At 38.2% G+C, this 72,089-nt stretch overlaps 3 protein-coding genes and 1 long non-coding RNA gene across 4 annotated transcripts; 2 read left to right on the plus strand and 2 right to left on the minus strand.

The window, feature by feature from the left end:
• Positions 1 to 16,234: 16,234 nt before the first annotated feature.
• LOC142524863 (ABC transporter B family member 20-like) lies at positions 16,235 to 35,570 on the plus strand. The gene is made up of 11 exons (XM_075629005.1): positions 16,235 to 16,856; positions 19,395 to 19,449; positions 19,538 to 19,713; positions 19,815 to 20,015; positions 23,552 to 23,811; positions 23,916 to 24,226; positions 24,315 to 24,535; positions 24,616 to 24,956; positions 25,151 to 25,941; positions 26,088 to 26,329; positions 33,800 to 35,570. The coding sequence occupies exons 1-11, from the start codon at positions 16,473 to 16,475 to the stop codon at positions 35,027 to 35,029; spliced, it is 4,212 nt and encodes a 1,403-aa protein (XP_075485120.1). The 5' UTR covers positions 16,235 to 16,472; the 3' UTR covers positions 35,030 to 35,570.
• Positions 35,571 to 36,362: 792 nt separating this feature from the next.
• Positions 36,363 to 40,729, plus strand: LOC142524420 (adenylyltransferase and sulfurtransferase MOCS3). The gene is given in 11 exon segments (XM_075628404.1): positions 36,363 to 36,792; positions 36,899 to 36,954; positions 37,297 to 37,361; positions 37,513 to 37,587; positions 37,673 to 37,751; positions 37,871 to 37,909; positions 38,054 to 38,162; positions 38,693 to 38,811; positions 39,569 to 39,685; positions 40,214 to 40,387; positions 40,389 to 40,729. Coding segments are annotated over 11 exon segments (1,386 nt in total). The 5' UTR covers positions 36,363 to 36,458; the 3' UTR covers positions 40,608 to 40,729.
• LOC142524421 (uncharacterized) lies at positions 40,447 to 42,368 on the minus strand. The gene is made up of 2 exons (XR_012814881.1): positions 42,184 to 42,368; positions 40,447 to 40,914 (listed from the first exon to the last, which is right to left on the minus strand). It is a non-coding gene; the product is annotated as an uncharacterized LOC142524421 (long non-coding RNA).
• Positions 42,369 to 61,559: 19,191 nt separating this feature from the next.
• On the minus strand, positions 61,560 to 62,230 carry LOC142524944 (uncharacterized). The gene is made up of 2 exons (XM_075629102.1): positions 61,648 to 62,230; positions 61,560 to 61,582 (listed from the first exon to the last, which is right to left on the minus strand). The coding sequence occupies exons 1-2, from the start codon at positions 62,228 to 62,230 to the stop codon at positions 61,560 to 61,562; spliced, it is 606 nt and encodes a 201-aa protein (XP_075485217.1).
• Between the last annotated feature and the right edge of the window lie 9,859 nt (positions 62,231 to 72,089).

A 72,089-nucleotide genomic window follows, 5' to 3' on the forward strand; every position in this document is an offset into this window, starting at 1 on the left:
AACAATCAAGTCTAGTGAGCCTAAAGACTCAGCATGCATATATCAAAGGTAACGAGTAAAAATCTGAATTAAAAATATGCATGAGTTAACATATCCTGTCCTGAGGCATACTGAAAATAATCTGTACTGAGCAATTATAATACGTGCATAATTGAACTGGAAATCACTGTAAAAATATTTGCTCCTTGGAGCCTGTACTGAAATATCTGGTAAAATTTTCTGTTGAGATTATGTTTTACGCCTGTGGCCACTGCACTAAGCTGAACTGATCGGTAACTGGCTACCGGGGAGGCTGAAACTGAACTGAGCTGGCCGGTCACTGGCGACCGGGTGGTACCATACTGAACTGATCGGTCACTGGCGACCGTATAAAATAACACTCCCACATAGTGAATGAACCACAAGCCATATCGCATAAATCTCAAAAATAATCATTTTCTATTTAATGCACGTAAAATAATTAACTGGCATAATGAAAATGTCCCGTAATTTTACCAACTGGATTGTATTGGATCGTTCCCAGGCTCGCTGCAACCTAACTATGCCATGAAAATTATGCAATAGCTTAAACTTGACCAACGATGCAATTTACGTTCAAAAGATGCGACTATGACGCCTAATGACTTCGCATTTAATCATGACTCCGAGCCAACCTGAACCGACACTGAACCGACGTATAGTCATGATTAAAATATGCTGAAAAATCATAAAATAATGTTCCTAAAATGATAGGGTCGAAATCTAGGTGGAATGGAGGCCAAAACACGAAACGCTCTTTCGAGAGTCAATTTGGCACATTGCACCGTAAATTCTCGTACGACCTCAAAAATGATCCGAATGACGAACGGTAAAAAACATGACCTTCCCAACTCAATGAGGCACTGTCCAGTCCAAGGCCATGGGCTAAAAGCCAACCAAGAACTCAAACGAGCCTTCTGAACGACACAGCAACATGCTGTAATTTCCAGCAGCTGCGCAACTACAAGACTAACAAAAGAAACGAAACCATATGCTGAAAAATGGAAGGGGCCGAATGGGGAAAGGGGCTGTTTTGATCTTTTGATTAAAAACCGATGAACCATGGACCAAGCCACCTAAAGGGCAACTTAGTCACGTCTTAGACTTGCTAGGGAAGTGATCCAACCATGGCTATAGGCCCTTGGGGCAGCCAAGATCAGATCCTTCCTCCATGACAAGAAACTGAATTTTTCGAACAACATTTCTGCACCTATGGGGACTTGCTGTCATTCTGAATTTCCAGCAAGCATGGGGCTGGTTTGAATGGACCAACATGGTCCTAATGCATCCTACTACATGTATACAAGCCGCCTTGGGAGCCTGGTGTCGATCCAATACCTGAAACTCACAAACCAAAAGAAATCGTGAAGCTTGCCAAGGAAATCGAAAATTCTGCATGTGTGGTTTCAAAATGTTTTGAATTGGATCTCGATTTTTGCTTGAATAAACATGATCGTGTACTGAAAAATAAATGATAATATGACTTGATTGAGGTTTTAAAGAAATCTAGACATGACTGGTTTCGTTTCGAAAGAAAACGAACGAAACGACGACGACGCGGCACGGAGGAGGTGGAGCGCTTCTCTTTTCTACCTTACCTTGCTCTCGATTTTTCTCTCTTCTTTTTGGCTAGGTACCTCACGATTTTTCTACTGAAAATGAGTGTGAATTCAGTCTGAATTTTCGAAAAGGAGAGGGGGGGAAAAATGGTTATGAGGGGTGAGGAGAAGGGTGCACAATATAAGGAAGAATCAAGACCAAGTCCACTCCCTTTTGAATTTTAAATTTTGAATTGATATCAAATGAGTTGGTGGATGCTTCTAGGAGGTAGTGGCCGAAATTTCTCTTGTTCTAGACTAGGATATGTCCATTTATTTAATTAAATTGTGCTCCCAAAAATCCTAGAATTATCCTCCTAATTACATGCAAAGAATTGGTCAAAGTTGATGAGTTGGAAAATGAATCTTCTAGCACTAAGGGTGGCCGAAAAATGCATAATAAAATAAAAGGGAATGTTGATTATCTAGTCAACTAATAATCCTTGAAAGCCTTACTAATCCTTTAAATAATTTAGTGAGCTAACCCCTTAATTTAATAACTTAAATGAGTTCATTTCTTAATCACCTCAAATAATTAAATTAAATCCTCAAACCTCCCTTTCTAACTTAAATGAACTTGGTTGCTGGCTAAATTAACTTCTGGAAATATTTCTCGAATCTTAAATTCTATCTCAAAACTCCAACTCCGGTCCGGCCTCACTGAAATAACTGAAATGCTAAAAATCAAACTACTGAACTGAAATAATAAAATAATTAACTTCAAATAAATGCATTTAAAATAATCATGCAATGAAGTCAATTAAATTTAAAAATCTAGAATTATGCACGGCTTATACGTCTACTGACTTACGGGTTCTACATGGCCGATCTTGATGAGGTCATCAAATCAGTCACTTCTGATATTCAGCTGGAAACATCCAAATCAGTTGAAGATGTTGTCTTGACTGAGGAACCAGCAGATAAGCCTATTGTTACTGTAGAACCAGCAGATCCTATTATTGTTGAAAAACCAGCCGATCTAGCTGTTATTTCTGAAGAACCGTCCGAGAAGGCAATTTTTGGAGAAACTGAAGAGCTAGTTCAGTCAGTTGTCGTGACTGAACAAGCAATTTTTGAACAAACTGAAGAGGCTCAACTGCACTCAGTTACAATTGAAGAAGTGCCAGCTAAAGAGCCAGTTACTCAACCGACTGAAGAACTAGTTTTGGAATCAGCTGTGCAACAAACTGAACAATTTTCTGTCTCAGCTGAACAACAAACTGAAGAACCTTCAACTACTTTTGTTCTTCCAATTGTCTTTTCTCCTCCCCAACCTCAACAGGAACATACAACTGAAAATATTTCAGGAATGGTGACGCATGAAACCGAAGCAACCGACGACACTATGGTTGTCTTTACTCAACAGGAACGAGTGAATATTCCAGAAACTTCCAGAGCCATGTCTCCTGGTATTTCAGATACTGATGCCCTGTTTGAAGAAATTCAGACTGTTCAGACCAACCTCGTCAGTATGATGAAAGCTATTTCTGAATTACATTCAACTCAGCTTGCACACTCATTGAAGCTTAACTCTAACAATGAGTTTACCCGAAGAGACTACATCTAATCGATCAGAATGTGACTTCTCTCTTTCTCCAGATGGAAGAAATCAAGATAGACAGACTGTCGACTGAATCTCATCTTCAAACTCAAGCATTAGTTGGCAGACGCTTTGATTTTCTGGAGAGTACAATCACCAAAAGGATTGATATGCTGCAAAACATGTGATGAATGCTATAAAAGATATCACAGCGGATGTTCGAATTTTATCCAAGAAAGTTGATGTGCTTGACAAAAAAAGGGGAAATAGGAGAGATTGAAGAGTTAAAAGATCAGAAAGGAAAAGACAAGGAAAGAAGAAGAAATGAAGATCAACTGACTTCAGTTATTGGTTGAAGACTATGGCATGAAATATTTATTCTTTTATTCGTTGTACGAATCTGTACATTAGAAGAATTATTTATCTACAATGAGTTCGAAGAATATTTTTGAGTTCAGTTGATCAGTTCATACTTTACAAGTTTTGTCAAACACCAAAAAAGAGGAAATTGTTGGAAACTTAATTTCGGTTGTTTGACAAAACTTGTAAAGTATGATAAAGTATGACAAAACTGAAAAATAAATGATAATATAACTTGATTGAGGTTTTAAAGAAATCTAGACATGCCTGGTTTCGTTTCGAAAGAAAACGAACGAAACGACGACGACGCGGCACGGAGGAGGTGGAGCGCTTCTCTTTTCTACCTTACCTTGCTCTCGATTTTTCTCTCTTCTTTTTGTCTAGGTACCTCACGATTTTTCTACTGAAAATGAGTGTGAATTCACTCTGAATTTTTGAAAAGGAGAGGGGGGGAAAAATGGTTATGAGGGGTGAGCAGAAGGGTGCACAATATAAGGAAGAATCAAGACCAAGTCCACTTCCCTTTGAATTTTAAATTTTGAATTGATATCAAATGAGTTGGTGGATGCTTCTAGGAGGTAGTGGCCAAAATTTCTCTTGTTCTAGACTAGTATATGTCCATTTATTTAATTAAATTGTGCTCCCAAAAATCCTAGAATTATCCTACTAATTACATGCAAAGAATTGGTCAAAGTTGATGAGTTGGAAAATGAATCTTCTAGCACTAAGGGTGGCCGAAAAATGCATAATAAAATAAAGGGGAATGTTGATTATCTAGTCAACTAATAATCCTTGAAAGCCTTACTAATCCTTTAAATAATTTAGTGAGCTAACCCCTTAATTTAATAACTTAAATGAGTTCATTTCTTAATCACCTCAAATAATTAAATTAAATCCTCAAACCTCCCTTTCTAACTTAAATGAACTTGGTTGCTGGCTAAATTAACTTCTGGAAATATTTCTCGAATCTTAAATTCTATCTCAAAACTCCAACTCCGGTCCGGCCTCACTGAAATAACTGAAATGCTAAAAATCAAACTACTGAACTGAAATAATAAAATAATTAACTTCAAATAAATGCATTTAAAATAATCATGCAATGAAGTCAATTAAATTTAAAAATCTAGAATTATGCACGGCTTATACGTCTACTGACTTACGGGTTCTACAATCCTTCCCCCCTTAAATAAATTTCGTCCTCGAAATTAGAACTCACCGAATAACTCAGGGTATCGACTTCTCATCTCCGGCTCAGACTCCCACGTAGCTTCCTCCTCTGAATGGTTGAGCCATTTGACTTTGACTCGCTTAACCAACTTGTTCCGAAGTTTCTTCTCCTGTCTGTCTAGGATCTGCACGGGTCTCTCCTCATAAGATAAGTTCGGAGTAAGCTGCAACGGCTCGAAATTCAGCACATGCGAAGGATTTGCCATATACTTCCTCAGCATGGAGACGTGAAAGACATTGTGTACTCCGGCCAGATTTGGAGGAAGAGCCACACGATAAGCAAGCGTCCCAACTCTGTCAATGATCTCAAACGGTCCAATGAATCTCGGACTGAGCTTCCCTTTCTTGCCAAATCTCATGACACCCTTCATAGGTGCCACTTTCACGAAGACATGATCGCCCACTGCAAACTCTAAGTCTCTCCTTCGCTGATCGGCATAACTCTTCTGTCAGCTCTGAACAGTCCTCATCCTATCACGGATCTTGACTACTACATCTGCTGCCTGCTGAACAATCTCTGGACCCAACTCTGCTCTCTCTCCTACTTCATCCCAATGAACAGGAGATCTACACTTGCGGCCATACAGCGCTTCATACGGAGCCATACCTATAGACGACTGGAAACTGTTGTTATAGGTGAACTCTACCAATGGTAAGTTCGACTCCCAACTCCCAGAGAAATCAATGACGCAAGCACGGAGAAGATCCTCTAAGATCTGAATAACTCGCTCCGACTGTCCATCTGTCTGCGGATGGAAAGCTGTGCTAAACAGCAACTTCGTACCCAAAGTCGAATGCAAACTCTTCCAAAATGAGGAAGTGAATCTGGGATCTCTGTCGGATACGATAGAAACTGGAATACCGTGGAGTCGGACTATCTCTCGGATATACAGCTCTGCATACTGAACCATGGTGAAAGTCGTCTTAATAGGCAAGAAGTGCGCTGATTTGGTAAGACGATCTACAATCACCCAGATAGCATTCGATCCTCTGGCTGACCTCGGCAATCCGGTCACAAAGTCCATGGTAATGTTCTCCCACTTCCACTCGGGAATAGGAAGAGGCTTGAGCAAACCTGCTGGTCTCTGATGCTCGGCCTTCACTAACTGGCAAGTCAGGCACTCGGATACAAAACGCCTGATGTCCTTCTTCATCCCTGGCCACCAATACAATAGCTGCAGATCTTTGTACATCTTCGTACTCCCAGGGTGAATGGAGTACGGGGACGTATGGGCCTCTGATAAGATGTCTGCTCGGATAGAATCACTGCTGGGAACCCATATCCTATCTCGGTATCTCACAATACCGTCGCTGACTGCATACAAAACACTGCCCTTGGCTTCATCTCTCTTCTTCCACTGTGCCAACTGCTCATCTGCTGCCTGACCGCTGCGAATACGGTCAATAAGAGAGGACTGGATAGTCAAGGTAGATAAACGAGGAACTCTACCTCGAGGATAAGTCTCAAGATCAAACTTCTGCATCTCAATCTGAAGAGGTTTCTGCATCGTCAAATGAGCCATCACTGCGACTTTCCTGCTCAAAGCATCCACAACTACAATAGCTTTACCCGGGTGGTAGCTAATGTCACAATCGTAGTCTTTCACAAGCTCCAACCAACGCCTCTGACGCATGTTCAGCTCCTTCTGCGTAAAGAAATACTTGAGGCTTTTGTGGTCGGTAAAGATCTGACACTTCTCTCCATACAGATAGTGCCTCCAAATCTTCAAAGCAAAAACTACGGCCGCTAACTCCAGATCATGGGTAGGGTAATTCTTCTCATGAATTTTCAGCTGTCGAGAAGCATACGCTATCACTCTCCCATGCTGCATCAAAACTGCACCTAAACCAAGCTTCGAAGCATCGGTATAAAGGACAAACTCACCAGATCCTGACGGTACAGCCAAAACGGGTGCTGAGATAAGAGCTTGCTTCAAAGTATCGAAGCTCTTCTGACACTCCTCGCTCCACACAAACTTTACATTTTTCTTGGTCAGTGCTGTGAGTGGAACGGCGATGGATGAGAATCCCTGAATGAACTTCCTGTAATATCCTGCTAGCCCAAGAAAACTGCGGATCTCTGATGCATTCTGAGGCACAACCCAATCTCTGACTGCTGCAACTTTCGCCGGGTCTACCTCAATGCCACTGCTAGAAACAATGTGGCCCAAGAACGTCACCTTCTCTAACCAGAATTCGCACTTACTGAACTTTGCGAATAATTTGTGCTTCTGCAATGTCTGCAACACTGTGGTCAGATGCCTGCTGTGCTCCTCCCGATTCTTGGAGTAGACGAGAATGTCATCTATGAACACTATCACAAACTGGTCGAGGTACGGCTGAAATACGCGATTCATTAGATCCATGAAGATCGCTGGCGCATTCGTCAGACCGAACGGCATCACTAGGAACTCGTAGTGGCCATAACGAGTCCTGAAAGGTGTCTTCGAGACATCAGCATCTCTCACCCTCAACTGGTGATAACCGGAACGCAGATCTATCTTGGAGAAAATCGAAGCTCCCTGCAACTGGTCAAACAGATCCTCAATCCTCGGCAGTGGGTATTTATTCTTCACTGTAACCCTGTTCAACTCCCGGTAGTCAATGCAAAGCCTCATCGTGCCATCCTTCTTTTTCACGAATAAGACTGGCGCGCCCCATGGAGAAAAGCTCGGGCGAATGAACTCCTTGTCGAGAAGTTCCTGGATCTGCTTCTTAAGCTCTGCCATCTCTGTCGGTGCTAGTCGGTATGGCGCTTTGGATATCGGAGCCGTACCTGGCACAAGCTCAATGGAAAACTCCACCTCTCTCTCGGGTGGCATACCAGAGACGTCTTCGGGGAAAACGTCTAAGAAATCTCTGACAATCGGAACATCTGAGGCTGACTGGCTGGGTTCCTCGGGGACAGATAAAAAGGTCGCTAGAAATGCCCGACACCCTCTATGCATGAGCTTCCTAGCCTGAACATAAGGAATAATGCGCGGTAAAGGAAAGTACCTGTCCGGCTCAAATAAGAACTGCTCCATTCCAGGCGGTCGGACAAGAACAGATCTCCGCTGGAAGTCTATCAACACTCTGTTCCTCAATAGCCAGTCCATCCCTAGGATGATGTCAAATTCCGGCATCGGTAGCACAATCAGATCCGCATAAACAAGATTACCATGCAGCTCAAGGTCTATATCTCGGATAACATTGGTGGCTGCCATCTCCTCGCCTGACGGCAACACTACTGAAAAGGCTGTATCTAGCCCAATGGTCTGGATCTTGAGAAAGTTAGCAAAGACCTCCGAAATAAATGAGTGAGTGGCCCCTGAATCTATCAAGGCCTTGGTAGCGGAACTAGATATAAAAATTCTCCCTGAAAGAGCGGAGCTCTAAGTTGAATCCCACTACAAGATCTAAACTTATAGACATGCAAAGGTCAAGGTTCCTCTAGCTTAATTTCCTCTGAAATAAATCTGAGTAGAGCATGCAATCCTATAACAGTTCTAAGTTCAAAATCTAAATCCCGATTCCCAAAACACGGAAATTCAAATAATAGCTTAAAGTTTAAAGGTACCTGTCAACAACATAGTCTCCGGGTTGGTTTCCGCGGCATGGAGAGCAAAAACCCTGCCTTGGGTAGGCAGATTCCTCTGAGGGCACTGCAGCAATATGTGGTCTGGACTGCCACACTTAAAACACTTTCCTGAGCCAGCCATACCTGCTCCAGGATGGCGACATGAGCACCTGGGACAAACTGGGTGCTCCTGAGTCCTCGGGGCTGTGCGTCCCTGCTGCTGCTGCTGGCCTCGGTTCCTGGGTGGTCCATGACAAGGCCTCTTATTCTGCTGCTGATGCTGATGAGGAGGAGGGCGGTGCGGTGCCTGGGCTGGGCGCTTGCCCTGGCGATCCCTCTCGATATCCCGCAGATCTTGCTCTGCGGCTAAGGCCTTGGAGACGGCAACCTCATAAGTAGCAGGGTCAGATACCCTAACATCCCGGCGCAAGATCGGCCGTAAGCCCACCAGGAAGTGCATCAGCTTGGCTCTGGCATCATTCGCTATCAGGGGCACAAAGTGACAGCCCCTCTCGAACTTACGGATAAACTCCGTAACCGACATATCCCCCTGTCTCAGACTCATGAACTCGGTGGTCAGCCTGGTGCGAACCTCCTCAGCAAAATACTTGGAGTAGAAAACCTCCGTAAAGCGGGTCCAAGAAAGTGTAGCCAATGTCAGGGCTACCGAAGCTCCTTCCCACCATAAGCGGGCGTCTCCAGTGAACAGGTAGGTGGCACATCGGACTCGGTCTGCGTCCCCCAGCTCCATAAAATCGAAGATAACCTCGAGGGATTTGATCCATCCCTCGGCAACCATGGGGTCAGATGCCCCAGAGAATTCCTTCGGGCGCATCTTCATGAATCGCTCATACACAGCCTCGGGCCCTGTCGGCCTGGCTGCGGCTGCGGCTACGGCTGCGGCATTGTTCCCCGCAAACTGTGCGAAGAACTGTGCCATCCCAGCTAACATCTGGGCACTCATGTCCGGTGGGGGAGGTGGAGGAGGTGGTAGGTCTCCCTCTGGTCTACGCTCCTCCATGTCTTCTCGGCGAGGCTCCTCCTCTCTGTTGCGCTCTAAAATGCGTCTAGGGGGCATACTGTTCCAACATAACCCATACGTAACTAACATGCATAATTCCATAATTTATTTTAAATGAACACTGAAATACTGAAAATCTGGAAGCATGCTGACAAAATAATTCATGCTTTAACTGAAATGCTGAACAAAATGCTGAACTGAAAAACTTACAGACCAAAGGCGTGGCTTCGTGAGCTTCTCGCGGTCAGTAGTAGTGAAACCCTATACAGAACCACCGCTCTGATACCAACTGTGAAGGGCCTAAAACTCCTTTCTTGAAAATTTGCGGAAAATTAAAAATTTTCTTTTTAAAAGAACTTAAATGGCCTCATTCATAAAATCACTGGTGAATCAAGTTCAATATTTCAAAATATTGCAGCGGAAGAAAATTAAAGTTTTGCCAACAACAACGATTTAAAAATATCCAACGACTGATAAAATTGTTTGCGGAAAAAAAATAACAACTGCTGCTCTGAGCTCCTCGGGTGCCACTACAGCCGACCTAAGCTGGCTCACTGGTCCCCGCCCTCGGCCCTGGCCTCATCAGTACCTACAACAATCAAGTCTAGTGAGCCTAAAGACTCAGCATGCATATATCACAGGTAACGAGTAAAAATCTGAATTAAAAATATGCATGAGTTAACATATCCTGTCCTGAGGCATACTGAAAATAATCTGTACTGAGCAATTATAATACGTGCATAATTGAACTGGAAATCACTGTAAAAATATTTGCTCCTTGGAGCCTGTACTGAAATATCTGGTAAAATTTTCTGTTGAGATTATGTTTTACGCCTGTGGCCACTGCACTAAGCTGAACTGATCGGTAACTGGCTACCGGGGAGGCTGAAACTGAACTGAGCTGGCCGGTCACTGGCGACCGGGTGGTACCATACTGAACTGATCGGTCACTGGCGACCGTATAAAATAACACTCCCACATAGTGAATGAACCACAAGCCATATCGCATAAATCTCAAAAATAATCATTTTCTATTTAATGCACGTAAAATAATTAACTGGCATAATGAAAATGTCCCGTAATTTTACCAACTGGATTGGATTGGATCGTTCCCAGGCTCGCTGCAACCTAACTATGCCATGAAAATTATGCAATAGCTTAAACTTGACCAACGATGCAATTTACGTTCAAAAGATGCGACTATGACGCCTAATGACTTCGCATTTAATCATGACTCCGAGCCAACCTGAACCGACACTGAACCGACGTATAGTCATGATTAAAATACGCTGAAAAATCATAAAATAATGTTCCTAAAATGATAGGGTCGAAATCTAGGTGGAATGGAGGCCAAAACACGAAACGCTCTTTCGAGAGTCAATTTGGCACATTGCATCGTAAATTCTCGTACGACCTCAAAAATGATCCGAATGACGAACGGTAAAAAACATGACCTTCCCAACTCAATGAGGCACTGTCCAGTCCAAGGCCATGGGCTAAAAGCCAACCAAGAACTCAAACGAGCCTTCTGAACGACACAGCAACATGCTGTAATTTCCAGCAGCTGCGCAACTACAAGACTAACAAAAGAAACGAAACCATATGCTGAAAAATGGAAGGGGCCGAATGGGGAAAGGGGCTGTTTTGATCTTTTGATTAAAAACCGATGAACCATGGACCAAGCCACCTAAAGGGCAACTTAGTCACGTCTTAGACTTGCTAGGGAAGTGATCCAACCATGGCTATAGGCCCTTGGGGCAGCCAAGATCAGATCCTTCCTCCATGACAAGAAACTGAATTTTTCGAACAACATTTCTGCACCTATGGGGACTTGCTGTCATTCTGAATTTCCAGCAAGCATGGGGCTGGTTTGAATGGACCAACATGGTCCTAATGCATCCTACTACATGTATACAAGCCGCCTTGGGAGCCTGGTGTCGATCCAATACCTGAAACTCACAAACCAAAAGAAATCGTGAAGCTTGCCAAGGAAATCGAAAATTCTGCATGTGTGGTTTCAAAATGTTTTGACTTGGATCTCGATTTTTGCTTGAATAAACATGATCGTGTACTGAAAAATAAATGATAATATGACTTGATTGAGGTTTTAAAGAAATCTAGACATGCCTGGTTTCGTTTCGAAAGAAAACGAACGAAACGACGACGACGCGGCACGGAGGAGGTGGAGCGCTTCTCTTTTCTACCTTACCTTGCTCTCGATTTTTCTCTCTTCTTTTTGGCTAGGTACCTCACGATTTTTCTACTGAAAATGAGTGTGAATTCAGTCTGAATTTTCGAAAAGGAGAGGGGGGGAAAAATGGTTATGAGGGGTGAGGAGAAGGGTGCACAATATAAGGAAGAATCAAGACCAAGTCCACTCCCTTTTGAATTTTAAATTTTGAATTGATATCAAATGAGTTGGTGGATGCTTCTAGGAGGTAGTGGCCGAAATTTCTCTTGTTCTAGACTAGGATATGTCCATTTATTTAATTAAATTGTGCTCCCAAAAATCCTAGAATTATCCTCCTAATTACATGCAAAGAATTGGTCAAAGTTGATGAGTTGGAAAATGAATCTTCTAGCACTAAGGGTGGCCGAAAAATGCATAATAAAATAAAAGGGAATGTTGATTATCTAGTCAACTAATAATCCTTGAAAGCCTTACTAATCCTTTAAATAATTTAGTGAGCTAACCCCTTAATTTAATAACTTAAATGAGTTCATTTCTTAATCACCTCAAATAATTAAATTAAATCCTCAAACCTCCCTTTCTAACTTAAATGAACTTGGTTGCTGGCTAAATTAACTTCTGGAAATATTTCTCGAATCTTAAATTCTATCTCAAAACTCCAACTCCGGTCCGGCCTCACTGAAATAACTGAAATGCTAAAAATCAAACTACTGAACTGAAATAATAAAATAATTAACTTCAAATAAATGCATTTAAAATAATCATGCAATGAAGTCAATTAAATTTAAAAATCTAGAATTATGCATGGCTTATACGTCTACTGACTTACGGGTTCTACATGGCCGATCTTGATGAGGTCATCAAATCAGTCACTTCTGATATTCAGCTGGAAACATCCAAATCAGTTGAAGATGTTGTCTTGACTGAGGAACCAGCAGATAAGCCTATTGTTACTGTAGAACCAGCAGATCCTATTATTGTTGAAAAACCAGCCGATCTAGCGGTTATTTCTGAAGAACCGTCCGAGAAGGCAATTTTTGGAGAAACTGAAGAGCTAGTTCAGTCAGTTGTCGTGACTGAACAAGCAATTTTTGAACAAACTGAAGAGGCTCAACTGCACTCAGTTACAATTGAAGAAGTGCCAGCTAAAGAGCCAGTTACTCAACCGACTGAAGAACTAGTTTTGGAATCAGCTGTGCAACAAACTGAACAATTTTCTGTCTCAGCTGAACAACAAACTGAAGAACCTTCAACTACTTTTGTTCTTCCAATTGTCTCTTCTCCTCCCCAACCTCAACAGGAACATACAACTGAAAATATTTCAGGAATGGTGACGCATGAAACCGAAGCAACCGACGACACTATGGTTGTCTTTACTCAACAGGAACGAGTGAATATTCCAGAAACTTCCGGAGCCATGTCTCCTGGTATTTCAGATACTGATGCCCTGTTTGAAGAAATTCAGACTGTTCAGACCAACCTCGTCAGTATGATGAAAGCTATTTCTGAATTACATTCAACTCAGCTTGCACACTCATTGAAGCTTAACTCTAACAATGAGTTTACCCGAAGAGACTACATCTAATCGATCAGAATGTGACTTCTCTCTTTCTCCAGATGGAAGAAATCAAGATAGACAGACTGTCGACTGAATCTCATCTTCAAACTCAAGCATTAGTTGGCAGACGCTTTGATTTTCTGGAGAGTACAATCACCAAAAGGATTGATATGCTGCAAAACATGTGATGAATGCTATAAAAGATATCACAGCGGATGTTCGAATTTTATCCAAGAAAGTTGATGTGCTTGACAAAAAAAGGGGAAATAGGAGAGATTGAAGAGTTAAAAGATCAGAAAGGAAAAGACAAGGAAAGAAGAAGAAATGAAGATCAACTGACTTCAGTTATTGGTTGAAGACTATGACATGAAATATTTATTCTTTTATTCGTTGTACGAATCTGTACATTAGAAGAATTATTTATCTACAATGAGTTCGAAGAATATTTTTGAGTTCAGTTGATCAGTTCATACTTTACAAGTTTTGTCAAACACCAAAAAAGAGGAAATTGTTGGAAACTTAATTTCGGTTGTTTGACAAACTAAGTGTTTAATTTATTGGACGTACTGATCAAGTAGATTGAAGTAACTGAACTACATAAATCAACTGACAGTTGCCTAACTGAAGATTAATGCGCAGTTTATCGAAGGCAACTGAAACCAGCTGAACTGAACTTACGAAGACAACTGACTTATCAGTTGGAAACTGATTAGTTGATATATTCAGTTGTGAGCTTACCAGCGATTGCTTATCAGCTGATCATTCAGCTGTACACGTCATCAGTTGTTGAAAAGGACATTCAACCGACAACAGAACAAAGCAGAGTGCAACTCATAGTGGAACGCCGCATTTTAGAGCTTATAGTGTACGAATGTCAGAGGAATATTGACGCAGCAATCAACAGGTATAAAGATTCAAATTATATTTAATGTTACCGTTGAAAAGAAGCCTATAAATAGGTGATAAGAGCAGTTGAGGAAACAATCGATCTATCTATTCTCTTAAGCTTGATATTACCCTACTGAAATTATCGCTCTTACTCAAGAATAAAAAAGCTCACACTTATCAGATATATTTGTAGTATTTGATGCTAATTTTCGAGCTTAAAAGCACAAAATGTTTTGTTGTTTATTTGATCTTCAAATAGATCAGTTGTGCTAAGTTCAATCGAATAACTGTGAGATATTTTGTAAACTAAGAGTTTCAGTTTCGGCAGTGTTAAGTCCAAACTGAAGTGGGTCTGTACAAGTTTTGTATCGATCAAAGTCTTTTAGTGCATATCCTATCTTTGTGATAGAAGGGGTGACGTAGGAGTAATTAAAATATCTGAACATCCATAAATCTTTGTGTGTTCTTACTTCAGTTATTTATTTTATCTTTCAGTCAGTTTATTTCCGCAACTGTTATCAGTTAAACTGATTGTTATTGACTGACAAGATTCCTATTTTCAGTTTGTCACAAAAGTGACACTTTATTCGAAAAGATTCTAAAATCGTGTGTGTTTATTCAACCTCCCTTCTAAATACATCTCAACCAATCAACCGATCCTAACACATTTCCAAAAGAATAAGCTTCCATTCGGAGAAACATGTACACAATGCAAATATTTCTCTATATCGTATAAATTTCAAAGAGGTGGCGGCTATGGTTCATTGCACCGACATTTAGAGACGAAGGATCCAGTTGAATTTGGTAACATTAATCCTTCTAAAAAAAATCAAGGTTTGCTTCTTCAGATGGAGATACCAACTCTCAACTATTTGCACAATCAAGAGAATCAATGGCTGTATTTGTTTCCATATGACATCTTTTTTTTAGTATTGCATCAAGATTTAATTTTGAAGATTTATATCATGAGTCTCTACAACCTACTGTGAATCATGTTCCACGAACTACACTCACCCGAGCACTTAAAAGATTAGTTCGTGAAAAAAAAACTAATTAAATAATTTTCTAATTTACAAAATAAGGTTTCTGTATCTTCAGATATTGGGAGTGACATTGACAAACTCATTGTTATATGAGAGTTACTTATCATGGAATTGATAGTTCATGGTCAATTCAAAAAATATTAATTATATATCGAGTGTTTGATAAAACGCATACTTGTCAAAAACAGTTCTCAGTTGATATGATATATTTTGGAAGAATGTGGTTTAATTTCAAATATTTTTTCTATATCATATCATTTGATAATGCTAGTTCTAATTTTTTGAGTATCGATGAACTTAAAAAAGTATGTGAATCTGCGATTGAGAGTTTATTTTTCATATTTGATGCATTTGTCATGTTTTGTATTTATGTGTGCAAGATGAATTAAATGCATTAGATACACATATTAAATCAATTAAGTCGGCTTTGTCTTATTTATGGGCTCGTTTAAATGTAATGAAATAGTCGAGAAGATTTTGTAAGGCTAATGATATGCGACCTAAAAATTTCCCACGAGATATACCCACTTGTTGGAACTTGACCTATAAATGACTACGAGACTCTTTTGATTACAAGGATTTTTTTGTTCATTTTTTGCATAACATGATGGAAATTCAAGTGTTTTTTTTCCTTTTCTGGAATCAATGGAAAGTATATAAGACAATTTGTGAAATTTTAGAGATATTTAATAATGCAACTGAACAATTATATGGAGTTTATTATCCTACTTCTCATCTAGTTCTAGTAAATTGGTGCAATATAACATTAATTTTTAATGAATATTTGAGTTCTCAAGTGGAAAAAAATGAAAGTTAAATGAGAGAAATATTTTTGTCATAATCCTGAAGTTTTCTTACTAGCTTTTGCTTTAGATCCTAGATGCAAATTAAATGTTTTGATTGAAATGTTATCAATGGACTATGATTCATTAATTTCTATTAAACATGACTCTTCACCTGATCCTTCTTTGATAGCAAGTCGAGTTAGAAATTTTTACATGCAATGTATAAAATATATAATCTAAAATATGGTGTACAAGAAAATGAATCTAGATCATAAAACACTAAAACCGGCTGTTCATAAATCATAACCGAAACAATTAAAGAAAGTTATGGTAAAAGGTCAAGCTTTTTTGAATCGTCTACCTGATCGTAGTCATGTTTATGTTTATGTTTTGTTTGTTTTGTTTTTATTTTTTTCTTATGTAATTGTATAAGAGGTTATTTGAAAATTACAGAAGAGGCTGCTTCAGTGGCACAGCTGTATTCGCTCATCTTTTTTCACAAGTCTTCGAATCTCCGACTATGGTCCTCAAAACGTCGTCGTCTCCTCCACCCGCAATCTTCAACCTATCTCCGCCTTCTTTGACCCGTTCGTATAAGCTAAAATAGAGCAGACTACTGTGCATTTGGTCTAGGGTTTTTGATTTTAATGGTCATTAAGTGTTAAAGCAGATAACTTGGTAACGATGATGATATCTAGAGGGTTGTTTGGGTGGTCTCCGCCGCACATACAGCCGTTGACGCCGGTTTCCGAAGTGTCAGAACCACCCGAGTCACCCTCGCCATACCTGGACACCGGTGCTGGAGAAGCCGTGCCTCTGGAGGTTGAGGATGAGATCGATGCCGAGGCCGACGAGATGGAGCCTCCCCCTGCCGCTGTTCCCTTCTCCCGTCTCTTTGCCTGCGCGGACCGCCTTGACTGGGCTCTCATGATTGTTGGATCTCTCGCTGCTGCAGCCCACGGCACTGCTCTCGTTGTCTACTTGCATTATTTTGCTAAAATCATCCATTTGCTTCGCTACCATGGTGTAGGAATAGATGGCGATGAGCTCTTTCGGAAGTTCACACAGGTAATTCTTTGTCCACATGCATTTTTTTTTTCTTAGAAACCCAATGTTTTATTGCTAAATTTTTTTCTCATTACTATGTTGTGGTACTGGTCGTCTTACCAATATGCTCGAACTCCACCACCCTGCCCAGACCCTTTTCGCTTTTGATAACCAACGTGATGTATGAATCTTGTTTCATTGTTAAACGAAATGGAAACGAGGAGACAATATGAAGGCTTCTGACTGCCTCAATACATTTTTATTGATTCTATATGTGAACGAGCAACATAAAAATCATTTCATAATGGTTACACCTAGTGTGACCGACTAATGACAAGTGATAGAACCCTACTGAAATGAAATTATCTCATATTACTATGGAAATCAACAGAGCGGATGCAATGAGGTCCCTTGGTTTCCTGGCTTCTGGAAACTCTGTTCGATCAAAATCTTATCACCCAAAGCTGTGCGAACCATATGCATTTCACAGGCTATGTATTTTAATCAATGATGTTTGTCACCCAAATTAATTTGCATAATATCACTTCCCAGCTGTAGTCATGCACATAAATTATATCTGAATGGTGATCAATCATCTAAATAGCATGATAAGAGACGAAAGCATTTCATCAAATTATCAAGCTTTTAGAAAACAATATTTTTCTAACATTTCATTGGATCTAAGGTTATGCACTTGATTTCCACGAATTGCGAGTTGTAGCATCTGTTTGTAGATAGATTATTAGCAACCATTGCCGTTGTTTGTCCGACTTGGGTGCCTAAAGAGTGCACGATCAAAATGTAATGTTTGAGCTATTGTATGATTAATAAATTTGAGTTGTACATTTATCACTATATATAATTTTTTATTCGTTTGGAATCAGAGTCGGGGAATCACAACTCAAAACCCATAACTTGATTTTATCTTCTGAATTCTGATACTGGCTTACCAAGTACTAAATTTATATTAATATGGGTGTGTATTCCCCAATTTCTGGCTTGCAGGTGAGGTGACATTAAGTATGATACTATTGTTGTGCCACCTGGCACTAGCTCAGGTTTTGGTTTCTAAAGAACGTAAACGATGAAGTTGGCATTCTTTCCTCTTTGACCTATGATGATCAGCCTTTAACAACTAATTTCACAAGCGCTAGCCATATAGGCACTGAAATATTGGTGGTGGGACGCCAACATATTGTCAATACTCAATATTTTTTGGTCTCTGGTCATCTTTTATGCTTGAGAAACAAAATATGGGCTCTAATTCCTTTAAAAAAATATTGAAAGTTACAGCGGCTCGTTTGGCTGGGTTTTGGGAGTGTTTGTAGAAATGCTTTGGGTAAATAAAATGGATGTCTAACTTTGTTTTCGGGAATATAATTGTTTCCATAGATATCAAATCTTGTAAAAATCTGATTAGAATGTTATATATATTGTTAGGATATAATGATTCACTATCCCACACATGTCGGTAATACAGGTAGGAATATGATAAACAAGATACTAATTCCTAAATTCTTCCTGAAATTTTATTTCCTAAACAATGACCAGCCTGATGGATGTTGCATGTTTCGAACTCAATTGTGTCAAGGATTTTTTGAACCAGTGCTACAAAATTATTGTCATTAATATCTTAACATAAAATTGATGTTTTGAGCATTATATATATATATGTGTGTAAATTTTAGAATTAATTATGTATATAAAGTTCATGAACGTTTGTCGTCAAACTCATTATCTAAGTGTTCACAAACATGTTCATGAATAAAATTTGTAAACAGACTCCGAGCTCACGAACTAGCTCAAGAGCTGAGGTTTAGAGGCTTGGGTTTGAGCTCGAGATTGCGAAATTTCAGGAGCTTGACTTATTTACTCCCCTTTCTTGGTTCCATCACATTATATACCATTTTGAGTGTTCCCTTGATTCGTTTGTATAATTTGTTTATTCTATACGAAGTGTGGACTCAATCCTGCAGATAGTTTGATTCTAAATTATTGTCTGTGTGAGTCACAGTTTAACTTCAATTTGTAAGCGCTTCTTTTGCTATATTAGAAAATGCAAAATACTCGAATATTTTATAGAGAAATAATTATACCAGGTTATCATGGGTTGCATTAGCATTCAATATGTTGGCTTTCAAAATATTCTCCTCAAGCAGAAAAAGAGATACATGAATAAAGAGTATTGCTTAAGCTTCAGTTTGCTTTCCAGAATTCAACGTGAACAATGATCCTTGCATGCCTGTCTTTCATCTTAAACTGATTAATAAGGAATTATAAATGTTTAGTTACTGCTATGGAAGTAGATAATTCGAACAATTTCTACTGGAATAATTAGAAAGGTCACTATTGTTGGTACCCATTAACCAAAGGATGAACGACAGACATCATATGCTTTAATAAATTCTAGTCAGTTGTTTGTTTATTGTAGAGGGTTTACCAGCCAAATAATTTTTCTTGTTTATAACATGAAGCTATGGCATTGATTGGGAAGGAGGGCATCATCTTTTACTATATTTATGGTCCAAATTGTTGCCATCTGACATGAAATTTCTGCAGCTTGCTTTAACTATTGCTTTTATTGCTGTGGGGGTTTTTGTCTCTGCTTGGATTGGTAAGCCTGCTATGACATTTCGATTTTAGACGTATATCGTTTCTTCCCGGTGATGTCATATTCTAACTTTTTATTTGCTGCATAATAGAGGTGTCATGTTGGATTCTTACTGGGGAACGACAGACTGCTGTAATTAGGTCGAGATATGTTCAAGTTTTACTTAACCAAGACATGAGTTTTTTTGATACATATGGGAACAATGGAGATATTGTGAGCCAAGTATTGAGTGATGTACTGCTCATCCAGTCTGCTCTAAGTGAAAAGGTAAGTTCAGCTTGGCCAAAATCTTATGCTTATCAAATTTTATTATTAATTTTCACTGTTAAAACTTTTGTTCATCGTCTGAACTTGCATTTGGTGGACAGGTTGGAAATTATATTCATAATATGGCCACTTTCTTCAGCGGTCTCATCATTGGATTTTTCAACTGCTGGCAAATTGCTCTTATTACTCTAGCCACTGGTCCAGTTATTGTTGCTGCTGGTGGAATATCAAATATTTTCCTGCACAGGCTTGCTGAAAACATTCAAGATGCTTACGCTGAAGCTGCCAGCATTGCAGAGCAGGTCACATTCTTGTCCTCTCTGTAACTTATATTTTGGGGATTTCTGTGCACATTCATCCCTTTGTATAGTTTTATTTTCGCAAACCTATTTTTAATCCCCCGAACAGTGACAGTCTAACAGACACCGTCATCTCTTTTTTTTGAATCTTTGTTCTAATAATGCATATTTTCGTTATCAATTTCTACATTAGGGTATAGGTTTTAGTATATATTAATAAAATAGCTGTAATATATTTATATTTTAAATGTATAATTTCTAACTTTAAATGCCAACCCTTCCCAATCATAGTACCAAAACGCTAGCCTACAACAAGCTCCCACTTTCCATTTGACATTGTAGTGTCCGGCGTCCTCACCGAATGATGCAAATATAAGTTTAATTATAATTTAAAAATTCCAGATTAGTTGCTAACAATCATACACATCCTAAGCGAGCAATTGAATACATGCTCTTTTAAAAAAGTTGTTTTTTTTAAATCAAATAAACTAATAATATCATGCAATGGAGGAAAAACAAATCATAAATTGACCCATCCTCAAATAACACTTCCTAGATTGTCTTCCTTCACATGTGAGACTTTTTGCAAGATCTACTCACAATATCAGAACAATCTTCTATACATATCATAAGTAAAACATGTTATTAATTACACATGCAACACATAACTAGAGAAAGATGCATGATGGATGTGGTCGTAGATGAAACAAATATATCGGAAGAGGTCACAAGCCGTCGCTAAAGGGCTAGTGGGTGCCCAGCATTCTAAATGGCGGCCTCGATTGCACCGCCTTTGCCCTAGGTGGTTATGTAGGCGACCGAAGATGAGATGGGGTAGACAAGGTGGGTGGTTTTGGGCGGTCAAAAAGTCATAAGATTTAAAAATTCCTAATTATTAATGCATTATACACTCTTTCTTCAAAACACAATAACCAACCCGATCACCCACAAGTGCCCGAATCTGTAGCCCCTTCTGTCTCGAACCACCGCTAAGACCACTAGGTTAGAACTTTTAATTTCTAATAAACTCTTATTCTGATTTTAGAACTTTGTAGTTTTTTTAGTTGGAATAGTAATATTTCTTTTTGTGTCTTTTATTTATGCACATGTTTCATGATTATATGTAATTAGATATAAAAAATATATAAAAAAAGTCAACCGCCTAGGCGGCTGAGGCGGTAGGTGGTCGCTGACTCCCCCTCCGCCGGCTACCACCATTCACTATAGTGTGGGTACCTCAAGGACGTGTATTAATTTGCTCCGTGGCCAACGGATGTAGGACTTTCCATGTCAAATAGCAATCGAGAGGCATCAGGGCCACACTGTAACACTCACGACAATCAAGACACATCAGTCGAGTCATCACAAATATGTATATCAAGGCTAGCATGTCAATCAAATGCTAGTAGCTCTAGATGTCTCGATGCATGTAAGATCATGTTTTATGCAACGTATATTGTAAACGAGGAACAATATCTCGAATTCAAGCAATAAACATCAAGTAACACATATTTTAGACAAGAGCACGTGGATAAACAATTCCGTGTATAAACCATCATGTTTGCAAACAATGTTGCATGTGGTACACCCAACATAAAGATGCACAGTCCTACATGTGAAATATTCAGCTTCTTCAGAGCTTCTTGGTAGTATTCTTGACCAACAACCATCAGCTGTCGGATACTGACCCAGTGTTCGTGCAAGTTGTTCTAGTTCGGAAGTCCAAATCATCCTAGCCTCGAGCGTGTATCTAGTCACAAGATCATGGTCAGTTCTTCTTGTCCTTGCCAGGTGCGAAATTATATCAGGGCTATGTTTCTGGCGTCGCAGCCGAGTCCCTGTTACTATGTTACAGGCTTCTCAGAGCCTGTTCATTTTATTAGGGCTATCATGGTTATTATTCCTAGCTTCTTATTGTCAGCAGGTCATTTTCCTGATCAAGCATCTTGTCTAGTTTCTTTATTGTGTCATGGGTTCATATTTGTATCCTATTCACTATTCAGGTCCTAGTCGAGTGTTCTTAGCCCTGAGTAGTTATCAATGCCTAGCCATGCACCTAGCATTAGCTATATATTATAAACTACTAATTATTTGAATTAAGCTACTTATAAAGACAATTAACTGCTAACTATCAAACTAATAATCAAACTTGGCATTTAAACTAAAGGGCAAGGTTAGGGGTTACCTTTCAGATGCTTTGACTTCTTGCTGATTCGCACTGGCTACTCCAGCAGAGCTTCTGTGCCTAACACTAAAATATAACACCACTCGTGCGGTTTTGACAGCGCGACGTCGCCCACCAAGCATTAGAAGATCCCCCACGTCTAAAGCAGGCTCTGGGGGTCTTGGGAAAGAGGAAGAGAGGTACGAGGATGAAATGAGCACGAAGAGCCCTATTTATAGGTGACAAAGGCGGTTGGATCACTTCAGGTGATTTGTGTCTGTATGGTATGTAGGCTACATGGCTTATTGCTGTACATGTATTCGGATTGCCTCAGGTGATGTCCAATTTGCCTTAGGCGTTCTTTAGGTGGTTGGTGGCGAGTAGGTATGTGTAAAATACATGGCAAAATGTGGATCCTGATTCCTGTGTTCTGATCGCTTTAGACGTTGATGGCATTGCCTCAAGCAATGCCTTGTTTTTGTGAGCCGTGGATCGCCTAAGGCGGTATTTGCAATTTTCTGCACATGTTTTTGGCGATCCTAGGGCGTTGCAGACGATCTTGCACACATGACAGGTGATGTTTGGATGCCCCAGGTGTTTGGACCTTGTTCCCATACCTCGTCACTTCAATTCTTCATTCTGCTTCCGATGGGCGATTCAATAAGGTTGTTAGGACATTCCTAAAAGTTGTAGAGATGATTACAAGTTCTACAAACATTAGTGATCATGGCTTGTGGTTTTGTTCTAGTTTTGATCACGGTATTAGTTTTTTTATGTCATCCTTAAATTAAATTAGGTATCTTGAATCATGATTTAGGGGTCGCGCCATGATCCTCTTCAAGTCTAACCCTTGTTACTTAGTTATGATCACTAAACGTTAAGGTGTTCTAACTTTCTTTATTTATGTATGGCCATATGGGTATATATAACAAGCCAAGATATCCATTTGAATTTGGTTGTGAATATATAACCGTTCATGTTTGTATACTTTGCAGAATAATTAATAATGATAACGTAGTTCTAGCTAGTTCCAACATGACACATCTCAAGTTTCGTAAAAGCCCATCTTTGTGTTGAAGAGATTATGCTTAGGTTGAGACCTTACAGCGATTAAACCTAAGAAAAAAATGCATGTGTGGTGGCATATTATATGAGCCTTACTTCAAGACATGACTGATGTAAGTTATCCTGCAAATTGCAAAATTATGTAAACTAAATAAAGAGAACCAGTTGCTCAACACAATTATGCCTTTAATTAACCTTCACATTTTGCTTGTACAAGATTTATCGGTTTATTTGGATACGGGTTCTGGCTAAATTTTCTTGATTTCACTTGATTTTGATGTATAGTTTTTTCTTTTGTTTTATTATGCAGGCAGTCTCTTATATTGGAACATTGTACGCATTTACGAATGAAACTTTGGCAAAATATTCATATGCAACTTCACTTCAGGCGACACTTAGATATGGTATATTGATAAGTCTTGTTCAAGGGCTTGGACTTGGTTTCACGTATGGACTTGCTATTTGTTCTTGTGCCTTGCAACTTTGGGTGGGAAGGTTCCTGGTGACACATGGCAAAGCTCATGGTGGAGACATTATAACGGCACTATTTGCTGTTATATTAAGTGGCCTGTAAGCAACTTTTCTTTTGTTTCAGATTTTTTCTTATAAGCAACTTCCGTGCTTCAATTCTTTTCGTCAGTTATTATACGTACTAAGTATTTTAAGTTCAATAGTGGTCTAAATCAAGCTGCGACAAACTTCTACTCTTTCGAACAAGGAAGAATTGCTGCCTATAGGCTATTTGAGATGATTAGCCGCTCATCTTCCACGGTTAATCATGATGGACTCACCCTTACATCCGTACAAGGGAACATTGAGTTTCGAAATGTATATTTCAGCTATCTATCCCGCCCTGAAATTCCTATCTTAAGTGGGTTTTACCTCAACGTGCCAGCTAAAAAGGCTGTGGCACTTGTTGGCAGAAATGGGTCTGGAAAAAGCAGTATCATACCGCTCATGGAACGATTTTATGATCCTACATTAGGTATTACTACCTCATTTTGTTAAACATTTTTTGCAATATATTCTTCATACCTTTCTCAGACATTCCAATCACATTTTTCCTCATGCAGGAGAAGTCCTTTTGGATGGTGAAAATATAAAAAATCTAAAGCTGGAGTGGCTAAGGAGCCAAATTGGTTTAGTTACCCAGGAACCTGCTTTGCTGAGTTTGACTATTAAGGACAATATTGCTTACGGGCGGAATGCATCTTTAGATCAAATTGAAGAAGCTGCAAAAATAGCGCACGCGCATACCTTCATCAGCTCACTGGATAAAGGATATGATACTCAGGTTTTTCATTGAAAGTCTCAGCATAAATTTTGTCCGGTTCTACCCTTGTGGTTTATCTTGACAAAATTCTGTCATTACAGGTTGGTAGAGCTTGTCTATCTATGACAGAGGAACAGAAAATCAAACTATCTGTTGCTAGGGCTGTGCTGTCCAATCCATCTATTTTACTACTTGATGAAGTCACCGGTGGACTTGATTTTGAAGCTGAAAGATCTGTTCAAGAGGCTCTGGATCTTCTCATGCTGGGCAGATCAACCATAATTATAGCTAGACGTCTGAGTCTTATCAAGAATGCTGATTACATTGCTGTGATGGAGGAAGGCCAACTTGTTGAAATGGGAACACACGAAGAATTAATAAACCTGGATGGCCTATATGCTGAGCTTCTCAAATGCGAAGAAGCAACAAAACTTCCCCGGAGGTATAGTAGAGAAGCTCACTAACAAATCAGTAGAACTTTGTGATGAATCAAGGATAAATAGTCTTATTATTTTACTAGCCAATGTAATGTTTTATGAGATCATCGCTATCATTAGGATATTTTTTTTCCTGAATCATCCTGCTTGATCAATTTTTTGTTTTTGAATATTTATTGGGTCATTTTATTTTATTCAGAATGCCAATGAGAACTCACAAGGAAAATGTGAGTTTTCAGATTGAAAAAGATTCATCTGCAAGCCATATCTTTCAAGAACCATCTTCCCCTAAAATGGTCAAGTCCCCATCTCTCCAAAGAGCTTCTGGCCTCCATGTTGTTCGGCCTGCCGATGTTGCATTCCACTCTCAAGAATCTCCTCGAATTTGTAGCCCACCAGTAGAAGATATGATTGAAAATGGTGTTTGCATTGATGCAACACATAAAGAACCAACTATAAAGAGACAGGATAGTTTTGAGATGAGACTACCAGAGTTGCCCAAGATTGATGTTCATTCTGCACATAAACAAACAAGTGCCTCAGATCCTGAATCTCCAGTTTCTCCTCTTCTGACATCTGACCCTAAAAATGAACGTTCTCACTCACAGACATTTAGTAGGCCACCTAGTAAATTTGACGATGTACCTTTGACATTGAAAAAATCAAAGGTTGCACAATTTCAAAAAGAGCCATCGTTTTGGAGGCTCGTAGAGCTCAGCCTTGCAGAGTGGCTTTATGCTGTTTTAGGAAGCACCGGTGCTGCGATCTTTGGCTCTTTTAATCCCGTTCTTGCTTATGTTATTGCACTCACAGTAACGGCATATTATAGAACAGATGAAAAACATCATAGGCGTCAAGAAATAGATAGGTGGTGCTTAATCATTGCAGGCATGGGAATTGTGACTGTTATCGCGAATTTTCTACAGCACTTTTACTTCGGTATAATGGGGGAGAAAATGACTGAAAGAGTTCGAAGAATGATGTTTTCTGGTATGTGATTGTGTACGTACTGTTAATTTTGTTCTGCTACTTTATTCTTAGTGTTCCATCATGTTAAATGGGTGGATCATCAATTTGTCATAAGCATTATATCTCTACTTTGATGGGTTCTGTGTTTTTTCTTTCGTGTTTGACAGCTATGCTTCGAAATGAAGTTGGATGGTTTGATTTAGAGGAGAACAGTGCCGATAACCTGTCGATGCGCCTGGCAAATGATGCCACTTTTGTCAGAGCTGCTTTTAGCAATCGGCTTTCAATATTCATACAAGACAGTGCAGCTGTTATAGTTGCTGTTCTCATCGGGATGTTTCTGCATTGGCGATTAGCTCTTGTTGCATTAGCAACTCTCCCCATTCTTACAATTTCTGCCATAGCACAGGTATACTTCAAGTGTTTTTATTTTCTAGTGTATGAATTCCTCTCTCAACCATTACTATATTACTTGTGACATAGTGGTTGAGAGAGGAGTGTAGCTAACTTCCCTGTAAGACTTTCCTGAGTGCATGGTAGTGGTTACTTTCCTTAATACCAGGTGGTTTGCTTGTCCTTCAAAATATTGAAATATATATTTTGAAGTGCTTCTGATAATATCTTTAGACCGTTGCAAATTCTAACAAGGAAATCCAAATCAAACAAATTAATGTTATATGAAAAAGCTTGTTCAAATGAGCGTTGATACTGCTTTACAGACTATATTAGCATTCGCTGCTGCTTCTGCACCTGCAGCCACACACACTTCGATTTCCAAAGCTTGCACCAGGCTCTTGATAATGATTGTGTTGCAATTGTCTTAAATTTTACACTAAATTATCCGTAGCCAGTTTTTTATTCTTCAAGTTACCAAATATATTATTGTGATTTCTACAATTTAAACAACATATTGAAAGTATCTCCATAAGATATTAATCTTATTTGTATGTTTTTTGAATGCACATTTGTTATTTTGGTCATATGTGTCATAGTGCCCTTCAGCTCTTCCTTTCACTCACACTAGCACTGGTTCTAGTATTCGTTGTCTACACTCACCGTGCGACCTAGATTCATCCTATGTTGCATGGATACGGGTATGAGTATCGTATCGAACACGATATACGGATATGACGATACGACAAAATTTGAAAATATAAGACAAAATACGGCTAGAATTTGACAATTATTAAAAAATATAAAATATTATATATATATAGATTTAGTAATAAATATTGTAGAGATATATATATATATATGTATTTATATAAAAAGATATATACATATTCATGTAAATATATACATTGTACAATTTCAGAGCAGTGATTTAAAAAGAAAAAGAAATTTTTTTTTTTGCCGAAACATATCCGCGCCGTGACCAAGGCATATCCGACTGGTCAAACCTACAAAAGTCAACAACAAGGATTTTGATCATATCCGTGTCGTATAGTGTGATACTTCAGAAATTTTTTTTAGGAGTATCCGTGCTACATAGGATTCTTCATAAGCTGCTCGGTTCTTTTATCCTCCCAATTCAGCATCTATCACTTTTATTTACAAGCTGTTCTATGTTTGGTAGGAATGATAAGAGTATAATTGTTAAATAATCCCTCGTATATCCTATGTTCGGAACTTCGGATCTCTTTTTGTTTATTTGCAATCCCTTGAATATGTTGATGGCCTGCGCTGTTCACTCTAATTTGCATAATAATTGATCCCTTTGCTTGTTATTTTGTCTTTTTTTGTACATTAACCATGATAACAAGTTACATTGTCCATAATAACCTTCTTTCATCTTCTTCAACATTTTGTCCTTTTGTTAACCACCATGGCCGTCTGGTGTGGTAAATTTCCAAACTTCTGTCTTTATTTTCTAATTTAGTTAACCTAGAATCATAATCTCAATAAGAAGCAATAATTGAAGTGATAAAATCACAAGCAATAAAAATATCATATCACCCTCTGCCATATTTTTCTAAAATCATTCATCTTCAAACTCGATGTCATCATTCAAAAACCAAGAAATGTTATTCTTTTCGAACTCAATGGCATCACTCATCCTGTACTCAGACTTGATTAGTGGAAGTGGGTTTCTTCTAAAAGTAGAGGGCAGCAAACTAGCAATTGCTTCGAGTCATTTGCGAGTCTGCGGTTGGATTTTGGAGCTTCTTCTTGCAGAGCATATGTATGAGTTTGGGAATTGGTTTAATTCGTTGTTTTAAAATTGTGTCGTGTATTTTCGAGATTTGTTTGTAGATTGGGAAATAGAAGGTTTGGAGGTGGTGTCGAGAGGCTTCCATGGGTAGTTGTTCATCGATGGTCCAAATTATCTAACAAAATGTATTGTAAATATGGATAAGGACGAGGGTATTTTGGTCATTGTATGACAATACAAGAAATTATTCCTTCAAATTAAAATCGTATCAAACATCATCTATTTTATAATACTATATTATTTATCTTTATTTTCCAACTTATAATCACTCACTATATATCCTTCAATTATCCTATCATTCGAACCAATATGTACCCAAGTGTCACAAATATTATGTCTATAATAAACCTTCCTGTCAGTACTTTGTTTACAGGCGTAGAATGCATACCTTTGCTATGTTTTTTTTTTCATTCTACTTTTTTTCACATATATTTGTTTCTCTTCTGCTAATGCTTTTACAATTGAGTCGAACGTTTGAAGCTAATAGAAACTTAATTATGGTGAAAGTTCTGTAGTGAAGCCAATGCACAAGATTTTGCAATTCACTGGATAATAGTTGATAACGGACGCTAACAAGTCGTGTTGTATGCATGTTTGATGGATTGTCATGGTCTTATTTTGATTGGAACCAGTGTAGTTCTAGTGGTTCATTCTTCCAGTATGGAACAGAATTTAACTTGGAAGTGGAGTGGTTGAAGAGTGTTGTAATGACAAGAAACAGGATTTTTGTAACTGGAATGACAAAAAAAGGAATGATGTGTGCATGGATGGTGAAACAAAATCTCTATATGACCCTAAAAGTTAAAAAAATATCATGATATAATGGTCAACGTTATGCACCATGTTAAATTTGATAAAGCCACTGTAGAGAAATTTTTTTTGGTGTTGCTTCTATCCACGAAGAAGCATGTAAAAATCATTTTAATATTTAAACTGCATGTTCGGCTTTATTATTCTTTTGGAATTTCATTTATTACATGCACTTTACATTATTCGGATGTTACATGAAATAATACGTACCATGGGAAGTGATTTTAGTTATATAGAAACTATTAGCTCTTATCTGTATAAATGTTGAAGTACTCCCTTTCTTCCAGTTTAAGCGTGCTGCTTGAATCGGCAAAGTAATTTGGATAATCTTGTAAGTTAACATTTTGGACGTCTTTACAATTTGAATCCTAAGGTACCATTTGGTTAGTGTGATGAGTTAACTGAAGGACGTATAATGAGGATGATAAAAAATTGAAAGTTGTGGAAAAAATCAATGTTGTATGATAAAATATGTAGCCTTTGGTTTGCATTTTTTTTATAAATTGCATTTGGTATGGTTATAATAGGAAGGATTAAATTTATGTTTTAACACAATTACCTAAGTATGCTAAAGATTACCTCATTCACTTCAATTTATGTAATCCCTTTCCTACCACAAAATTAAGAATATACTTAAGTTCTAGCTTCATCAATCGGCTCATCAACAACTTTCTTCAATAGCTGAAAATCAACGTGCTTTCATGAAAGGGAGACAAATTCTTGATTGTTGTCTTACAGCCAATGAAGTTGTGGAGGAGATCAGATGTAAAAAGAAAAAAAAGGTGGGTATGTATTTAAGGTAGATTTGGAGAAGGCTTATGATAACGTGGATTGGAGATTTTTGGAGTTTGTTTTACATAAGAAGGTGGTGGAACTGGATAAAGGGATGCATCTCGACTGTGTCTTTTTCAGTCCTTATAGATGGTTGACCGAGGGGTAAATTTAAGGGGCAGAAAGGTCTAAGGCAAGGGGATCCGCTTTCCCCATTTTTGTTTAATCTAGTAATAGATGTGTTGGGTAGATTGGTGGATAAGGCTAAGGCGATGAACCAGATACGGGGCATGGAAGTTGGTCTTGAGAAAGTTGAGGTATCACATATTCAATTTGCAGACGATACGCTGTTTTTTGTTGATAGTGAGAGTCACATGTGGTTTTTGATGGAGATTTTAAACTCATTTTGCCGAATGTCGGGATTAAAGATCAATTTATAAAAGAGCGCATTGATGGCTACTAATTGTACAAAAGGTGAAATGGAAGGTTTAGCTAGAAATATTGGGTGTGGGAGGGAGGAGTGGCCTAATAAATATCTAAGGTTCTATTAGTGCAATTATTTGAAAACTACTTTTTGGGAACCTGTGGTGTCCAAGATGTCTAAGAAGCTAGCGAGTTGGAAGAAAACCTTTTTATCCAAGGGAGGTTGATTAACTTTAATTTCTGAAGTATTGAATGCTCTCCCAATGTACTTCATGTTTTATTTAGGGTACCAAAAGGAGTAGCGGGGTTTATGGAGAAGATAATGAGGGATTTTTTTATGGTCACATTTCCTTTTGGTTGCGTGGGAGCATGTTTGCAGACCGAAAGAAGAGGAGGCTTGGGTATTGGAAACATATGTTCGAGGAATAAGGCACTTTTGGGGAAATGGTGGTGGAGATGCTTTATCGAAGGGGAGCCGTTATGGAGAAAAGGTTACTGTGAGCAAATATAAGTTGCAAGATAATGGTTGGGATGCGGGTTTAGCAAGAAATGTTACATGTCTTTGGAAATTTATTTTTTGAACTTACCCGTTTTTCGTCAATTAGTGAGGGTAGTGGTTAAAAGAGGTCATGTCATTAGATTCTGGGAGGATCAAGGGGAGAGCATCTTTTAAAGACCTTTATCCATCTCTATTCCTCATTTCTACGCTTCTTACTAGCCTATTATCCAATTCATTCGAGAGGAGAGAACTCATCTTAATTCTTCTTTATCCTGAGCATGGCACTTGAGAAGAGATTTGAGGGACGAGGAAGTGAACGAGTTGAGTTATTTGTTAGGGTCTTTAGATAATGTTAGGTTAGATGTTGATGGTGTAGATTTCACAGTTTGGGAAGGGGATTCTGCAGGGTCTTTTTCTGTCAAATCTTTCGGTGTCTTTTTTCCCGATCGGTCCCGATCGGTGCCTATCCTCTATCCCTTATTTTCAATCTATTTGGAAAATACCAATCCCACATAAGGTTCGAGGATTCTTGTGGAACTTGTGATGCGATGCAAAACAGATGGCTTACTTGTGCACTTAGTCCGAACTGGTGTGTACTATGAAAGAGGAGGTGACTCAAAATCATATGTTTTTGCATTGTCCATTCACAAATGTTATTTGGTCAAAGCTCTGGAGGAGTTGGGTTTGGTGTGGGTTGCTCGAAGATCGGCTCTTGATAATGATTTTGTTGTAGTTGTCTTAAATTCAACAATATAGTAGAGTCAGTTGAAGAATACTAAGATCTAATTTAGGGCTTTAGTATGGATGAAGAAGCATTCAATTTTAAGAATTTCTCGATATCAGATTTAGTTAGAGATTAGAGATTTATATGTTGTTGATGTTAATCAGAGTATCGATTATCTTTTGTGTACCTGCAAATATCTTTTCCGTCACCTTGTAACTTTTATCTTCTATTAGATAATATAATATCGTTTCCCATAAAAAAAATATGAACTTCAGATTGTATAGACCTTCCTTCCGTATTTAGCAAGAATGAAAAAGATAATAAATGAAAGAATATACATCTCCCAATGCCTTCCGAGAGTCCTGAAATATAAGCCTGCCTAAGAGGGTAAAGAAGGGGAAACAGTCAAATTCAACTTAAATCCATGGCAGAAAATAGCATGAAAGAAAGACTCCACAGCACCAAATATTCAAGATAACCCAAACTACCAATTCTACTGAAACTCATGACTTATCAGCACAAGAACACGGGTTCGCATCTTTGTGTTTGTTTACATCATATTACTTTACCTTTACTGGAAACAGTTGTTTCAGCCTTTTATTCTTCTCTTCCTCTTCATCTGGTAGTCAGCTCTTTATGCATCCTTTCATTTGGGGATAGCTTTTGGAGTTCTTTTTAATGGTGGTGGTACTAGCCCTGGCTATTCCGGCAACTCTGTTGAATTAGATATCTGTGCTTGCGCCGCTGCGCTAGTGGCGGTGGAGGGTAAAAATTGACGCTTGGGACTCTGCTGGGTTTTCAGACCCTACTTTACCGCTCCATTGTTGCTATATCACCCTTTATGATTTTAATGGTTTTTTGGTAAATTACCCATATTATCACTCCCACCGGTGTAGATGAGAGATGGAATCCCAAGAGTAATGAAGAATGCGTACTCACGCTTTATCAGAAAATTCTGACAGGCCAAGTGATTCAATCAGGGTTTGGCTTTCTAAAATTGAGAAGAACATGAGATTGTGATGGATAGTTAATTCATCCTTGCCTTATCCACTGAACCAAACTGGCCTAAAAGTAAGGTCTGGAGTTTGCGGTGCGGCATCACTCGGGTCTTTTGGGAAAAAATATTTTTTCAGAAATGAATCATTACATGAGGACATTTGAAATAAAATGAGAGCACTGGGGTAAATTGTTTTAATAGTTGCTATTGAACTCTTGTAGATTATGCGGTTTTTGGGGTAACACAAGTATATTACTCAATTGGGCTTGGAACAGAATGTGGTCCGGTGTATAACCTTGTAAGTTAGAGGGGGTTTGAAACAAGCGACAAGGGAAGAGGCCAATAGTGGGTCTTAGAGTTTGGACATGTTTGGAAAGAGGTAACCGAAGTGTCTTTGTTACTTTTTAGTTTTCGTAAATGTTGAAAACGTTACATGAGTCAATCATCTTTTGTAGTGAATATTTGGAAAGATGGAGCTTAGATTCCACCCAAATTGCTGTGAACTCGAGGTTCGGAAACTGGCTTCTAATAAGTCCCAATAAATTTTACCCAAAAAACCTGTAACTTAATGAGATTGATCTTGGCCAGTGAAAGAAGTGACAAAAAGCTTTGGCAAAAGTTTCTTGGTGCACCTGCTAGAGAGCTGAAATGTGGTGGTTTGAGTGGATTGTAATAGGCTTGTCAGTGGAAGTGGATTGGCACCTATCTTGGAGTTGGATATCTACTTTGTTTTATTGAATCAATTGCTGACCCCTCTTGGAATTCAAGATGCAATAATATAGCATAAGCCTTTTTTTAGCTAAAATGGGTTAATTCAGGTGAAATGTTGAGCAGGGCAATGACCTGGCACAAAAGAGGACAGTATATTTCTTATCGCAACTTTTCTCTTTAATTACAATTCACTTTTATCTTAGCCTGTGTAAAAAGCACAAAAACTGGCGTAATCTATGCACCCTAACTACGGGACCATCATTTTTAGCCTATTTGGCCTTTTGATACAGTGGGAGTATAATAATGTACATTGGTCATTTGGAATTAACGATACTAATTGTACACCGACCTCATATTTTTTAATCTTGATAGCTCATGGTGCATTTGCAGTTTAGTGGTCTGTAGGGGCTCACTGAAAACAAAGAAAGTATCTGAAAAAGCTTGTCAAAATGAGCCACCTTAAGTTGCAGTGGATGATTATGACCTTTAAAGAGTGTACTGTATGAATATAGCATCAAGCACTATTTTTCTGGGGATGTCGATCTTGTTATTCATATCTTGTTTCTCCTCCACCTATATTACTGTGGCAAGACCAACATAATTTTCCCCACATTAGTGACATATAAGAATCGATTGTTGATGTTCTATAATGCAAAAAAAAATTGAATTCACATATAAGCATTGCTTGTTAATGTTCTGTAAAAAAACTAAATTTGAAGTTTAATCTTGCAGAAATTATGGCTTTCTGGATTTTCCAAGGGCATTCAGGAGATGCATAGGAAGGCATCTTTGGTATTGGAAGATGCTGTTAGAAATATTTATACTGTTGTAGCATTTTGTGCTGGTAACAAGGTGATGGAACTTTACAGATGGCAACTTCAAAAGATATTCAAGAAAAGCTTTCTTCATGGAATGGCTATTGGATTTGCATTTGGATTTTCTCAATTTCTTTTGTTTGCCTGCAATGCTCTCCTCCTTTGGTATACTGCTCTTTCTGTGAAGAATGGGTATGTGACTTTGTCGACAGCTCTAAAGGAGTATATGGTTTTCTCTTTTGCCACTTTTGCATTGGTAGAACCTTTTGGTTTGGCTCCATATATTCTTAAAAGAAGAGAGTCTCTGAAATCCGTTTTTGAAATAATTGATCGAGTTCCTAAGATTGATCCTGATGATAGTTCAGCATTAAAACCTCCGAATGTTTATGGAAGCATTGAATTAAAAAATGTTGACTTTTCTTATCCAACTCGCCCAGAAGTCTTGGTGCTCAGCAATTTCAGTCTCAAAGTGAATGGGGGACAAACTGTTGCAGTGGTTGGTGTCTCGGGATCTGGAAAGAGCACTATAATCTCTTTGATAGAAAGGTTCTACGATCCAGTTGCAGGTCAGATGCTACTTGATGGGCGAGATTTGAAATCTTACAACTTGAGATGGTTGAGGAACCATTTAGGTCTTGTTCAACAGGAACCAATAATTTTCTCAACCACCATAAGAGAAAACATCATATATGCAAGACATAATGCTAGTGAAGCTGAGATGAAAGAAGCGGCAAGAATAGCTAATGCTCATCATTTCATTAGCAGTTTGCCCCATGGTTATGATACGCATGTTGGTATGAGAGGTGTAGATTTGACTCCTGGACAAAAACAAAGAATTGCAATTGCCCGGGTCATTTTAAAGAATGCACCAATATTGTTATTAGATGAAGCGAGTTCATCCATCGAATCCGAGTCAAGCCGAGTGGTACAGGAAGCTCTTGATACTCTGGTAATGGGGAACAAAACAACTATTCTAATAGCACATCGAGCAGCTATGATGAGGCATGTTGACAATATTGTTGTACTCAATGGTGGGCGAATTGTCGAGGAAGGGACTCATGATACGCTGGTAGCAAGGAATGGTTTATATGTCCGGTTGATGCAACCTCACTTTGGTAAGGGGATGCGACAACATAGACTTCTTTAGACGAGCTTTATGATGTTTTGTAATATGCCATTAAATTCTGGTCCATTTCCACTGTGATGGGCCAATTGCCTGATGGATGAGTTGGTAGATTCTTTGGACATAATGGGATAGGTAAAGATTGAACGGGGCTGCTGATTAGTATTTTTCTTGGGCTGGTGACGAAGGACCCTGTCTTGGCATGTCCAATACTTTGTGGTTGAGTGGTGGAATATAGTTTGTAGGCGATGGTTTAACCTGTGTGGCTGTGTGGATAGGCTTTTCAAGACTACATGCATTGATCGGGCAATGTTTGAGTTTTTTCCTCGTTTTCTCGATGGTTACATCAATCTGTTAAGACGTATGCGGCAGATGTTAGAATAACTTTCAAATAGATTATGCTCGCTTGCGTTTATGGGTTTGTACGTGTGGTTAATATGAGTTCAGTTTGTTACCTTTAGACATTGCCCTGCCCTCCTTTTAATTTCATCCAATTTTCCTGCTGTAAGTACATCTTTCAGCCTCAGAAGAATTTATGAAGTGTAAAAGAAGGCATTCTTTGTAATTTTTGTGTGTATACAAAAAGAGACTGTTATAAAAATTTAACTTAGTTAGCTCCCTTGGGAGAAGTCAGAGTTGCTTAAAACCTTTGTAAAATATATATAGGCGTTTAAATCTTGTGTTTTTAAAATAGAAACTAATATAACTTAAAAGTCTGGTTGTAAATTCATGTGTTTCAAGTGTGTCTAATATGTATATACGTTTTTATTTACTATTTTTATTCTATATATAAAAGTTAGTTGATTTGTGAGTTTACAAAAAATATCCTCATCTTTCTTAGTTATATTTTGGGTTTCATGTGTTTGGTTGTATTTTGGGGTTTGGTAGGTTCATAAATTTCCTATCAAGTTCAAATTATTAATGCTATTTATTCATTTTTGCTATGATTCAAAAATTCTTTAAGAACTTGGAATTATTAATATATTTTATTTATTTTTTGCTAAAGTAAACGGAACGTAAACTTTACTAGCTTAGTAGGTAATTCTTATAAAATTGGAAATAAGCTAAATAGAAATTAATTTATATATTAATTATTAAAAATTAATCAGAAATAAAATTTGAACAAACTATGCAATAAGCAATATAAAGGATATAATAAATAATAATTACAGAATGTTATGTATAACTAGTCGACACTATAATTTTAATGGCAAGAATAATTTTGAGAATATTTAAAAGAATTGATATTCTTTTATTTTAGAAAAGTTTAAAAAAAATTAAGACCATAAATAATGTTACCATTAAGAATAATTAAAAATTATAAATAACATAATAATGTAACGTACTAAACGAAAACGAGCACGTAACAATCAATATCTTATTATTCGAAGTAACAAAAAAATAAAACCCTAAATCGAGGTTTATCTCATCTCAGATTTTTAAGCTTACTCTCATGGATTCGGACGCGGTTACAGAAACGCCGGCTGATATACGCCGTGAAATCTTATCATTGGAGGCAGCCAAGGCTCAGATCGAGCATCGAATATCATCTCTGCAAGCTCGCCTCAATACTTGTAGCAATGGCTCCTTCAACGAGGAACAAGAAAAGGAGAATCATTTCGAAGGCCAGCTATCCGCGGATATGATCTACAGATACAGCCGTCATCTTTTGCTTCCTCTATTTGGTGTTGGAGCGCAAGCAAATTTGTTGAAAAATTCGGTGCTCGTTATTGGAGCTGGTGGCTTGGGTTCACCAGCCTTGTTGTACCTTGCTGCTTGCGGTGTTGGTATGTTGATACTTTAAATCTTTCAATTCTTATTCTTTACTGAAATCTTGTGGTTTCTTTTTCTTATTGGAGTGGATCGATGATGTTTTCGGAAATTTCCACGCAGGCCGTGTAGGTATTGTTGATCATGATGTGGTTGAACTTAACAATTTGCACAGGCAGGTATGTACTAAACAAAATTACGCATTTGTAATTGATTTTGGTTTTAATTGTCACCATCTCACTGTGTTAAAGTTTGACCTTTTACGTGTTTGGAGTAGGAAAATAGCTTTTTCCTCGGACCCTCCCACCTAAAAGTACTGTGACACAGAATGTTTTCCTGATTTTCCCGCTGTTGAACCATACACCCTCCTCATGTCTTTCTCGTGTTTGGATTTTGGAACAACGGATTTAAGATTCCCATGATGTAAAGCTCTATATGAGAGCAGTTTTGTGCCACGAGTTTTTGGTCCTGGATGAGATGATTTGAAATTTAATGATTAAATTCTTCTAATTGTTTTCTAGATAATTCACACTGAAGCATATATTGGAAGACCAAAAGTAGAGTCTGCTGCAGCAGCTTGTAGAGCGTAAGCTACTTCTTTATTATCTTTGAACTTTTTACTGTAGTTAAGCATCATATCGAAATAAAATAGTATCTTTCATTACCTAATTTGAAAATTCAGCGTTGCATTTTAATACAATTGCTGTGCCAAACATATCTTCCCTTCCTTTCTTTAGTATCAACTCTACTGTCCAAATAGTTGAGCACAAGGAAGCATTGCGCACATCAAATGCATTGGAGATTATGAACAAGTATGATATTTCCCCAATGTTCAGATTACAGCATGTTCATTTTACAATGATGAAATTTAAACTTTTGTTATTTTTATCTTTTCAGTTATGATATTGTTGTGGATGCAACTGACAATGTTCCGAGTCGTTACATGATCAATGATTGCTGTGTGGTATTGGGAAAGGTGACTTGGTGCTTGCTATGTCCTTTTTTGAAAATAAATTGGCAGATTTGATTTGCATACTGTAAAATGTTTTTATCATGCTTGAACCTTCACTAAGAATCCATCTTTCGTGCTTGTAGCCTCTTGTTTCTGGAGCTGCTCTTGGACTCGAAGGGCAGGTATCGTTTTAGGTGAAACATGATTCACTGTGGTGGCTGATTATGATCATTGTGCTTAACAACGTACAAACATCGTAAAAATTTAATATAAGTGTAATTTATTTGCATTTCGCGTATGTAACCCATCCTCTATTGTGTGTGCAGCTCACCGTTTACAATTATAAAGGAGGTCCTTGCTATCGATGCCTGTTCCCTACTCCACCACCAACAACAGCATGTCAAAGATGTGCGGACAGTGGAGTCCTGGGAGTAGGTAATTGAGCATGTCTCACGATTCCACTGAATGATTTAGTGATGATTCCAAATTTCATAGTATTGGGTGAAGTCATTTTATGTGTCATCCCTTTTTAGTGTAATTGTGATTTGTGTATGTCCTCTTCCAAATGTAAACAATTTAGTCGAGATAACAATGTGAATTTTTTTATTTTGTAATTTGAAAATAGTCTTTTTATTATTTTTGTCTTTTCTTCCTTTCTTTCTTCTATTTGGTTGTATAGCTAGGGTTCATTTTACATGATGTTTGCTTTAGACATCGTACTCGGAGTTCATTAAATCATGAAACATGTTCCACTCAACTTCAAGAATTTTCTGTTGAGAGATTGATGGAATCCTATTATCTTCTCTTCTAAACACACCCCAAACTTAAATTGTTTGCAGAGTCCGACCCTTTGCCTTGTGAAAGAAATTAGGATTTCGAAGACAAAATATTGTAATCTTGAGAAGTTAAATATTGTTAAAGCATCATTCTTTCATCGGTATTTCATGCTTTTTATTTATATACAGTACCAGGCATTATTGGCTGCCTCCAGGCGCTGGAGGCTATTAAAGTTGCTGGTGGTGTTGGTGAACCACTTTCAGGACGGATGCTTCTGTTTGATGCGCTTACTGCTCGAATTCGTGTTGTATGTATCTATTAAGATGCTGTGCTTCAGTTTAAAAAAATCTCTTTCATAACCTTCTGAATTTGTTATGTGCTACGTGTCTGTTGTTTACCCACCCTTCAGTTTAATATTTATTCTCTCAACTATGAGCACTATCAGTAGCTTCAACTTTGAGAAATAAGACCTGTAAAACAATTACTTATCATCATTCAATGATAAAATTATGTGTTCTCATGTCCTTATCCTGCACAATGGTTGTACCTGTAAGGTAAGGTTCTTTTGAGCAGTCGTTTCTCATTCCTTTCTTCTTATGGAGATGCATGATTTTTTTTTTTGAGTCGAGATGCATGGATTTTTTTTTTGAGTCGAGATACATGATTTTTGTAGACATTAAAATGCATATTTTCACCTGCCAAATTTCACTATGCATAAACTGACTCTCAAATCTTGTAGCAACTGCAACATTTGACACATGTTCTGCAAAACCTGAAAAGAGGGTTTGGGAGATGTTCAGGTTGGATGCATCTCAAGCTTAACTTGCAATTTTACCAGCTAAATAAATCGAGGAGCAAAATTAGGATCCAACCTACTTGCCCATTTGCTATCCCCAACTAGACATAATAAGGCTTCCTAATACAAAATCAAGTAGAGTTCATTTTAGTTGTGTTTTGTTGTCCAATGAATTCCCAGTTTTTTTGAATGTTTTCAGTATTAAGTAGTTATTAACTCATGCAAAATATCTAGTATATCCCCTAAACTGGTGCTATTTCAATTTTAGGTTAAAATTAGGGGAAGATCATTGCAGTGTGAAGCCTGTGGAGAAGCTGCAGCGCTAACATCAAAACGATTTCGCGAATTTGACTATGAAAAGTTCACCCAATCTTCACTATCCACGGTGTGTATCTTCTTTGTTTATTTTCTAATGTGGCGTCTGTCTCCTTGTGCATAAAATATATTGAATTTTAGATGTTTAGAATTGGAGTGAAATCTTTATAATTGCCGTCGAGGACCGAGAAAGGCGGTTCGAGGCTATCCGGCAGGTGAGCAAGCGACCGAAGCGGTCAATGATTTAAAATCCTAGTCAATTGTAAAAGATAAATTATTTCAAAAACAAGTCAAAGTCAGTCAATTTAAAAAACCTAGATACAATAAAAATATTGTTAACTCTCTTTTGTAGTTACATGATTATATATAATTATCTATAAAAAAATTGCTAAAAAAAAAAATTCAATGCCTACCGCATTTACAACATTGATTCTTAAACTAGGCAAAAAAAGGTTGGCTCCGCTTGATTGTACCTAATGAGCTTATTAGTCATAGCTTATTTTAGTAATTGACCGTCCCACCACCGCCTCCAAGCTAAGCATATAATCTCGTGTGTTTATTTTAATTACTCACATTCGTTTACTCAAATTAATTGCAGATTCCTTTGAAGTTAAACTTACTTCCAGCGGATGCTAGAATAACCAGCAAGGAGTGCAATAACAGAATTTTGAAAGGTGAAGCACATGTATTGTTGGATGTGAGGCCATCCCATCACTATAAAATTATTTCTCTCCCCAAATCTTTGAACATCCCTCTCGCAAATTTGGATAGGCCGGTTACCCGAAATTTCTACAGCATTGAGAAACAAGGAAGAAAATGACAAGGGCAGTACTCGTTCAAGCCCTTCCTTGTATGTCATTTGCAGACGAGGCAATGATTCTCAGAGGGCGGTTCAATACCTACACAAGAACGGGTATACTTCCGCTAAAGACATAATAGGAGGGCTCGAATCGTGGGCACATGACGTGGATCCAAAGTTCCCGACTTACTAAGAATCTCGCACTTGAAATCCTGTATGTTTAAATTTGTTCCGTTCACTTATCCACAAAAGATAACGTAGTGTCATAATTTGCATGATTGAAGTTGAATTTTAAAGCTTTTAAGTGCTGCATAATCTGTTTGTTTAATTCACAGACAAAAATCATCTGCATAAAATAAATAAACCAATAAATAATCAAAATGTCAAAATCTCATAGCCAACCATAATTCAGCCAATGTCCTATATACTTAGCGAAAAGTCCATCGCTCATCCTCATTCTAGTCTCCAACTTCATTAACCTCTGTATTTATATTCAACTTCTTCATATGAGAAAGGTAGGGGAAGGGTAAGTTCTAAGGCTCCGTTTGGTACGTGTGATAGGATAAGTAAACGATTAATAATTAGAGTGATTAAAAAATGAGATATATGGATTAATAGTATGGTGAGATAAATAACATGGTGTTTGGTATGATTTTAAAATAATAGATTAATTTTGTAAATTTTATTGTAATGACCAAAATACTTCAAATGTTAATTAAATATATGTTCTTAAAATAATTGGATAGATAATTAAATATTTATAATTATAATTTACATTATTAAAATTAATTTAAATATATTTATTAGAAATAAATTTGTAAATATGCATGTACGTTAATAATTAAAATAGCAATAATATTTTGAATGTTAATGTTAAATAAAGTTTTAGTAATAATTACAATATTATTGTTTTTTCTTAAAATAATTATAAATATTCTTAAAATAATTTGATAGATAATTAAATATTTATAATTATAATTTACATTTATTAAAATTAATTTAAATCATTAAAAAATAAATTAGAATTCAAAAAATATTTATTTTCATAAAAAAATTAATTAACAAGATTATAAATTTATAAAAATTTAATTTAAGATAGATTTGTATTGCAATTTATTTTCTTTAAAATGATTGAAAATAATAAAAATATATGAAATTAATTTATTAAAAAATATAATAAAAATTTAAATATTATATTAATTATTAAAATTTCACTAATTTTAATTTTTATATTATATTGAAGAAAACAATTCAAGGGTATTATGGTCAATATACAATCTTACCATGATCACTTTTCAAAAAATAGTAATTATCACACCCTTTGAGGAGGGATATTTAATCACATAAATAACATGAATAATGCGGGCTTTCAATCATAATCAAGAGCTTGTAGATTAATAAAAAATGAACCAAACGCGAGATAAGGGAATGATTATTAAATAATCATTCCCTTATCATGGCTACCAAACATAGCATAAAAGAATTAGATATGATTCGCAATAATCAAGCATTTAACCACACCATATCTTAAATACGTTAACAGGTAACCACATGCTTAGTGTAACGAAATCACAAAACATGGCATGATTGAAGGTAAACACACATAATCTATTAGGATGCTCATGAGTCGCACACAATCACACATTATTGCTCACTGGGTTGAACGAGCCATAAATAGACTCATACGTAAGTTATGGAATCCAGATTGCGTTATTATTGGCTCCAAAACACTAAAGTTCGACACTTTCGGATAAAATTAAACTGCTCACGGGAAATGGAAAACCATACGACGTCAGGCACCGACCTTCTAGGACCATTGCCACCACCCTGGAGTTTGCAATCCTTGTGCCAACATGAACAAAATCAATATATCTCTGGCTACGAAACCTCAAATGAGCAAATCGCCACCACAGGATCGAAAACAAGGGCGAAGCACATGGCTTATCACGACAGAGGCTGGAAAGGCTTATCACGACAGAGGCTGGAATCTTTTTAATATTTACTGCCCAAAATTGCTAAAGAATTTATGGTCCATAGTAATGCTTATCGGTTCCACCGGACCGGTTCCTACCGGTTCTTAGTCCGGTGAGTTCGGAACCGGTTCCCGTTCCAAGTTGAAAAACTTGGAACCAATCCAAACCAAGACCTGTTCGGCTTCTAATAAACCGGTTCCGGTTCCGGTTCGGGTCAAACCGGTTCCGAACTCTAATTTATTATATTTTACTATATAATTAAAATTAGTAACATTAATGGACAATTTTTTATTTAGTATTTTGATTACAAATAATTGTGATTACATAAAAATTAACAGAATAACTTAAACATTTATTTTTACAATTGAACATCTAAAATTCATCACGATTTATTAATATATATTTTGAATATTCTGGATCTTCGTCGGAACTTGAGCTTTGGAATTCGTCGATCGCGCCAGAGGTCCTACTCTTTTTTTCTGCGGCAAACCAATCTTATAGGCACGTTAGCATGGAAAGTGTTTCTGGCTTTAAATTAGTTCTTTGGTCACAAATGATCCTTCCACATACTAAAAATGCTGATTTGGAAGCAACACTTGAACTTTGAATGGGTAGGACATCTCTTGCAATTGCAGATAACACTGGATAAAGTTTAGAATTTACTTTCCACCAATCAAGAACATCGAAATTTTCTGTAGTCTCAATATATTGACTTAGATAAATTTGGATCTCATTGTAATTGGTTGTTGTCACCGATTTTCCTTTGAACTTTTGTCGTTTCAAACTTTGAAAGAAGTTCAGTGCTCCACTTTTGCTCTTATATGTCGGCATCTCCTCCGGCTGCGCACTCGGTTCATCACATTGTTCACTAGTATACAAATCAAACAATTCTTGGAGAGAATACATGATTGACTTCTTTTGATCGTCAACATTCTTTCCAAGAAATTTAGTATAATATTCAAAAAACACGTCTAATCCTCCTTGATTTTGAGTAGGATCAAGTAATGTTGCTAAACCATGCACAATTGGGATAGTTTTCCAATATTTTAAAAATTTGTTTTCCATATTTGAAACAAAATCACGCATAACAGAATCATCGCGATATTCAATAAATTTATAAAACATATTGAAAAGCAAAGGTAGAAACATGGTTGAAATAGGGTAGTTAATGCCAGAAAATTTTCGGTTGCTTCTTTAAAAATTTCTAACAAAGAAAAACACATTTACTCAAAATATTCCAATCATCGTCAGTTAGCATTAAAGATTGTGTTGTAATATTATTATAATATGGAGTAACTAAATCTTGAAAACGTAATAAAGTATGAAGCAAGTGATATAAAGAATTCCATCTAGTTTCAATAGGAAGAGGAAATTTTTTAAATTTAATTCCGGTTGATTCGACTAGTGTTTTCCAGTCACGTCCATATCTTCTTTCACGTAATAATTTCCCACATAATTTGAATTTTTCTATTACAGTGGACATTTGTTCATCACAGGCACATTTAACACATAAGTTGATAATATGACATGCACATCTAACATGAAGCAAATTACCTTCTAAAATTGGTTTTAGTGAATCTTTAAGATATTTAATTGCAAGAGTATTGACACTCGCATTATCTAACGTTATCGACATTATTTTATTTTGTATGCCATAAATCTTAACAACATTTAAAACATATCTAGCTATAGTGTATGCGTTGTGAGACGATTCTAAATGATCTAGCGCTAAAATTCTTTTTTGCATAGTCCAAGTTTCGTCAATCCAATGACATGTAACAACAAGATATGATTCATATTTTATTTAGTCCAAATATCAGTTGTCAAACTAACTCTACAAGAAATATTTGAAAGATGCGATTTTAGTGTTTCTTTATATTCTTTGTAAATATCAAAACAATATTTCTTAAGTGTGTGCCTAGAAATATTGTGAAAACTAGGTTGAATAGTACTAGTAAATTCAACAAAACCTTCTTGTTCAGCTATTATAAAAGGTTGACAACATTTGGTAACAAACTTTACGATGGCTTTCCGAGAAATTTCTTTTGTAATTGTAAAAGCTTTACCACTAAAAGGATTAATTTTTTGTTGTATTGGTTCCCTACCGAATGGTTGTAGCGTATCAGGGTCAAGTTTATGTACCTTAACTAAATGTTTTTTCAAAGTACCGGTACCACCGGAACCACCACCCGTTTTGTAAGAATACCTCGTTTTGAAAATTTTACAAACGGCAAAAGAGTTATTCGTACCTTGTTGTTCAATATCAAAGTGATCCCAAACTTTGCTTCGCTTTGCACGGGCTGTCGTCGTGCTCGTTGACATTGTGTTGCTTGCTCGAGTAGACGATGACGTCCCTACATCTTTGTTGGGGAGTTACATGGCTTCTTCATCCTCGTGGCCAGGTTCGACTTCATCAAAGTCGGGGATGTAGCCAAAATGTTCACCGAAGTCGGGAGCGTATTCGCCACCACCACCACCACGACGGTTTGAAGATGATGCCATTGAAATTCGAATATTTGTATGAGTAAATTGCGAAATAATAAATAAATAGCAATAAAAATAATATGGATTATAGATAAAATTATAACACAATTATTGAATATATTTGGAGAAATGATAGCAAAGATATATTAATTGTAGAGATATGAGAAGTTGAGAGAAAATTGATATGTGAAATATGAAAAATGACTTGTATTTATAGGTGATTTTGAGGGTTAAAAAAATATATATATATTTGCAATTTGGCCCCCAATTTTTTTTTTAAAAAATAAAACATTTCAGTAGCTGTTGAAGAACGCTGCAAATGCAGACTTTGGGCCAACGACTGCAAAGGCAATTATTTATTTATTTTTTTTAATTTTCGGATATAGGTTTCGGATCCGGTTCCGGGCCGGTTCCGGATACGGACAGGAACCGATTCGGACCGGATCCAGAACCGGTTGAACCGGTTCAGAAAATGCTGAACTGGTTCAACCCAAAAACAAACGGATTGTACATGGTTTCGTGTCCGGTTCTTCAACACCGGTTTCGGTTCGGGTTTAACGGGCCGGTTCCGGGTCGAACCGGCCCGTTAAGCATGCCTAGTCCATACATTTGTTGTGTGTACTGCAATTGATCAAGTCACGAAGCGCCGTAAATACTGGACATAATTTATGTAGGAACATTATGTGACTACTCTCTATCTATCTATACTAAACTCACTAACCAATTTGAGGTCCATGCAATTACATCATTGTTTCTCTTCAAGCAATGGTCCTCTCATTAGCTCGGTCAAGGTTTTGGCCTCCCGAACCTCACCTGAAGGGGCAGATATGATAACCTTCTCACACTCCTCTTCTGTAGTTACTTGAGGAGCCTCATCAATCAAATTCAAGTGATCACGTGCTCGTCGTTTCTGCGAACTTGGCTGCTCAGTCCTAGCTGCTTTCTGCTCTGCTTGGACTTCTATTACATAACATTTTCGGGCTATTTTCTGATCCCCTCAGACCTCCTCGACTGTATTCCCAACTGAAAATTTTATCTTTTGGTGTGATGCTGAGGCTACCCCCATGAATTCAGCCACAGCCGGCCTCCCGAGTATGACATTAGAAGCAAAAGGTGCTTCTACCACAATGAAACTCATGATCCTCGTTTTCCTCACATTTTCTTCTCTCAAAGATGTAACGTCCCGAAAATTTGAAGGTCCACGTTAACCACATGCATGCAAGTTATCAAATTTCTTTTGTATTTTATTTAAATTGTTTTAATGCATGATTATTGCATGAATATGTATTTTAATTCATGGCTCATTAAAGTTTCATGCATTAGGGTTTTAAGTTGCATTTCGCGCTCGAACGAGTAACGAAGACCGGAGATAACCAGGAAAATATTTTTATTGAATAATTATTTTTTATTATTTAATATAAGATGTATTTTAGGGAGAATTTCGAAAACAGGACTTAGTTGGCTATTTTTACTCGTCGGGCCGTATTTTAAACCGGTACGCAAATTTTATCGATTCAGAGGACTTTTTGAGGGTGCGGACAATATTTTCAAAAATGTGTCAAAACGAAATATTTTTCGAGATTATGTTTAGGCTTGATGGGTTTATTTTGGTGCTTAGTGGGCCCAAAATCCTTTTTAAATTCATTTAATTTGACTAGGGCCCATTTATGCATGTATTATCTATTTAAAACCTACACCCTCAAACCCTAACCCTAGTGCACGGCCGCCCCTCCCTCTCCTTGCAGCAGCATTTCGAAATAATTTACAGCAGCTCCTCTTGGTTTTCTCCATAGTTTCAAGAAAAGCTTATTCCCCGCCTCTCAGGTGCAAGCCCTACGCGCGTATCTTCGAGTTTTTGAGCATAAAAACATTAAGGCACGCCATGTATCTTCTGTTTCTCATCATTCACGTCGTATATATGCTGATATGTGTGCTATGTATGTATAATGCTCTGTCCTTGCATGATATCACGTTTATGCATTTGGTTTGTCATGAAATCCGCATGTTTTGCTTACAACTCGCGTTTTCAATGACTTTCATGTAAGGGGCTGCTATGGCATCGATTTTAAGAGCTGTACAAACTGTATAAGGTTGCGTCACAGGGCTGGAGTCGAGGGATGGTCGAGTCATGGTGAGGGCAGATCGGTGTGAGAGCATAGTTCGACGCTTGGGCTAGGTCGGGCTATGGGAAGGGAATCGGCTGCAGGGGTGTTGATCCAAGCCACGGTGTAGTCCCTAAGGGGGTTGAGTCGTGGTCTAGGAGGGGCACAACCGCGGTTGGTCATGAGATAGGGTTAACCTTCGCACATGAACCGAGTAGGGCTTGTGTGGTTTTGTTTCAGGTGAGTTGTGTTCGGGGGATTGCATGGATAGTAGACGAGGTTAACGTGAGTAGAGTGTCCTAGGCTCGGTCTTCGTCCTAAGGTATGCTGGTTCGAAGCTAGTCCGGCTTCGTGTGGGCTAGGGTCGAAAGTTCGTGGTTTAAGGTGCTAGGGTTTGTGTAGTGGCTAGGGCAGAAAATTCCAGCGACGTTTTGGGGCTGTTCGAGGGTCTTAAGTGGTCTGGTCTAAGAGGTTTAGGGGCTGGAAGAGCACGGTTGGGTCATGGTTTAAGTTGAGAAAGATTCGATTATGTTTCGGGTTGATTCAGGTTAAAACCTGGGACCCCGGTCCATGTTTTAAAATGAATCGTATAAGTTTAGGAACGGGCTTGAGTTTACGTCTAAGAAATTATTACTATTATGTTATGAGGTGTTTTAAGGAGTTTGGTTGGCTTCGGGTCTAAATTTTGAGGCTTAGGGGTAAAATGGTCATTTAAGGTTTCAAGGTGCAAAATGGTCATTTTGCACCCGTATTGAGTTTTTAGTCCTGGCAGCGCTCTGATCACAAAATTATCATGTTTTAAACGTTTTGTATCACGAATTTGATTTTTATGTAATTATGAAAATACGTTGCATGCTTGATTTTAAGGAAAAACTACGTATGTGCATGATTTTGATAAGTGATGAAAATGATGATGTTTTTGAAGGATGGGAGTTGATTGTGAATGACGATATATGTATACGATGAGCTGAAAGGTCAATGCTCAGTGGATGAGTAATATTGTCGCTGATATCCCCGCCGTCCATTACCATGGTTATATATAGATGGATCCATCAAATAAAGCTGATACGATTGAGTTGATACGAAAGTCACAACTAACGAACTGAATTCAATTAAAGAAAATGAACAAGTATATGATTATATGATGAGATGTTTTGACACGTTATGCTTTTACGATATGTTTACGTTTACGCTTTAAAAATCATGAAACATATTTTTATTATTGTACTTTTCACTGTTGCTTGTTAAGTATATGTATTCGTTATAACGTTACAGTTGTGTTGATTCTTTAGACTCACTAGATGTGAATGATGCAAGTGAGCAATTGATTAAGAGATTGGAGGTACAGAAGACTGAGTAGGCGGAGTTGGATGTGCGCACGTGAACCCGATGACCTTATTTTTTCTGCACATCACGTTTTATGTTATTGGTTATCATGATTTTTACAAGTTCATATTTTTTTTATTTTTTTTAATTGCAGTATTTTCATCTGGTAGATGATTAATATTATTTTTGAAAGTGAAATTTTCAGCAGTTTTACATGCATGTATAATTTATGAATTTTCGAGAATGAGCTTGTAAAAAAAATTTAGTACCATTTTTAAGCGGTAGATGTTGTGGGTTTACTTGGTTACTTGGACTGGGGCCATGAGATCCCCGTCCAAGTTGCTCGGGTATCCTTCCCTTCCGGTTGTTCTGATTCCCCTTAATCCTAAGCTTTTTGTAAGATCGGGAGTTTTCTCCAGGACGGGTCAAAATGGCCTTCATATCCGAGTCTTGTTGGATTACCCGTTCAATTTCTTCATCTAAGTATTTGCACTCATCAATAGGATGTCCGTGATCTCTGTGGAAGTTACAGTACCTGTCAGAATATGCCATTCGGGGACCCCTATCACTCTCTCGGGGCCTCTGGATGAAATGCCTCTGCTCGCATATTTCGGTGATTCTAAGCTTATTGATCTCAGAGGGGTATAAGTAACAAACAATAGCTCGAGGTTAGCCATAGGCTTTTCTGGCCGAACTTCTCACTGGGGTTGGGTCGCCCCCTCAGGATTGTCGACCCGAGCTGTCTGCGCTTCTTCCATGATATATTTTTCAACTTTTTCCAAGAGCCCTTCAAAATTTACGAGCGAATTCTTTACCAAAGAGTTGCAGCGATCTTATTGTTAGCCAAGATCGAGAAGGTCAGATCACAAAAATTAATTTCTTGTGATTTCAATCAACTCTTCTTCACATGATCGATTGTTCTACGTATTTTAACACGAATTAATTAATTACAACACACAGAAAATAGAGATTACATTTGAAGCGTGTTTTCGATCTTTCTCTGCACTAGATCTACGCTCCAAACCTCCAAGCCTTCTCTGGTGTTCTCTCAAACTCTTAACGTAGGATTGTGTGTGGTCACAAGTTGCAATATCACATATATATAAAATATATTTGTGATATCTTGTAACAAAAAGATAATGACAATATCTTTTAGAATATAAATTTAAATGGACAGAATATATTATACCATATCTAGAAGATTCGATGATAAACTTCCATATATAGTCCAGATAAATTTATCCCACATATACCATAAATTATAACTCATATAATTTATCCGAGTTTATATTAGAGCCACCAAAGGGACCTGGTCGGATTCAATTAAATTAAGCTCCAATAAATTAATTTGATCCAATCAACTCATGATTAATCAAAATAATTTATTAATCTTATTCTACTCCACTAAAAGAATAAGATTGTACTCTCAAATTAATTGATATTACTGAAGCACAAAATCAATAATTATATCCTCTGATTTATCGACCCAACATATCACCCATGTCGATCAATTAGAACATCAAAACAGGGTATCATGACCACGCTGATGGTTTCTTGATTCTTTTGCATTTGCCACTGCACCACTGTTATCACAATATAAAGTAATGTCATTTGATGCAACAGGAACAACCTCAAGGCTTAGCAAAAACTTTTTCAGCCAAACGGCTTCTTTTGCTGCTTCACAAGCCGCTACATACTCCGCTTCCATGGTGGAATCAGCAATACATGATTGCTTGATACTCCTCCAAACAACGGCACCACCACCCAATGTGAACACAGATCCTGATGTGGATTTACGAGAATCTCTATCAGCTTGAAAATCAGAATCAGTATAACCCACAGGTGCCAACTCTGAAGCCGAATAAACCAACATATACCCTCTAGTTCTGCGAAGATACTTGAGAATATGCTTTACAGCAATCCAGTGCTATGGTCCTGGGTTTGACTGATATCTACTAACAATCCCAATAGCATAACTAATATCTGGTCGAGTGCATAACATAGCATACATAAGACTTCCTACAGCCGAAGCATATGGAACTCTTTTCATGTATTCCACTTCACTTGGATTCTTGGGATTGTGGTCCTTTGACAAGTGAATTCCATGTCTAAAAGGTGTTTGACTTTTCTTGGAATTTTACATTGCATACCTCACCAATATTTTATCAATATATGAAGATTGAGATAAAGCAATCCGTTTGTTCTTCCTATCCCGAAGGATTTGGATACCTAGAACATAACTTGCTTCTCCCAAGTCTTTCATGTCAAACTGTTGAGACAACCAATTTTTAGCAGATGTCATCACCCCTACATTATTCCCAATAAGTAGGATGTCATCCACATATAAAACAAGAAAAATCACCTTGTCATCCAAAATTTTCTTATAGACACAAGGCTCATCAAGATTTTGATCAAAATCATAATCTTTCACAGATTGATCAAATTTGATGTTTCAAGACCTATGCGCCTGCTTAAGTCCATAAATAGACTTTTTCAGTTTGCATACTTTATGCTCTTGACCGTTGTGAATAAAACCGTCTGGTTGTACCATATAAATGGTTTCGTCAAGATTTCCATTAAGAAATGCTGTCTTGACATCCATTTGCCACACCTCATAATCAAAATGAGCTGCAATGGATAAGAGGATCCGAATAGACTTTATCATAGCCACAGGTGAGAAGGTTTCATCGTAATCGATTCCTTCTCTTTGGCTAAAACCTTTGGCTACCAATCTAGCCTTAAATGTTTCCATTTTTTCGTCTATTCCTCTCTTCCTCTTGTAGACCCACTTACACCCAATAGGTTTCACCCCTTCAGGAATGTCTACAAGAACCATGACGGAGTTAGTGTACATGGATCTCATTTCTGATTCCATGGCACTCCTCCATTGGTCAGCGTCAACATCCTCCATAGCTTTTTTGTACGTGATGGGATCCTCCTCTTGTTCAATGGAAACCGCATCAAACGATTCTCCATAGAGCAAGTATCTAGAGGGTTGTCGAATGACCCTCCCACTACGTCTAAGTTGTGGAGGTTCTTGGTTGATTGGAATTGATTGTCGTTGTCTTAAGTTCTCTTCTTGATCATTTCTTTCATTCTTCATTTGGATATGATGGGGTGACCGATCATTGGAACCAATGTCTTCTACCACTTCATTTGTTTGGAAACCAGTGGTTAATGGTGGTAGAAATGTGAATTCAAACTGAGTAGGTTCAGTGCGGATCTCTGGAGTAGATGATTCAGTAATCTCTTCCAAAAGAACCTTACTCTTTGATTCACTCTCTTCTATGTGCTTGTCCTCTAAGAAGGTTGCATTTGTACTTACAAATACCTTCTTGTCTTGAGGACTATAGAAGTAATATCCTCTTGTTCCCTTAGGATCCATTTTATCCATCTTTCTCTTTAGCACATAAGCATGACATCCCCATATCCGAATATGTCTTAGATTAGGCACGCGCCCATTCCACAATTCAAGAGGTGTCTTAGAGACAGACTTAGAAGGAACCATGTTCAATAATTATATTGCAGTTTGGATAGCATATCCCCAAAAGGATGTACTGAGCTTAGAGAAACTTAGCATAGACCTAACCATGTCCAACAAAGTCTTATTTCTCCTTTCAGAGACACCATTCTGCTGAGCTGTAGCTGGTGCGCTCAATTGGGATATTATCCCATTGTCTGATAAGTATGTTCTAAAGTCATTGGATAGATACTCGCCACCTCTGTCTGATCAAAGTGTTTTTATGCTCTTACCTAATTGTTTTTCCACTTCATTTCTGAATTCCTTGAACTTTTCAAAAGATTCAGATTTGTGGGACATTAGGTAAACATAACCGTATCTAGAGTAATCATCAGTGAAGGTGATGAAATACTCAAATCCACCTCTAGCTTGAACACTAATTGGTCCACATACATCAGTGTACACTAATTCCAAAACTTCATTGGCTCTATGTCCTTTAGATTTAAAGGATGTAAGGCTTGAGATTATTAGTCTTCATTGATGTGAGACTCGGAAGATATGAGTATGCATGATATAAAATGAGAAGCACTAAGTGAGATGGGAATAGGAAAGACATGGAAAAAGATGAGAAAATATTCAAATAGTTGTAAAGGGCCGAAGCTATGACGCACATGCGCGAAGAAATGCGCGCATATGCGCGACACGTCCAGAAACATTGGCGCACATGCGCGAGATAAGGCGCGCATATGCGCGACACCTCCAGAGACTTTGGCGCACATGCGCGAGATGAAGCGCGCATATGCGCGAGGTGTTGATGCCGAGACAATATGTCTCGCGCATATGCGCGAGAAGTCCAGCATGCACACTAAGTTGACACATGGCATGAGCTATATAATGTGTAACACTTTCATTTCTTCATATCCATCAGCAATAACCGAGAGAAAGAGATTCAGAAAAGCTCCAAGTTCTCCCTAGCTTAGAATTGTGATTGTCTCACATTTAGTTATCCGATTTTCGATCCGGGGTGATATTCGTACTCCTCTTGCTATTGGCTACAAAAGGAAGTAAGTATTGTTAATTTTCAACATGTTTTGAAGTTAAGATGTTGAAGAAATCAGATATTGATGGTTATTATGTATTCTTGTGATGTCTCCGAACGTATATTTGAAAACGGATAGAAGAAAGATTATCGTATGTGATTATTTTGTATTTTCAGAAAATGTGTATAGGAGATTATGCAGATTTTGAAGTGTGGTGGATGATTATTGAGAATTGGGAATTGTTGATATCATATATGTGTTATTGAGTTGATCGGTATCGAAATAATACGCCGTTATGCCATCCAAAATGTACCGAGAATGAATATTGTTACGTACATGTATGGATTGAATAGAATGTTGATCTTGTATCTATTGAACATTACCATTTAAGATTCATTGTGCCTCACTTCGACTTCGAGACCTCGACATCGATAAAAGTTCAACAAGAAAGGTATAATTCATGTGACTTTGGGGAGACACAACTCAAATGAGATTCAATTTGAGTTTCCCAACAAAATCCCATACTAGATTATGTTTATATTTTGAATGTTTATGTCTTGTTTATAGATTATATTCAAGCCTTGAGATAGGAGTCATTGACAGATTTGTCAAACTAGATGTTCGGTAGTATCGTCGCATTGGAGCAGTTCGACTCCATGTGTAGACACTCGATACAGACATGACCGAAATCTAGGAATGAGACGTACCGTTACCCCGATTTGGAGGGTAGGTAACAGACAGCGACGTCTTATTCACACCGGGATCCCTAGAGTAGAGTCGAATTGAGTCAGGACATGATTTGATTGATATTTCATGCTTATATTGATTTGGTTTCATACTATGGAACCTATTGCTTTTGATATTATTCATGATAGTTGTTTCATGATTTATATTTTTTTTATGCATGCATACCATGTTTTATACTGGGATTGGTTCTCACCAGAGTTTCCGGCTGTTGTTATGTCTGTATGTGTGCATAACAACAGGTGGGGCAGGATGAGGGTCACGACCGAGATGAGATCGAGATAGAGTGGTGGCTTCGGGCACAGAGGACTGCTAGTGGTTATTGTACTAGACTTGTACTACTTATGATTTGGAGATTGTATGGTATGGAACTTTAGTTTTGTATGGATGTATTAGGACAAACCATGTATTTACGTTTGTTGTAATTAAATAAAGAGAATTCTTATGCTTGGTTTATATACATTTGATTTAAAGTTAAAAGCAAAAATTTGACCCACGTTTTCTAACAACGATCCGATTAATCCCGTAAAGAACTGAGTTAGAGCCCGGGTCCCCACAACAGGTGGTATCAGAGCGATAGGTCCTTTAGACTGAGATAAGATAGGATGAGCGGGGTAGATCGAGTCTTCTTCCTTGCTTTTGATGTACTAGCATGATTTATTGCTTTCTCTATTACATGTTGTATTGTTATTTGAATTGATTTACAGCATGTACTTGTAAAGACTGAATCAGAATCGATTCTGGATCAGAGGTATATGATCAGAGGAGGGCTGAGACAGATTGTATATAGATTGTGTACTAATCTCTTTGATAATCAGATATGCCGCCTAGAAGAATACCACAACCAGCTGCAGGTCAAGTGCCGGAACAGGGTAGTACGTCAGGTACTCAGATGGACGTTACTGCGACACCGATGGAGACTTTGTTGAAGAGGTTTCAATCATTCCATCCACCTACCTTGAAGGGCACGGAGAATGCAGTGGATTGTGAGAGCTGGCTAGACGATATAGAGATGTTGTTTGAATCTCTTGCTTATACCGACGAACGGAGAGTGAAGTTGATTGGGCATCAATTACAAGAAGTGGCAAAAATTTGGTGGCTTACAACGAAACGAGCCCTGGAGCATAGAGGTATCGATATTACTTGGAAAGTATTTAAAGATGAGTTTTATCAACGGTTCTTTCCAGTGTCGTATCGAAAAGATAAAGGGGCCGAATTTGCCAACTTGAGACAGAGGCAGTGGAACATAGAAGAGTATGTTGCCAAGTTTTCTTCTTTGCTCCGATTTGCGCCACACGTGGCAGGAAATGACGAAGCGGTCGCGGACCAGTTCATCAATGGCTTAAATCCTGAAATTTTCACCTTGGTGAACACGGGACGACCCAATACCTTTTCTGATGCACTGAACAGAGCAAAGGGAGCAGAGGCTGGCTTGATTAGGCAGTGAGGGGCTTCCTATAGTGCTCAGAATCAGAGACCGCCACAGCCCGCCGCCCAGTTTCCACCACTTCCTCCTCGATTTGATAGTGGAAGCAGTAGTAGTGGCAAGAAGGATTTTTTGAAAGCAAAAGGCGGACCGTTTAAGAAGTCAGGGAGCAGTTCGTCGAGCTCCAGTGGGTCAAGACAGAGAGGTCATGGCCAGAGTGCAGAGTATACTGGTGTTTATTGCAGTTCTTGTGGTGGTAGGCATGCCACTGAGCAGTGTCAGGGAGTGATGGGCAGATGTAACATATGCAGGCAGCAGGGACACTTTGCTAGAGTTTGTCCCCAGAGAGGTGCACAACGATCCCAGAGTGCAGGGTCATCTGCATCAGTGCCTCAGATTGAGAGACAGACATCTGTACATTCATTCCAGCCACCATCTGCACAGTCTCAGCAGAGACCAGGAGGTAGTCAGACTGTGAGTCAACCTCCTAGACAGCAGGCTAGGGTGTTTGCACTGACCGAGGAGCAAGCCCAGGATGCGCCAGATGATGTTATTGCAGGTAACTGTTTTCTTTGCGGTTATCCTGCATATGTGTTGATAGACATAGGTGCATCGCATACATTCATCTCTGAGCGTTTTGCATTATTGCATTCATTACCTGTTGAGTCATTGTCGACTGTAGTATCTATTTCTTCTCCGTTGGGAAGTGGTCTTGTATCTGTGACTACAGTTAGAAATTGTATATTACAATTCGAGGGTCATGAGATTGACTTAGATTGCATTGTTCTTGGTTTGGCTGATTTTGATTGTATTGCTGGGATTGATATGCTAACCAAGTACAGAGCCACCGTAGACTGTTTCCACAAGATCGTCAAATTCAGACCTGAAATGGCAGAGGAGTGGAAATTCTATGGGAAGGGTTCCAGATCTCGGATTCCCTTAGTATCTGCTTTGACTATGAGGAGATTGTTGCAACAAGGAGCAGAAGGGTTCCTTATTTATTCAGTAGATTTACTGAAGCTGAGCTTGACGTTGGAAGATTTGCCAGTGGTTTGCGAATTTGCGGATGTATTCCCAGAGGAGATTCCAGGGTTACCTCCAGTACGAGAGGTTGATTTCAGTATAGATCTTATGCCAGGCACTGTTCCTATATCTCGAGCCCCGTATAGGATGGCGTCGATAGAGTTGAAAGAATTAAAAGCACAATTAGAAGATCTTCTAACCAAGGGATACATTAGACCGAGTGTGTCTCCTTGGGGCGCACCAGTGCTATTTGTACGGAAGAAAGACGGTTCTATGCGATTATGTATTGACTATCGACAACTGAACAAGGCGACGATAAAGAACAAGTACCCATTGCCTCGCATTGATGATTTATTTGATCAGTTGCAGGGATCCTCTGTTTATTCCAAGATCGATTTGAGATCTGGATATCACCAGCTGCGAGTACGAGATATTGATATACCAAAGACAGCATTTCGAACCAGGTATGGACATTACGAATTTATTGTCATGCCTTTTGGTTTAACGAATGCTCCGGCGGTGTTTATGGGACTGATGAACCGCGTCTTTCAGAGATATTTAGATGAGTTTGTGATTGTTTTTATTGATGACATTCTGGTGTATTCTAAGAGTATGACTGAGCATGCCGATCATTTGAGGATTGTATTGCAGACATTGAGAAAAGAGAGATTGTATGCCAAACTTTCCAAGTGTGAATTCTGGTTGAGACAGGTTGTCTTCTTGGGTCATATCATATCTGGAGATGGTATTTCTGTGGATCCGAGTAAAGTTGAAGCTGTGATCAGTTGGCCGAGACCGACTTCGGTGCCTGAGATACGCAGTTTCATGGGTCTAGCAGGGTACTATAGACGATTCATCAAAGATTTCTCCAGTATTGCGAAGCTGATTACCCAGTTGACACAGAAGAATGCACCATTTGTGTGGTCCTGAAAATTGCGAGTCTAGCTTCCTAGAGTTGAAGAAGAGGCTGACCAGTGCACCTGTTTTGATTATTCCTTCAGGTACTGGCGATTTCGTTGTATATTGTGATGCATCCCACAGAGGGCTAGGATGTGTTCTTATGCAGCGGGGTCATGTAATCGCATATGCCTCTAGACAGCTGAAGCCACATGAGTTCCGATACCCAATTCATGATCTTGAATTGGCGGCTATCGTATTTGCATTGAAGATCTGGCGTCATTATCTCTATGGCAAGAAGTTTGAGATTTACTCTGACCATAAAAGCCTGAAGTATCTGTTTTCTCAGTCAGAATTGAACATGAGGCAGCGTAGATGGCTTGATCTACTGAAAGATTTTGATTGCGAGATCAAGTACTATCCTGGAAAGTCAAATGCAGCAGCGGACGCCTTGAGTCGAAAGGTATGTTCCTTATCATTATCGACGATAGGTGTTTCAAATATGATTGAAGATTGTTGCTTGTCGGGTTTAACAGTTGATACAGCTAGTAGACCTCTACGACTTGCTTCGATTCAAGTTGAACCAGATTTGATTATGCGAATCAAAGAAGCGCAGAGAACTGATCAGAATATTCAGAAGTCGATTCAGATGGTCAGATCAGGACATCAGTCAGAATATCAGGTACATGATTATGTTATGTACGTGAATAACCGTCTTGAGGTGCCAGATGTACCAGAATTGAAACAACAGATTATGTCAGAAGCGCACTGTAGTCAGTTCAGTATTCATCCTGGTGGCAGGAAGATGTACAACGATCTAAAGACACAGTTCTGGTGGAAACAGATGAAGTCAGACATTGCCGAATTTGTGTCTAAGTGTTTAAATTGCCAACAGGTGAAGGCTGAGAGAAAGAAGCCCGGAGGCTTACTTCAGAGTTTGTCTATTCCAGAATGGAAATGGGATCACATTTCCATGGATTTCGTGACGAAGTTACCTCGATCATCCCGAGGCTGTGACGCGATTTGGGTCATTATTGACAGATTAACCAAATCAGCGTGTTTTATTACATACAGAATGACATACCGACACGATCAGATGGCTGAGATATATGTCAGAGAGGTAGTCAGATTGCATGGTGTGCCGAAGTCTATCGTATCAGATCGTGATCCACGATTCACTTCTCACTTTTGGCACAGTCTGCATCAGGCTTAAGGTACGACATTGCACCTGAGCACTGCTTATCATCCCCAGACAGATTGACAGTTAGAGCGGACTATCCAGACTTTAGAGGACATGTTGAGAGCTGTAGTGCTAGACTTTGGCACTAGTTGGCAAGATTCACTACCTTTGTGTGAATTCTCATACAACAACAGCTATCAAACGAGCATAGAGATGGTACCGTTTGAAGCTTTGTATGGCAAGAAGTGCAGATCTCCTCTATATTGGGATGATATCTCTGAGGCACCAGAACTTGGGCCTGATATGATTCGTGATATGACTGAGAAAGTAAAGATAATCCAGAAAAGAATGAAGACGGCACAGGATAGACAGGCCAGGTATGCCAATATCAGACTTAGACCGTTAGTATTTGAACAGGGAGACAGAGTATCCTTGAAGATTTCACCTTTCCGAGGCGTTGTCAGATTTGGAAAACGCGGGAAGTTGTCTCCTAGATACATCGGTCCATATGAGATTCTTGAAAAGATTGGCGATCGAGCATATCGATTGGCTCTTCCTCCTTCTCTATCCGGGATACATGACGTTTTTCATGTATCAATATTGCGAAAATATATGCCTGATGATTCTCATGTCATTCGGCCTGACGAAGCTGAGCTGGATAAGACGTTGAGTTATGTTGAACAACCGATACAGATTCTTGATCGGAAAGAAAAACAGCTCAGAACGAAGACTATTCCGTTAGTGAAAGTCCAGTGGAGTCGTCATGGCATCGAAGAAGCGACTTGGGAGACAGAAGCAGATATGAGAAAGAAACATCCCGAGCTATTTACATGACGTAAGTAATTCTTCAGTTTTGATTATATTACTTTTTATGTATGATTCGATAGATTGCCTACGATTTCGAGGACGAAATCATTACTTAGAGGGGGGAAATGTAAGGCTTGAGATTATTAGTCTTCATTGATGAGAGACTCGGAAGATATGAGTATGCATGATATAAAATGAGAAGCACTAAGTGAGATGGGAATAGGAAAAACATGGAAAAAGATGAGAAAATATTCAAATAGTTGTAAAGGGCCGAAGCTATGACGCACATGCGCGAAGAAATGCACGCATATGCGCGACACGTCCAGAAACATTGGCGCACATGCGCGAGATAAGGCGCGCATATGCGCGACACCTCCAGAGACTTTAGCGCACATGAGCGAGATGAAGCGCGCATATGCGCGAGGTGTTGATGCCGAGACAATATGTCTCGCGCATATGCGCGAGTTAAGGGCGATATAATGTGTAACACATTTCTTCATATCCATCAGCAATAACCGAGAGAAAGAGATTCAGAAAAGCTCCAAGTTCTCCCTAGCTTAGAATTGTGATTGTCTCACATTTAGTTATCCGATTTTCGATCCGGGGTGATATTCGTACTCCTCTTGCTATTGGCTACAAAAGGAAGTAAGTATTGTTAACTTTCAACATGTTTTGAAGTTAAGATGTTGAAGAAATCAGATATTGATGGTTATTATGTATTCTTGTGATGTCTCCGAACGTATATTTGAAAACGGATCGAAGAAAGATTATCGTATGTGATTATTTTGTATTTTCAGAAAATGTTTATAGGAGATTATGCAGATTTTGAAGTGTGGTGGATGATTATTGAGAATTGGGAATTGTTGATATCATATATGTGTTATTGAGTTGATCGGTATCGAAATAATACGTCGTTATGCCATCCAAAATGTACCGAGAATGAATATTGTTACGTACATGTATGGATTGAATAGAATGTTGATCTTGTATCTATTGAACATTACCATTTCAGATTCATTGTGCCTCACTTCGACTTCGAGACCTCGACATCGATAAAAGTTCAACAAGAAAGGTATAATTCATGTGACTTTGGGGAGACACAACTCAAATGAGATTCAATTTGAGTTTCCCAACAAAATCACATACTAGATTATGTTTATATTTTGAATGTTTATGCCTTGTTTATAGATTATATTCAAGCCTTGAGATAGGAGTCATTGACAGATTTGTCAAACTAGATGTTCGGTAGTATCGTCGCATTGGAGCAGTTCGACTCCATGTGTAGACACTCGATACAGACATGATCGAAATCTAGGAATGAGACGTACCGTTACCCCGATTGGGAGGGTAGGTAACAGACAGCGACGTCTTATTCACACCGGGATCCCTAGAGTAGAGTCAAATTGAGTCAGGACATGATTTGATTGATATTGCATGCTTATATTGATTTGGTTTCATAGACTATGAAACCTATTGCTTTTGATATTATTCATGATAGTTGTTTCATGATTTATATTTTTTTTATGCATGCATACCATGTTTTATACTAGGATTGGTTCTCACCGGAGTTTCCGGCTGTTGTTATGTCTGTATGTGTGCATAACAACAGGTGGGGTAGGATCAGGGTCACGACCGAGATGAGATCGAAATAGAGTGGTGGCTTCGGGCACAGAGGACTGCTAGTGGTTATTGTACTAGACTTGTACTACTTATGATTTGGAGATTGTATGGTATGGAACTTTAGTTTGGTATGGAATGTATTAGGACAAACCATGTATTTACGTTTGTTGTAATTAAATAAAGAGAATTCTTATCCTTGGTTTATATACATTTGATTTAAAGTTAAAAGCAAAAATTTGACCCACGTTTTCTAACAACGATCCGATTAATCCCGTAAAGAACTGAATTAGAGCTCGGGTCCCCACAAAGGATCTCTTAGTCATCTTACCTTCCAAACAGGAATTCACATACAGGCAAGGATTCTAACTTTAAATTACTTAAAGGACCATCCTTTACCAACCGTTGAATTCTATTAAGGTTGATATGACCAAGTCTCAAGTGCCACAAATAAGTTTCATTAGTGGGAGACAATTTAATTCGTTTGTTGGATTCAATGTGATGCAAAGAGCTGTCATCTTGTTTTAAGACATACAAATCGTTATTCAAATGTCCCTTGCAAATAAGGGATTTATTCAAGGTAATATCAACCACCATTTGTGAAAAATGGACATAATATCCTTGTCTAAACAAAAAAGCAACATAAATCAAATTTCTAGTAATCTCCGGAACATAATAACAATGTCTTAAAACCAAATGTTTATTATTCGAAAAATAAAGATAAACAATTCCAACAGCTTTTGCAGACACCACAGCCACTGTGCCAACTCTTAGAGTATGTTCCCCTTCATTGAGGTTTCTGGTTACTTGGAACCCCTACAAAGTATTGCATATATGATTAGTGGCTCCAGAATCTACAATCCAAGTATCAGTAGAATCAACCACTAAACAAGACTCAATAAAAGATAACTCACCACTAGCTTGCTTCTTGGAAGCTAGATATCCTTGGCAGTTTCTTTTTCAATGACCCTTTTCTCCGCAATGGAAACATTTTCCCTTAGGCTTGCCATCTACCTTGACCTTCTTTTCATTCTGTTGAGGACCTTTCTTGTTGGGCTTCTTCCTTTTATTCCCATTTTTGCCTTTCGGCTTGGAATAAGATGGCCCAGCAGAAGCAACAACAGATGCATCGCCAGTTTTAGTCTTAAGAACACTTTCAGCATTTTGGAGTTCCTTCATCAGCTCAGTCAGGGACATGTTTAGCTTATTCATGTTATAGCTAACCTTAAACTGTGAGAACATCTCAGGGAGAGTCTCAAGTGCCATGTCGACCTGAGTCTCTGATTTGATTTCAGCCCCTAACACCTCAGCCACGTTAAACTGAGCGATCAATGCAAGCATATGATCTCTCACGGGCGTCCCAGGTTTCATGCGCTTGTTCATAATGGTTCTAATGGCTGCTTGTCGTGCCTGACGTCCTTGATGCTCAAACATTTCTTGGAGGCTTTCCATGATTTTTGTAGCAGTGTCCATGTTCTGATGTTTCTGTTGCAGCACATTTGAGATGGATCCCAAAATATAGCAACGGGCCATCTCATCAGAACTGATCCACTTATCATAAGCCTGCTTTTGAGCTACTGTGGACTCCGCCGTAGGCACCGATGGACAGGGTTCATTGAGCACAAACTTGTGTTTCTCCGCAGTTAAGACAATCAATAAATTACGTTTCCAATCAATGTAATTTTCTTCGACTAGTTGGTTGTTGGTTAATATCATAGACAGTGAATTTCCAGTCATTTTTCTGAAATTAAAATAAATTTAAATGAGCAATGCAATAAATAAAATTATGTGTTATGCATGAATGCATTTGTAGATCCCAAAAAAACTACTACAACACAGCAATTTACCTAAAACTCCAAAATACATAATTTTTTCTTTAGGAAAAAACATGTTATTTATAGCTAGGCTGGACCCTCCCACTAAATTCAATATATCTAGCAACTCATGCAATATTAATTTAGTATTGCTTGATTTTGGCCATCAAAAGATATTGTAAAAATATTCTATAGGAAACTCTCACAATATCATTGACTTAAGTGTATACCCTTAAATTAATTATTTATCAAGTATCAAATTAATTATGTCACCTATAGGGTGGTCACAATTAATTTTACTATAAAATAATTATTGGTCCAATCAAGTAACCAAAACAATGTAGCCCTCCTATAGGGAGACCAATAAAATTGGCACGAGGCATACATATATTCTTACTAATGGACTAATAAGGGAGACCGTGGGTTTATTTAAAATATACCCTCTCACACTTAGTATTTAAATTTAATTTTGGGTTTTATCCGATTAATAAAATCATGACTATTTTAACTCTTAAAATAGTTCAATTATTAATCAAAATATTTATTCTCTAAAAAATAGAATAAATAAAATTTTATGCATGACAATATAGTACCTAAAGCGGTGTTTATGCAATCTACATGGCATGATACATGAATGACAAATATAAGCAATAATTAAGCAAGAAAAAATTTATGACCCAACCTAGACACAAAAATTAAAGATCTAATTGAACCCAAAAATTGGCCCAATACTTCAATTTAAAAAATTTCAGCCCAAGTAGTAATCCAGCAATCTGTTTTGGCCCATGAATAATTTTCCGGATCCGATCCAAAGCCCATGACCCGAACCCGATACCCAAACCCGTGACGCATCTCTGCAACCCTAAAAAATTGCCGACGCCGCTGCCGCCGCTACTGGAATCGCCGAAAACTTGCGAACTTGAAAATATCCACCGCGCCGGTCACTGGAAAACCATCGAGACACCATATCCAATTCGAAATCGGAAAAACAGATGCCCGATTTTTCCAGAAACAGTGCCGAAAATTTGATGATTTTTGCATCTCCTCCGCGTCGCTCCACCGTGAAGAACAACGCGTGAGAAGGACCGCAAATCACCTTCGCATTCATTCCTCATCCTTGCGGCCGCGTGCTTCCGATTACGCGATCTGGATATGCTTTTTCATGGTGGTTTCCGAAATTGCAGAACGAGTCCCTTGCGATTTGAAGAAGATGCACTCCGGTCTCTGGAAACCTTTGGGCGAAATTGCATTCTGGTCCTTGTAGTTGTAATTGAATTGCATCCGACCCTCCAGTTCTTTAAACAGTAACAGAAAAGCCCAAATCCGAAAAAATACAACAAAATTGCACGAAATTAAACAAGAGGAAACATGAAGTCGTAATCCACCCCCTTGGTTACAGACTCGAAAATACGAAATACAATTTCACCAAAAACCTAAGGCCATAAACTGTTCAAAAATTAAATCAATCCATTCAAGCCACAATCACAAAAAATCTAACACCGCTTTAAACTAAAACATGCATAAATAATTAATTAATTCGAAATACGCAAAACAATATCAAAATCCGTTGCTCTGATACCATATGTTAGCCAAGATCGAGAAAGTCGGATCACAAAAATTAATTTCTTGTGATTTCAATCAACTCTTCTTCACAGGATCGATTGTTCTACGTATTTTAACACGAATTAATTAATTACAACACACAGAAAATAGAGATTACCTTTGAAGCGTGTTTTCGATCTTTCTCTGCACTAGATCTACGCTCCAAACCTCCAAGCCTTCTCTGGTGTTCTCTCAAACTCTTAACGTAGGATTGTGTGTGGTCACAAGTTACAATATCACATATATATAAAATATATTTGTGATATCTTGTAACAAAAAGATAATGACAATATCTTTTAGAATATAAATTTAAATGGACAGAATATATTATACCATATCTAGAAGATTCGATGATAAACTTCCATATATAGTCCAGATAAATTTATCCCACATATACAATAAATTATAACTCATATAATTTATCCGAGTTTATATTAGAGCCACCAAAGTAACCTGATCGGATTCAATTAAATTAAGCTCCAATAAATTAATTTGATCCAATCAACTCATGATTAATCAAAATAATTTATTAATCTTATTCTACTTCACTAAAAGAATAAGATTGCACTTTCAAATTAATTGATATTACTGAAGCACAAAATCAATAATTATATCCTCTGATTTATCGATCCAACACTTATGTCCTCAAACCTTGAATATAAGTTCTTATGAGTAAGTCTGAATACAAGTTATAAGTGAATAAGTCAGGGGCGGAGAGAGAATTTCCACCACTTTAGAGTTGAACTTGTGCGTGTAAACTCATAAAATTTCTTGTTCTTGATGCTTTGTACTGAAAAGACTTGAGGCAGTCAGTGGTTGATTTTTTTTTTTGCTCGCATACCGATGAGAGAACATCCAACCGAAGTCCTAGAAAGTGCGGATGCTTCCCGGCTCAAGGGTGTTGCGGATGCTAGAATAACCAGCAAGGAGTGCAATAACAGAATTTTGAAAGGTGAAGCACATGTATTGTTGGATGTGAGGCCATCCCATCACCATAAAATTATTTCTCTCCTCAAATCTTTGAACATCCCTCTCGCAAATTTGGAGGGCCGGTTACCCGAAATTTCTACAGCATTGAGAAACAAGGAAGACAATTAGAAGGGCAGTACTCCTTCAAGCCCTATTGCGAGATAAGTTCCTGAATTCAGAGAACCTTGCCGGATTGTTTATTGATCAAAAAATTGAGAGAGTAGTTCTGGTACAGAGGTGTTTCTATATCCCTCAATTATCCTAACTAACCAAAGTAACTAACTAACTAGCTAATAATGAAATAACAACTTTATATAGTTAATATCCCCCCCTCAAGATGTACTATAAATGTGTTTGATAGACATCTTGGAGAGTAAATGGGATAGAGTAGTGGAAGACAATGGCTTTGTAAACATGTCTGCGAGTTGAGACTCCGAACGAATGGGAAGCAGCTTAATGGAACCATCAAGAATTCTTGCTCGGACAAAATGGCAGTCAATCTCTATGTGCTTGGTTCTTTCATGGAACACGGGGTTATGGGCGATATGGATGGCCGATTGACTATCGCAAAACAAGGTGGCCGGGGAAGACGGAGATATGTGAAAGTCTCGAAGTAATTGAATGAGCCAAATAATTTCACTAGTAGTGCTAGCCAATGCTCGATATTCAGCTTCAGTGGATGACCGGGAAATTGTGGCTTGTTTCCTGGCTTTCCAGGAGATCAAAGCATCACCAATAAAGATGCAGAAACCTGTGACAGATTTCCTGGTATCTGGACATGACGCCCAATCGGCATCAGAAAAGGCGCGCAAGTGAGTGAGCGATGAGGCCGAGAAGAAAATGCCCTGACCCAGTGTTGACTTTAGGTAGCGTAAAAGATGATGTATAGCTTGTAAATGAGGTGTGCGTGGCTTAGACACAAATTGACTTAGCTTGTGAACCGCGAACACAATGTCCGGACGAGACAAAGTTAGATATAGAAGACGTCCAATGAGACTTCGATACTGGGAGATGTCTGCCAATGGTTCACCATCAGTGTTGTTTACGACGAAGGCGTGGTTCCATTGGAGTTGAAGTTGGCTAATTGGCTAGGAAACCAGCGTCTTCTAACAACTTAAGAGTGTAATGACGTTGGGATAGACAAATACCGTGCTGCGACCTTGCTATTTCAAGACCAAGAAAATATTTGAGGGAACCCAAATCTTTGAGTTTAAAGTGTCCCAGAAGATGAGTCTTTAAAGACTGAATAAGCCTAGGTGAAGGCCCGGCAATGATAATATCATCGACATATACTAGCAAAGCAATGAAAGAATTTCCCGTGCCTTTGGTAAATAAAGTATGATCTGATTGAGATTGAACGAAACCACACTGGAGTAACTGCATGGGAAAACTTAGTGTACCATTGCCGAGAGGCTTGACGAAGACCATAAATGGACTTGTGAAGCTTACATACAAGTCTCTGTGATGAGTTTTTATGTGGCAAATTAGGAAGATAGCCAAGTGGTAACTCCATATAAACTTCTTCCAGTAAGTCCCCATTAAGGAATGCATTGTTGACGTCTAATTGAGCAAGATGCCATTGTTGACTGGAAGCAAGAGCTAACAGCACCTTGACGGTTGCCAACTTCGCCACTGGGGAAAATGTTTCAAAGATATCAACACCCTCTTTTTGAGTATATCCTTTGGCCACTAGACGCGCCTTATGTCTATCAATCGATCCATTGGATGCATATTTAATTTTGTAAACCCAACGACATCCAATGACATGCTTGCCTGATGGTAGAGGAACAATTGACCACGTGTGATTAGCCTCCATGGCTGCAAGTTCATCTTTCATGGCAGCCTGCCATTGAGGAACATTTTTAGCTTGATGAAAAAATTCGGGTTCAAATTGGGAGGACACATTGAGTGTCAGATTTCGATATGAATGCGAAAGGGAATCATAGGAGATGTATGAGCTCAAAGGATAAAAAGACTTCGAGGTCAATGGGGCGTTTAACTTCAGCAGGTTACAATGATAATCACGAAGATAGGATGGAGGATGAGTGTTTCGGGAAGATGTTCGATGAGATATGGAGCTGGTTTGAGGGGGAACTGTGATCGGTGGTGAAGGAGCTGTGTTCAAATCAGTGGATTGTGGAGTAGCAACTGGAGCTGGAACATTATTATTAGGGCTTGGTGTGTCCAGTGACATCGGGAGAACAATATCAAGAAACAAATCAACCTTAGGATTAGAAGACAAGAATGGAAATGTTGTTTCATGAAATATGGCATCCCGGGAAATAAAAATCTCTTTAGTATTGATGTCCAAGAGCTTGTAACCTTTGACATTGGGAGGATAGCCCAAGAAAACACAGGCACGGGCTCTGGGTGAGAATTTGTCCCGATAGGCAGCTAAGGTGGAAGCAAAAGCGAGACATCCAAATATTCGCAATGATGAATAATCAAATGCCTTTTGGTAAAGTAACTCATAAGGAGATTTGTGTTGAGTTGTAGGGGAAGGTACTCGGTTGATCAAATAAGCTGCTGTTAGTACACAATCGCCCCAAAATTCAGCATCCACATGAGATTGAAAGAACAGGGCTCTAGCAACATTTAGAAGATGCTGGTGTTTTCTTTCGACTACTGAATTTTGTTGTGGTGTCTGTACACATGATAGCTGATGAATGATACCTTTTTCCATGCATAAGTCTGTGAAAGCAAGTTCCTTTGCATTTTCTGTACGAAAGGCTTTGATCTTCTTATGAAATTGAGTTTCAATCATAGTATAAAATCGCGAAACAATTCTATAAGCATCAGATTTTTGTTGAAGTAGAAACACCCACGTGAAACGAGTACAGTCACCTACCAAAGTTAAGAAGTAACGTTGATTATGTTGGGTGGCAACTCTATATGGCCCCCAAACATCACAGTGTACAAGATCAAAAGAAGAGTCTGACATATTATGATGAGATATGAATGCTAATCTTTTCTGTTTAGCTAGTGGACAAATGAGGCACGACTTGCATTTGTCTAAGTTGACTCCACTGCATTGTAAACTGTCCTGCATGTTATGCATGACTGTGTCAGATGGATGGCCAAGCCGACTATGCCATGTCTCCATCGAAATTTGATTGATCAATATGTTCTGAAAATCCGAGCATGTATCCAAAACATATAGTCCTTCAACTTTCCTACCCTTGCCAATCATCCTCCTCGTTGTTACCTCCTGGATGATGAATGAATTATGATAAAAACTAATCATTGATCTATTTTTTGCAAGGAGAGAGCTGACAGATAACAGATTAAACTTGAAGTTCGGTATAAACATAACATCTTCAAGAACCAATGAGGCACCAAGTTTAATACTGCCACAAAACTTGACATCAATAGTTGTGTGATTGGGCAAAGTAACCATGGAACTAGTGACTGGTTGAAGTGAACTAAACAAAGACTCATATGCACAAATATGTCTGGATGCTCCGGAATCAATGACCCAACATGACGGAGAAGATAAACCATTTGGAACATATGTGGATAAGCAAATACCTGTGGTATGAGTATTTTCTGTGTTAAAGGTGTTATGCTTGTCCCGTGACAAAATCTGTTGATCAAATATTGCCCTCAATTGGTCCAACTGTTCTTTATTGAAACCTTGAAGAGAGCTCTGAGATATATCACCACTGATGTTAGTATGACTCGAGAAGTTCGGTATTTCAGAGAGTTGATTTGCATTTGCTGTCGTGTAACGAGTTGTGGTGTTTCCTCTAAGCTTAAAGCCTGGAGGATACCCATGTATCTTATAACACGTATCCACCGTATGACCGTGAACATTGCATTTGGTACAAAATGGCCTTTCCTTGTGAAATCTTGCTGACCCTCTGCCTTCATTACGTTTTACTGATTGATCAGTCTTCAAAGCAAATGCCATGTCTCTTGCAGAATTAGAAGCTGTGAATTGAGCACCAATTGCTCTCTGCCGTTCTTCTTGAACAACCAACGAGAAAACCCGATTCATGGGAGGAAGGGGATCAAGCAGCAGAACTTGACTTCGAATTTGAGCAAAAGAATCGTTGAGTCCCATAAGAAACATCATGACATATTCCATTTGAATATGATTATCTATCTTCTTTACCCCTCCACAATTGCACCTACCGTAGTTACACATTGGACGAAAATTATTTAGTTCTTCCCATAGCGTTTTAAGCTTCGTGAAATATACACTTACAGAGAGTTGTTCCTGACGCAAATTCACGAGATCGCGTCGTAATTGAAAGATTCTAGGACCATCACTTTGTTGGAATCTCTCCTTTAGATCGTCCCATATGTTTGCTGCAGATTCAGAGAAAAGAACACTTGCGGAAATTTCCTTTGATACTGAATTTAGGATCCAAGAAATCACGATATTGTTGTTTCTAATTTAGAAACTAAGTAGATTTGCATCAGTCTCCGACGGTTTCTCAATTGTTCCATCCACAAAACCCAACTTGTTCTTGACGGAGAGAGCGATTCTCATGGCTCTACTCCAGGACGCGTAATTGTCTCCGATCAGTGATTGCGAGACCAAAATGAGCCCTGGGTTATCTGAGTGATGAAGAAAATATGGACTCATAGGATCATCAATGACAGCTTGACCACTTACTCGAGAGGATTCAGGTAAATATCCAGGAGCCATGAGAGATATACGGCGTAAGAATTACTGATGAGAAATTGAATGTAAATTGATTGTGATGCAGATCAAAGATTACCAAAGGCAGAGGATTACTGCAAACTAAAACGAAAATTGAAGCTCCGATCAACGTATCTCGCGCGGAAGCTCTGATACCATATTGCGAGATAAGTTCCTGAATTCAGAGAACCTTGCCGGATTGTTTATCGATCAAAAAATTGAGAGAGTAGTTCTGGTACAGAGGTGTTTCTATATCCCTCAATTATCCTAACTAACCAAAGTAACTAACTAACTAGCTAATAATGAAATAACAACTTTATATAGTTAATAAGCCCTTCCTTGTATGTCATTTGCAGACGAGGCAATGATTCCCAGAGGGCGGTTCAATACCTACACAAGAACGGGTATACTTCCGCTAAAGACATAATAGGAGGGCTCGAATCGTGGGCACATGACGTGGATCCAAAGTTCCCGACTTACTAAGAATCTCGCACTTGAAATCATGTATGTTTAAATTTGTTACGTTCACTTATCCATAAAAGATAACGTAGTGTAATAATTTGCATGATTGAAGTTGAATTTTAAAGCTTTAAAATGGTTTTTCATTTAAAAAGTATCTTGTACAGAAGATACGAGTAAAATCACTACACTTATAACAAACTTAAAACTAAAATAATGATAATATCATGAATTATAAATTGCTATTGCTAATCTTATGTATTATGTGAAACGAGTTATTAGAAAACTCAATTATATCACACAAAATATATATATATTTTTTATATTATGACACCTAATATATATAGTAGGTAGTAGAAAAATACACAAAACAAGATTGTTATATATATCACATATATATGAATGTTATAGCGGATCTATTACTCTCAAATCAACCTATTTTTTAAAAATCTATCTATATATATACACACAAAAATTTCTTATTTAAGAAATATCGACAATTTATCAAAAGTTAATCTGTCTTCACAAAAGTTCAACCATTTTCATAAAAATTTTCGATTAAATAACATATGTTCGTACTTAAGGAATGATTTGCATCGAGTGTATAATATTTTTCTTCTCACTTGATATCACGCTTGAATACTTTATTATTCTCGAGGAAGAACATAGATGAAAAAGGTGAGACTCGAGCAAGGTGCTCGTCCGGATCTTCCATTCCGTTGTATTGCCTGACGTTGGGATACATGAAGTGCTAAGACAGCTCGGCGAAAAAAACCTCAAGAGAGAAGGGACTGCTCGTGCTGGTGAAGGAGGGGGAACCACTCGTGTGTTTCTGCATGTGCTCCATCTCCTAATTTCTTCCACTTGGTCGTTATGCTAAGCATGGGTTTGTTTGCTTCTCTTTGGGCCAAGACTTGCTCCACGGTGACAGTGATTTGTTGAGTAATTTGGGCTATGCCGAAGCCAGTGAGGGTTGTTTCTGTTGTTTGTATTGATGCTTGCTTCGTTTTCACTCTCTCGGTTAAGACCACGACCCCTTCCACGACCAGACCGTCTTCCTCTTCCTCTAATCATCTATCTCTGTTTCTTCTTCAGTTTCCCACATGCGGCGGCAATTGATGCTACAAAAAATTTCACGTACCTAGGATTTGGTCTAGTGAGACAAATACAATACTCCTTGATGAATTGAGTTGGCCGAGTTCCTTGGTCGGGTATGGGCCGAGCCGACCTTCAGTGTCAATCTACACAGATGAACAGAGGCCAGAGGGCACCAGAAGTATTTGTGACGTAGCCCACCCGATGCTGAAGTAAGTCTAGTGCAAATATACTTGTGCTTGTGTAAAGTGATGAATGAATGAGACAATAGAGAATACCTAATATTTATAGAGCTGAAAATAAGTACCTTGTTTGTGACAAGAATTATAATATGGTAAGAAATCACAGTAAGGTGTGTTATCTCGAATACCAGATTCATGCTAATTTTGTCTTATCTTTGGTAATTTATGAATTTGAATGACTATTTTCCCGGGATTATTTCCTTATCGTGAAATATTCGTGGAAAATCTTATCGTGAAAGATTCGTCGAACATCTTATATGACAAGTATCTCATCCACCGCCTTATTACACCGAACAGGTCGGAAATTGTTTAGGTCAGCCATTCAAACATGTCATGCCTCTTTATTTGGCCATCATTATACCGAGGGGAAATTCCAGGGCTGTGGTGCTCTAGGATCGAATAATTCAAACTCGGGGTGCAGAATGAATGTAGGTCGGGTTGGACTTATAAGGGGTTTTTTTCTTAAAATAATATAAAAATATATATAGCAATTTGATAATATTTATAAATCTATAACAATCCGGTATAATATGTACCGGATTCTAAAAATCCACGTCAAATTATACTGGATTCAAATTTTTTTATTTATTAAATTTTAAAAATAAATTTTTATTTTTTAAAAATAAAAAGAATCTTTTGAATCTGGTGCAAACTGCCACATATTCATCTTTTGTGCATGCTATAAATTGTGGAGCTTAATTCATTGCATTGAAATAATTTAGTTTGCTCTTTTGAAGAAGCAGTGTTGGAGAGCTTAATTTGTTGCA

This window comes from Primulina tabacum, chromosome 14, assembly GCF_025594145.1.
Source record: "Primulina tabacum isolate GXHZ01 chromosome 14, ASM2559414v2, whole genome shotgun sequence".
Lineage (NCBI taxonomy): Eukaryota > Viridiplantae > Streptophyta > Magnoliopsida > Lamiales > Gesneriaceae > Primulina > Primulina tabacum.

Excerpts from the sequence above, each read along its gene's own strand:
- LOC142524863 (XM_075629005.1), top strand. The coding sequence starts at position 16,473 with ATGATGATATCTAGAGGGTTGTTTGGGTGGTCTCCGCCGCACATACAG. Across the intron at positions 19,714-19,814 it reads AGTCTGCTCTAAGTGAAAAG|GTTGGAAATTATATTCATAA; the intron begins GTAAGTTCAGCT and ends TTTGGTGGACAG. Across the intron at positions 24,536-24,615 it reads ATAAAGGATATGATACTCAG|GTTGGTAGAGCTTGTCTATC; the intron begins GTTTTTCATTGA and ends CTGTCATTACAG.
- LOC142524944 (XM_075629102.1), bottom strand. The coding sequence starts at position 62,230 with ATGACTGGAAATTCACTGTCTATGATATTAACCAACAACCAACTAGTC. Across the intron at positions 61,583-61,647 it reads GGAACTCCAAAATGCTGAAA|CCGAAAGGCAAAAATGGGAA; the intron begins GTGTTCTTAAGA and ends TCTTATTCCAAG.